Here is a 70,658-nt window from a genome sequence, read left to right on the forward strand (position 1 = left end):
TAAATTGATATAGATATTTATTATTTAAATTGTTGACATAAAGATTATATTTAAATATATTCATCATTCATTTTAACAAATCTAGTTTTCATCCTTGGTGAGATTTTAAATGTATTTGTGATACTCACAAAAGTGTTTTGTTTAGATATTATTATATAATGTTTTCTGTCACTTTTTGGTTTGTTGTTTAGTCCCACTAAGAGGGTGTAATAAAGATAAATGTGCAATGCCATGCAGAAAACGGACACAAGGTGGCAGCACTTGCGGGCGACGGTATTCATTCGCACAAGTGAAACCCAAGAGACTTGGTTCATGAGCACTTGTGGTCCGGTGTCGTTCATGTCCATTGTAATTCCAGGTTGGTTAAGAACTCTTTCTTTAATTCCTCTTACTTTAAACTGTTTATAAGGATTTTTGATATGACAGTTATGTGTGTGAACATAGAAAGTGCTGCGGTTCATGATCGTGGCGATTACTAAAATGGCGTCCGTGGCCGTAGTTAAATGCTTCTGTGTGTATTTTTCTTTTGACTCCTTGACTTTTGTGCGGTAATATTTAATATGTTAAAATAGTCGTGTGTGTGTGGTGTGTGAGTCTGAATTGTGCATTTGTGTGCTATGAAGTGTGAAAAGTATTGTGTGGAGTATATGTAGCATGCTAGCATGACTGCAAGTTCAGACCAGTTATAGGAGCCGCCCTGGTTGAAAGCACGCGCAGAAATAAATATGTTATACCGTTTTGGCGAGTTAAACTGCAAAAGAGATTCATTTTGTTTTATTAAGTGTTCACTTATGGCATCTACTGTACATAATGTACGATTATTATTCTTGATGAAAGAATGAAGGGTGTATGTTGGAAGTGAAGGAATGATTGATAACAAGAAAATGATTAGTGATTAAAATACATGGTTTGTTTTCAAAGGAAAATTGTAAAATTGACATTTATGTAAATGTACTTTGAAAGTGGTTTTTAAACCATTGCTAATGCAAAAGAAAAAGAACAAAGGAAGAGTCACGATTGCAGTTTAATGAAAATATGTGAATAAAGATAATCCAAGAGACTTGGTTCATGAGCACTTGTGGTCCGGTGTCGTTCATGTCCATTGTAATTCCAGGATTATCATATCTGTCAGCGAAGGCCCTGCTGGGACCCGCTACATATTATTAGCTTCTCCAGCACTGAAACTAGTCAATAAATATATATTTTCATACACAATATTTTCACTTTTTCGGTCAAATAAAAATAAAAAGTGCATTTTAGATGTATTAACTTTTGAATATAATAACTATGATTATAATATTACCCTGAAGGTATGATTTTCAAATCATTCATTTTTGATCCTTGTTTATTTAGATTTACAATATAATGGATAAAAAGCTATGATTTGATTTTTATTTTGTTCATGGAGATAATTAGAGTCTCCAGAACGGGAATTTGAACTAGTGTTGTCTGGGGGTCAAGGTGACCCCGAAGGCCCTAAATCAAATGTGTTTGTGGTATCCCTTGTGTTGTCTCAGGGTCAAGGTGAACAACCTCCACCACTGCATATTTGTTCACTTTTTAAAAGTTATTTTGAAACCGACTACACTGTGGAACATCTTTTCAGTTTTGTCTCGTTTTATTTTCATTTTCTAAAAGGTTGAAAGGAGAAACGACTATGAAGATCTTTTGATTTATTTTTTAAATCAAAGTGAAAAGTCAAGTCAAGGTTAACTTCTTTGAGGGTAGAGGATCTAAACCGAGTCTCAGACGGATAAAAATGCCCCTCAATATAAAAAACGAAATTTGAATGAAAATGAAGTAATAAAATGACATGAAGCTAAAACGAAGATAAATCAAAAATAATAAGGAAAATAAATGCAAAGATATCTTGAAAAAAAAGTTTTTTTATTGACCTTGCATGAAATTAATTAATTGAATTTTTGTTTGACCTGAAACTTTGACTTGGATTTAAATTGTGACCTTTATTCACAATAACACCTGGCAAAGTCATCCAAATGTTGCTGCCCTGGAATGAAGGTGCCGCATGAAAACTAGAAGCATGCTTGTGCAAACAACGAGACAAAAGTGAAGGTGAAAGTACGATGAGTGCGTGGGTGTGTGCACGCAAGGGGTGGGAGGAAAGTGGGAGGAGCCTGTAGCCTCAGAAATCCTCCAACGCTCAGAGGACCAGAGAGTTATTTCCCCGACTGTAACTTCCAGGAGCTCACATCAGCCAAAGGCTGCTTGGAAGAGAATCCTCTCAAAACGAACAAATCTGGTGAGTAGGATGTTTGCGTTAACAATGTGTTTTGAATTTCTGTGTAAATGTAAATGTATTTTAACATAAAATCTGGCTGAGGATAGAAGTTGAAGTTGATAATGTTTGTCAGTTTAGTGCCAATAATTAAATATCAGGCTCTAGATGAGGTTAAAAAATGGCAAATAATGGGTTTTTTTGTTCTTAAAAATGATTGTTCAGCATCTTAAAATATTCAGAAGTGTAAGAAAAAATCATGTATGAATGGAAAAAACCCTTTTGTCATTTAAACGCTGTATTATGGTTTTCCTGCAGAGCAAACGGCTTGAATGAGGCTCCGGTCAAGGTCAGCGGCGTCACACGTGCCACCGATCCCAGAGGGAAGCCCAGCCGGAGGTTGGAGGTTCCCCAAAATATGGCCAGTCAGCAAAGGTCAGAAGGAACGCTCAATATCTAACCACTTATTTGTTTCTCTTCCAGTCGTCTCTTTTGACCAAGACCTGGAGCAATCTCACTTTTACGAGGCAGCTCTTCAGCTGGTGGACAAAGAGAAGCTTCTGTTTGGTCAATCAGAGGAAGACAAAAAAGTCCTCAAGCTTGTTTCGGACCAGAAAATCCTGGAGACTCTCGTGATCCAGACCATATAGACCAAGAGTCTCTGAAGGGGGAACAAGAAGCGGCCGTGTTAGTGTCCGCCGTGAAAGCAGTCCAGCTGCAGGAGGAGCAGGACCAACTGGTGGATCAAATGGCCGGGTCGGCGCCATCCTGGAGGCAGAGCAAATGGAGGCAACAACACGACCAAGTGCTCACCAGCCTGGTGGAGGAGCGAATGGAGAACCCGTCGGTCTCAGCAATCCGGTGAAGCAGAACTGCCTCCAGGCGAAGATCCACAGCATGGGCCTGCAGATGAAGGAGGACCTGCTGACGGTCGTGAAGGTGGTCAAGAGCTGCTACCCTCCGGAGATGGACATCTGTCAGTTCTATGCCGAGCTGTACCACCAGTAAATGAGCAAAGGCTTGGAGGAGATTGCAGAGTTCGGGCTGGGGGATGAGGACTGCAAGTTCCTGCTGCAATGGGTCACTGACTATTATCCTGGGTAAGTTGCCCGTCCAACTCCCCACCAATGCTATTCCTACCTTGAACTTCCTTCTTTGTTTTTAACTGGAAATTAAAGTGATTTTATATTTATCAATATAATCTTCTTATTCTATAAGACTGTTTAAGAACCCTCTTTTGGCGCCAGAGATCAACTTTGAAGCTCTAGGAAGTCTGCTGCCTGACCACATGGTGGCGTCGCTGCAGGAGCAGTACCTGAGCAAACAACAGGTATATTTACACATTAACTACACAGTAATATAAGCTTGTAAAACATTATTGAAGAATAAGATAAAAAAACAAACATTTTCCAAGCATTGTTATTTTGTTTCAGGTGGCCAAGACAAGAAAAAACATGTAATTTACCATTTGTTTATTATAAATATAAGTTGTATAAATTGACTCCACCCCTTACAATATGACTTAATTTAGTAACTAGTGAATCGTTTCATTGAAGACAACTTTGATGGGCAAGACAAAAGTGATTTTATATTTATCAATATAATCTTCTTATTCTATAAGACTGTTTAAGAACCCTCTTTTGGCGCCAGAGATCAACTTTGAAGCTCTAGGAAGTCTGCTGCCTGACCACATGGTGGCGTCGCTGCAGGAGCAGTACCTGAGCAAACAACAGGTATATTTACACATTAACTACACAGTAATATAAGCTTGTAAAACATTATTGAAGAATAAGATAAAAAAACAAACATTTTCCAAGCATTGTTATTTTGTTTCAGGTTGTAAAATTTGATAATATAAAGTGAATTTAGTTTTTTAAAAATGTGGTCAAGACAAGAAAAAACATGTAATTTACCATTTGTTTATTATAAATATAAGTTGTATAAATTGACTCCACCCCTTACAATATGACTTAATTTAGTAACTAGTGAATCGTTTCATTGAAGACAACTTTGATGGGCAAGACAAAAGTAATTTCCATTCATTATTCATTCATCATCAGGTTTGTCCTGAGAGACAAAACTACACAAAGTTATTGAATTATTTAATACATTTTTAAAAATACTTTCACAGTTAATGAATTGTTTTTTTTACATATAGAGTTTGATGTTTTGATTCCAATAATTAAAAAATCGGAATTTCCCTATTCCATAAACCAGGGTCACAAAGCGCTTAAACAACAAAACAATACACAGTTAAAATACCTACAAATTAAAAAAGTATTTAAAAAACAGTTCTTTCTTAAAACCTTTTTTTTTCAAATGTATTTTCTGTTCGATTGTTGTCATTTTGAACAGGCATGGTTGACTGATTTGACAGCATTGCAGTTATATTTTTCTGACACAGGGGGAGCCAACATTTTTTTTTTTCAAACTTACGTATTATGACTTTAACAACCTTTGGAACAAATGTTTTTATAGATAAGATGTCTCGGTTGATCATTAACACTTTTCTATTTATACACCTAAGATTGTAGGATTTAATCATAACTCGTGATTGATAACGTATCAAGTTCTTTTGGTTTGATCAGGCAGAGATGACGACGTTCATCAGTCAAGTCCTGGCGGAAGCGAGGGAATCGTGGAAAAGCGAGCCGACAAAGAAGGACGGAAGCTTCACCATGTCCTATGACATCATTCAGGTATTTGAAAAAAAAGGATTCTTTTGGCTAAATCTAGTAGCGGTAACGTTTCAAACCATGACTTCATTTTCACACTTCAGCTCATCAACGGAATGCTGACCTCAGCGGGAATGGTCGTGGGTGATAGAGAGAAGGTCCAGTGTATAACTTGAACTGAGCGACTCGCTGTGCAGGTAACGTCTCTCACGTCAAAAGAAAAAAGATTCAAATGAATTAATGTTTTAGTTTCAAGGACTTCCAGGAGGAGGTCATGAAGCAAAACAAGTGGAGCAGAAAACCGTTCATCAAAGCCAACCTCGGATGGATTCAACAATTCAGGTGGAGCCTCCGACTTCAGGGTGTGACCGCGAGTTGGTCATGTGACTCAACTGTCATGTGTCTGCAGGGATTTTATTTTGAAGAAGAGCTCCATGATCCTGGACGACGTCCGAGAGAGATGCATGAGCGTCCTGGCCGACATGAAACAATCGGCGCACCAGTTCCTACTGAGCCCGGTCCACCAGGCGCTCAAGGTGAGTGTCAATAACAGACGTACAGGTGATCAAAATAAAAATCCATCACTTGTGTCGCCCCAGCCAAACCACAGAAAGCTTGGAACCCACGATTGGCTGCACTCGTCAACGTTCGACAAGATGATCATCCCCTGAATCTTCTCACCAGGTATTAAAAAAGAGCAAAAAAAAAAGAAGGTTTTCACGAGCTAAGACTCATGATCCGTGTCTTCAGGAGTTGATCGGACAGCTGCACCAGGAGGTGACGGTGGAATACGTCAGACGGCTGCTGAAGGGAGACGTGAAGCTGAGGAGTCGGGCTCAGCAGCAGGAGGCCTTCGACAGAGTGACGAGCGACGCCGACACTTTACAACGTTGGTTCAGTGATCAGGTGAGAAACTGTGGTGAAACTATGGACGTAGTTCAGTGACATTAGAATATGTTGAATTTAACCTTAAACTTGTTTTTATTGAAATGTTGTTGTTTAAGCATTTAATTGTTTCTTTTAAATAATTGAATTCAATAATGTGTATATATCGAAAGGTTGATTTTGTGGTTACAATTTTTTGAATACTTTCAAAATTAATTAATTGTTTTTTTACTGTAGAGTTTGATATTTTAATTCCAATAATTCAAAAATACATTTTCTGATTTCTATTTTATTTTTAATCGTAGCCTAAACAAAACATAAACATTCATTATATTTATAGTTATTTAAAAGGCTACCAATTGAACTATAATATAAATGACCTTTATATGTTGAGTGTATCCTCTCGTCCTCAGTTATCGCCAGAATCTCGCGGGATTTCATTGTCCCTTTGCTGATGACATTATGATTGATGCCATGAAAACCGATATTGTAAAATTAAACAGGGTGTGTTTGGTTTCATGCAATACATTTTTGTAAGAATTCTGACCCACTCTAGTAGAAGAACTCACATTTCTCCAATCCTTAAAACTCTTCAATGGCTGTCAGTTTCTCAATGGCTGCCAGTTTCTTTCAAGATCAATTTGAAATTTCTGGTTCTTACTTTAAGAGCTATTCATGGTCTAGCCTCGAAAAGCGCTTTACAAATAACACTTACTTACTTACTTACCTTTAAATATACTAATTATTGAAAAAGATTTTTCAATTAAAATAAATTCAACTTTTCAATATAAAAAAAACATTTAATTTAACTTTTCAAAGAGATAATTAAAAGCTTATTAAAACACGTGTGTGCAGGGGTCCAAAGAAAACTGGCTGAAGGAATACCTGGACATGATTGCGGGAGTGTTGAGCCTCCAGGATGTTCCGGCCATACAGATGCAAGTCGTCACACTGGCCTCCTCGTATCCCCACCTCAGGTACCAAAATACAAACTTTATCAGGACGAGTATAAAGTCCAGACCAAAAGATCGATGCCATTTTAGAATAACCTGCCATTTATCGAATCGTGTCCATTTCTTTCCAGTGAAAAACGCGTGTCCGCTCTACTGAAACTCAAGACAAACATCTCCAGGGAGGACCGACAGACGGTGAAAAGTATTCTGAACGATACGTTAAGAGAAATCAAAGTGTCCCCTACTCATGTTTTCTTCTTTAAAATTATCATTCCAAATTCCAATAAATACTGCAGATTAATCCCTTGAAATTGTAATTAATTTATGTTCTTGCTCATGTGGCCACAATATTTTTAAGGGATGATATTTGAAAATAAAAGTGTATATTTCTTAATATAATATTTGCAAATGTTGTGTATTGTTTACAAGGCAACTTGTACATTGTAAATATTTGAAAATACTTATGTTTTTTCTAAATTAAAAATGTTTGGAATAAAGGGTGGACTTTTTTTTTTTTTTAGAAAAGAGAACGGATTGTCTTGCGTTTCATTTTTAAAATCAAGGGACAAGAGAAAGGGACAATTTCTCATATCCTGCAAGTGTTCCTTCAAATTTAATAAGTTTAATAAGTTTTCCTGTTTTTGTAAAATATACTTTATAGGACTATTAGCTTTTTAGGATTCAGTTTATCCGTCAAACAGAGTTTTATTTTGGCGGGACACGACCCGTAAATGGCTCTTTACACAATAAAGGTTGTCGAGCCCTGATGTAGACAACATCATCTGCTGCATTCAAAAAGACTTTTTGATTAAAAATAATTTATTTACACTCAACATATGTACAGCAGTTAAAACGGCGGCTTTAGATGATAAGATTCTTCTTCTTTCTCTCCCTCTTGTGTTTCCTTCCCTGCACACAGAGAAACAAAAAGATTAACAAAACACTTACCAAAAGAGAAAGAGAGAAAATAAAGTTATTTACATAATTATTGCCCGCCGACCAGTCTGGGTGTTTCTCGGCGTGGATTCTTCTCTCATCCTTTGCCATCCCATAGTATAAATCCTTGTCTGGAGACGACAACTTCCGCCACTGTAGAAACAGGGAAAACAGGTCGTCAAACAAGAGCTTTTCGGACTTGTTCAAATCTGGCTGTGTTCTAGACACTCACCATGTGCCCCAGGATGGTGTTGGTCTCGGCACTATCTTTCGGCTTCATGGTGTTTTTTACCATCTGCCTGTTCTCCCTCATGAAAACCATGAAGGCGTTCGCTGGTCTCTTGACGTACGGTCTGGCCCCACAGCATCTGGTGGAACATCATATCATTGCCATTAGATCTATGTTATGAGTTAAGTGTGCATTTAGATGAATCAAACGTGAGGACTAACGTGGAAGAGCAGGCCTGAGGTGGAGAAGGAGCGCAGCTGGAGGTCGACCTGATGTTCTGATTGTTGCTAGAATGAAAAGGAAAGTTAATTTCAAGACGATATTTAAGACGTGGAGTTGGATATGAACATGTGTGACACTAACAAAAAGACGAGCGGGCTCATGACTTCCACAGCTGGTCGCGGCTGAACCCAGAACCCTGGGGGGACTCCACTGTTGACCCAAGTCAACCCAGCTGGGACTTGATGGTAGTGCCTTAGTGTGTTCTCTGACAGCACTCGTCCAAACGATGGAACCGTCGTGGCTCCACATTGGAAGGGGTGGGTTTCAGGGGCCGTCGTCATCTTGAACTCTGAGGTCAAGTCTTTCTCTAACTGCTCGACATCAACCTCTTCAATGAGTTTGAGCAAGAGCAGATCGTCTTGAGCAGCAGAGTCCAAATCAGGAGCAGACGGAAGGTCCCCGATCATGGACAGGAACGTGGAGTGGACTGTGTCCGACTCCGTGCTTGGATCAGTCCACTCGGACGAGAAGCTGCTCAGATCGATAGTGACGAGGTCCATTGTTGAAATCATCTGTACAACAGATTATTGATCAGATAAAATATGTTTAAACCAAAATTAAAACATAAACCTTAACTGTTGAAACAACACTTTCTAGGAAACGTGTATTATTGTGATGTTACTAACAATGATCTGTGGTAATAAACTGTACAATAATTGTACTACTTGTACAAATAAATACATTTATATTTATAATATCTCTTGCTGTTTTAATTAACATGTCAAAGTAATTAAGTTACTAATTCAAACGAGTCATTTACATTTAAATTACATTAAAAGTATTTTTTATTGACGTGTGTGTTGAGTGACGTTGGATCAGTTGTGGGATTGTTAGCAAAAATGTGGCTAAAGCAGAACTAAGATGGACTCAATTGGAAAAGGTGATACTTACCGAAGGTCCGATGCGAAATACGGTAAATCCAGGTGGAAATTACATTTTATATCGCTTCGATAAAGACGCATTAAAGGCCTCGTGTACGTCATCATTGACGCAGGTTCAGGTGTCAGCCAATCAGAAGCGAGCGTTCGTCCACTTGCAGGTGTCATCGCCGGCATGTTTTCGTACATCGGTGAGGACTCGATGTTCCGTGAGTGACCGTTTTTTGTTGTTTATTTGTTTCATTTCTTAAAAGATTTGTTTGTTACCTTCTCTTCGAAGTTTTTGATTCAAGGTTGTACTTGTCACGCGGCTAACACTAAAACTAGCCGTTACACTTGTCAACGTTGACCACGACAACCTTTTTATCCTGTTGAGATCCTTGTGTCGCTACACGGGGAAATAAACATCTCACTATCGTCGATATGGTTTAATAAATCTATCAATTTGGCTTATTATTTTCGAAGCTTATTCGTTTATTTAATCCAACCTCTGTAGCATGACGTTAGCATGTAGCTAAGCTAATGCCGCCTTATTTCACCTAATTTTTCGCCCATGTATCACTCACTACCAGAACCTAGTAGATAAAGGTTAGTTAATAAACAGCGATTGTAATTGAATTTTGCATTATTACTCGAAAACAACTTATTTAGGAGTAGTTTTCCGTTTTGTTTTTCAAATGGTGTCCAGCAGGGGGCAGTACCTCGGTGTGACGCCAAAGTCTAAACCCAATTTACTTAATTAAATCTTGTTTTTTATTATATTAATGTTTTTGGTGCTGTTTCTTATTGTTAAATAATGTTTGTTTTTTACTATTATTTAAAGAATAATGTCGCTACTCTCAGTCTGAAACGTGTTATGTCCATAAAGATCATTATTATTAATAATCATTGAGAAGCTCGAAAAGAACATGTGAGGAAAGATCGTATTCGGTAAAAAGTTTTTATGTATCTATTACACATTTTTACATCATTTGGCTGCAGCAAACATAGATTAAAAATGTAAAATTACTTCATTTTCAATTTTAAGTAGAGAAACCAAACAGGAACACAACAAATTAGAACCGATTGAAGATCCAAATGTTTTTTTTCATAAAATAAGAATAACTAAACATGAGGTAAAAGTTGTTTTTGTTGAGAAGAAATGTCTATTTTCTGTTTTGTATTTACTTAATTATCCATTTACCATGAAACCTGAAAATTGAATCTTGTTTTTAATCATATTCCTTTTTTGGTGCTGTTCTGGGTGCTGCTGCTCTCCTGTAGAAGATCCTGGAGGTGGATATAAATCTGCCGGTGGTGAAGGTCGAGCAGATGACCCGCCGCTCCTGATTCCATTTCTGGCGTCAGTCTCACAAGCTTAGTTTGAACGTCAGTCTGAACAGCTAGTAGATGCTTTTCAAGGTTCGTATCATCTTTAACTTCCATCCCTTTGAACTGTTGATCCACAAATGTGTCAATGACTTTTATTTCCTCCTTAGGATCTTCATCATCTGATAGTAGAAATCCTTGTCCTGCGACGACAACTTCCGCCACTGTATAAACAGGAAAACAGGTCGTCAAACAAGAGCTTTTCGGACTTGTACAAATCTGGCTGTGTTTTAGACACTCACCATGTGCCCCAGGAGGGTGTTGGTCTCTGCATCTTCAGGCATCGTGTTTTTCACTTTCTCCCTGTTCTCCCTCATGAACACCATGAAGGCGTTCGGTGGTCTCTTGACATAGGGTTTCCTGGCCCCACAGCATCTGGTGGAACATCAGATCATTGCCATTAGATCTGTGTTATGAGTTAAGTGTGCATTTAGATGAATCAAACGTGAGGACTAACGTGGAAGAGCAGGCCTGAGGCGGAGAAGGAGCGCGGCTGGAGGTCTTCTGGATGTTCTGATTGTTGCTAGAATGAAAAGGAAAGTTAATTTCGAGACGATATTTAAGACGTGGAGTTGGATATGAACATGTGTGACACTTACAAAAAGACGAGCGGGCTCATGACTTCCACAGCTGGTGGCGGCTGAACCCAGAACCCTGGGGGGCTCCACTGTTGACCCAAGTCAACCCAGCTGGGACTTGATGGTAGTGCCTTAGTGTGTTCTCTGACAGCACTCGTCCAAACGATGGAACCGTCGTGGCTCCACATTGGAAGGGGTGGGTTTCAGGGGCCGTCGTCATCTTGAACTCTGAGGTCAAGTCTTTCTCTAACTGCTCGACATCAACCTCTTCAATGAGTTTGAGCAAGAGCAGATCGTCTTGAGCAGCAGAGTCCAAATCAGGAGCAGACGGAAGGTCCCCGATCATGGACAGGAACGTGGAGTGGACTGTGTCCGACTCCGTGCTTGGATCAGTCCACTCGGACGAGAAGCTGCTCAGATCGATAGTGACACCGTCGATCCATCTCCCTCCTGTCTGGACCGGATAGTTCTGCCCAACAGTGTTCTCCGACAGCACCGGTGACTCCAGGGCCTCGACTTCATTGAGGAGTTTCATCAACTCCTCAAAGTCAATTTGAGGAGCAGAGTTGGAATCTGACGGAACCCCGAATTTTTCCTGGAGCGTTGAGGGTCCACGCCGGAGAGAAACTGCTCGGATTCGGAACAACGAAGTCCATCGTGGAAATCATCCGTGTAATAGTTTGAAAATGTCATTTATAATTCTCTAATAAATACTCAGAAACGTGTCTTTACCTTCTTCAGACGTCTGGAGATACAAGGTGTAAAATACTCTGTTGAACCTGAGATGAAGACAGAAAAAGAAATTTAAAATATATTTCCAGTGGCTCATAAATTAAAGTGTAAGGTGCTAATTTGACAAGGTTTATATTTAACACTTAATGAACAAACAGTTGAGAGCAGCTAGAAATGCAGTATATGTTGTCAGGTGCATTATTATGGGCTGTTTATGATCCAATCCACTGATAAAAATCAAAATATTAGGTGGATTAACACAAAAAACGATGGATAAATATTTATTATTACAGTTCATATGTCATTTTCAATCACATGACTTGTTTAATGTTGTTTTTTTATTTTAATGTAATCAACTTGAATTAATTTTTACACACTTACAGTCTTTATAGTTTATTTCAACCTAATACTGGGGAAATTGACCATTTATAGTAAATAAACACATACAGTGGATCTTTATTGATAAATAAGTACAAATATGTTTCAGATAAAATATTTTTTAACCAAAATTAAAACATAAACCTTAACTGTTGAAACAACACTTTCTAGGCAACGTGTTTTATTGTGATGTTACTAACAATGATCTGTGGTAATAGACTGTACAATTATTTTCCTACTTGTACAAATAAATACATTTATATTTATAATATCTCTTGCTGTTTTAATAAACATGTCAAAGTAATTAAGTTAATGCGTAATTCAAACGACTCATATACATTTAAATTACATTAAAAGTATATATATACCATCTCTAGCCTCAAATCTGCAGGTGGCGTAGTTTAAAGTAACTTACTACTTCAACCAGGTGTCACCTCTCAGTGTCTACTCTCTGTGACATCTCTCTCTGAAGCCCATCAACTTCCATCTCTCTGCCTCTGCACTACCACTTAGTCTGAAGCAACATGAAAATATTACTGTTTATAAATATACAAATATGTACATAGTTCACATTTTTTATGGTCTTCAGTTTTCCCATGGAATTATAATAACAGCGAAAGCCACCTGACCAAAAAGCATTCTGTAAGAAACTGACAGTTGTTTTGTTTTTTCCTCATAAGTGAAGTTTTCTATTCCTGCCATCAATATTCAAAAAGACGCAAAAAAAAGAAGGAAAACATTGGGACATTATTCATTGATAGTCAACTCACCTCCGCTCTTGCTCATTACCTTTCATCTCTCTCTCACCTCTTCCAGTGACTGTTGTTCCACTTTGTCTATGAAAATATATATTTTTTAATCTAAAAAACATATTTTTGGCCATTTTTCTGGTGACAAATACAGAAATGTTTACTTTTTTTCTGGCAACAAAACCAGATTGTTTAGCTGTAGCCATTTTTCTGGTGATAAAACATGATTATTTTAGTCAAATACAAACCGACTAACAAGACAAGTCTACTGTGCTATCTTTCTGTGAAATAAACTTGAATGCTTGGAAGATAAATGAATATGGTTGTCTTGATAGAAGGAATGACGTTAATGCTAACTTAGCATTAACTTAAGACACACTTATGTTGTCTAGCTAGCTAGGACTTCACTTACCTCTCAATCCTCATTGCTTTATCCCTGCTGCGGGCGAATAACTTTCTGATATCCATCTAGGAGTTATAGTTCCCCACAAATCAAAATATCTTATGTTTCCATGAGGTCTAGTATATTACGTTTTTTTTTTCAAGTCCTGTCCTTGTCGTTTGTTTTTAAGGATTTGTCTTTAGATTGATGATTTGGTGTAATTACACAAGCTTGCCAGCAGATGGCCAGATCAACTCTGTTTTGGCGCCTAGACAGAAAATGTTTTTTTTCTTTTTTTAAATATGCCAGTTTTATTTCTTGCTACCACAGAGTGGCCCCCATAAGGAGGGAATAAGCTGTAGAAGAATAATGTATGTGTGTAGAGCGAACTTGAGCAGCAGTCATCAAATATATTAAAATATGCATTTGGAGAAGCAACTACTAGACTGCACAAGAGCTTGATTTCTGAAATGGTTCTTATTCTTTTGATTTTCGTAGTTCGTTTTCTTTGAAAACACAAACCACGTCATGGACCAACCAGAGAGTGATTACTTGGCATGGTAACTTAATATCACACCTCAATGGCTCATTTATTCATTCATTTATATTTTCCTGTAGTTATGACTTGCACAGTAGAACTTCACTTGAGCAGATTTTATTCAGCCAGTGTTCACTGATATTTGTTTGTTTATTGTAAAGATATATATATATATATATATATATTATATATTCACCTTGTGGTGTTTTCATTGACTCATGATCTTGTCATAAACATATTGTGTGAAATGTGTGTGTGTATATATAATATATAATATATATATATTATATATACTGTATATGATCATGAGTCAATGAAAACACCACAAGGTGAAGCTGCCATGTGTTGATGCTACTTCAGGCGGTCTACTAAGAAGTTCTCCATTTAGTGCTGAACTAGGTTAAGATATAGATTCATATTTTGAACTTCTGAATGAGAGGAACTCTTGACATGAATTTTTGAAAATGAAAACATTTTTTAAAACTCAGTTGTTTTGACATAAAACTCAACTTATTTTAACGTAAAAACAAGTGACATATTCACCCTTCAGAACAGGAGCCAGGAGGTGGGAAGATTCTTACCTTCTGTATAAAAAGACCGTCATAACATTTTGATGTTACTTTCTTGAGCTACTTTCATAATTTTTGAGATGAGAGGTTTACTTTTGCACAAAATACATTTCCATATATTTTTTTCAAAGTCCTCTTAAGTATGCACATTTTGTTCAGCTTATAAGGGAATAAGCAGTAGAAAATGTATAGCCCTCTACTAATCTGCAACCCCTAGTATTCCAGATCTCAGGTACTGCAGCAGTGTTGATCGAAGATTAGGAAAAAAATAAAAGACAGCATGAAGAAAAGAGAAGTAAAATTAAATTAATTTCACACACATGATTATGAAAGTTAGTCTTTATTTAGCATGTTCTGACTGTAGGTGTAGTGTGCATGTAACATTGTGCAATGATTGTTATGAAGTATCGCATCTTTAAAGTCCTAATTCACCATGCAGCAGAGAAATCCATTTTCAATCGCCACATCTCACACAAACATACTTCAGGCATGACAGATTTTTCCACCCAAGATTCTCTACACAAAACAGCAACTACAAGCAGTAAAGACACTTTCATTTTCAGCAAACGGATGGATGGGAGTTCAGAAGGAAAATAAATGATAAGCAATTTAAACATGACCTAGTAATCCAACACAAGATGTTTTATTAAACAGACAAACCATCCAGACGATGTAAACAAATCAAGTTTTCCCTTTCACGCTTTGCATTCTCAGTTGTGTCAGATCAAAGCGCTATTCTTAAATACATTCATATATGGAGTGGATCTTATGTATAAAAGAAACATTGACATATCGAGACAGTTCTTTTTAGACAAGAGACTGAAGAATGCATCAACAGTAATATATAGGGAAAGACCTGTAACAGTTTGTAACTGGGAAAGCTCCTGAGGGGGTTCTTAAATGCCTTTAAGGACAGTGAGGTAGACCATGACAGAGCTGGGAAAAGGGATTCACAGAATGCAAGTCGTTCACAAGTTTTAAAAACCCAGATCTATGACGTGGTAAAGAACAGTTGTAGATTCACTCGAGGAACCTTGACAAAGTCCTAAATTTCATAGTTTTGCTGCGTGTAGGAGAGATCAGGAACCAAACATCAATGAAGTCTTCAGTAAGGAGATGGTTACTGGGATGGAAAACAAAAGGGTTACACATGTGAGAAATTTCATAAAAGCCTTAACAAACACACAAGCCAGACTAACTAAAGCAAGAGAGCCAAGGAGGTAGCAGCGAAATTATTCAAAATGTCTTAATCTCTAGAACACTAAACATCAGAAACTTGGTAGCAAAGCTACTGCATGCACATCTATTGAGCTGTAATACAATATTAGCATATTGTACATACTATATTCCAAATAAAAAAGTAATTTTAATACATGCAAGGTGGAAAAAAACTTGATTGAAATGTCTGAGAAGTGAGGAAAAACTAGTTACCTCTAAGGCTTCATCATCAGGACCTGCAATACTCCTACCAGTCATTGGCCCGACTCCCAGCGCTTTGGGTCGTTTTTCAGCTTTCGGTTTTCCGTCCAGGACTACAACTATAAATTCATTCTCGGGATCTATTGGAGTGTCTTGCACGGGTACCACCTCAGTTGTGGGGGGACTTAAATCTGCACTTTGGGTTGCATCCACCTGAACAACTTCTGCAGGCAACTCTTCCGCTACTGGAGCCACTTCTTCGACAGGGGCCGCCTCTTCAGCCACTGGAGCCGCCTCTTCAACAGGGGCCGCCTCTTCGACAGGGGCCGCCACTTCAGCCACCTCTTCGACAGGGGCTGCCTCTTCGACAGGGGCCGCCACTTCAGCCACTGGGGCCACCTCTTCGACAGGGGCCGCCACTTCAGCCACTGGGGCCGCCACTTCAGCCACCTCTTCGACAGGGGCTGCCTCTTCGACAGGGGCCTCCACTTCAGCCACCTCTTCGACAGGGGCCGCCACTTCCGCCACTGCAGCCACTTCGACAGGGGCCGCCTCTTCCACTGGAGCCATTTCGACAGGGGCCGCCTCTTCCACTGGAGCCATTTCGACAGGGGCCGCCTCTTCCACTGGAGCCATTTCAACAGGGGCCGCCTCTTCCACTGGAGCCATTTCGACAGGGGCCGCCTCTTCCACTGGAGCCACTTCTACGATCTCTTCCACTACTGGAGCGTCATCTTTTGTTGATACCTGTGGAATTTCCTCGACAACCTCTTCCTCGGGTTCATCTAAAGAAGAGGCAGTCGACTGTAGAGCTGAAACACAAAAATCCAACCATCCATACGTCACTGACCTTTTAAGATGCTGTTCATGTGGCAGTCGTTAAACATCTCATGCAGTAGAGGTGCAATAAATTGGTCTTAACCGCTCGTAAATTTTAGTCAACTGGAATAAAACATGTCCACCCAAGACCCTCTAACCTTAAAGAGCAAACGACACAATCTTGACATGTGCAGGCAACTCAACATCCGCCACTGTGGCCCCTGCTTTCATCGTGTTATTTGAAAAGACCAATTGACAAGTAACATTTGTCCAGGTTGATAGCTTTATTTAGTAGATTTTTTTCACAGTACTCATTTGTTTGTTATTTGGAAAATAAAATGATCACATAAGGTTAGATAAACAATATTGAGGTCTGGGGGAAACGGTTCTTTTTCACATTTGAAGGTTTATAGGATCCACCTAAAATCACGCAGACAAGAATAGAAGGATAGTCTTAACTAACATTATGGGAATATTCTATTTATATCAGTATACATCGCTTAAGTACGTGTGACAATTAAAAATGTTAGGGTACCAAACGCTCGGTTATTTCACTCATAACAGCAAATGAGGACAGCACCCTGAGCTGCACAATGATCTGCTGGGCATGCACACCAAATTAAATTAGAGTCAACTTTGCTGCCTGATGATTCCAACTTAAATCCATCCCATCAATACAAGGTAGAATGAAATGTTAGGAGAAAGTGCAGCGTGCCTTGAGCACTTCCAAACATATTCAGTGTCATTAAGCAGCAAAGACCTTGTGAGTGGGGACGATGACAATGTGGAACCAGATGTCTATGTGCGCTTATGCTTCCAGTCAACTGCATGAGGGCCCATCAGGCCTCAGAGGCAGGTGCCTCTTCGTCTGTCGTACCATTGCTTTCAGGCTCCTCAGCAGTAATGACGGGGGTCTCTGCTGCCTCCTCCACTGCCTCCACCACCTGCGCAACGTCTTCTGCTACTGCCACTGCAACTTCAGCCACTTCCTGTGCGGCCTCAGCCACTTCCTGTGTGGCCTCAGCCACATCTTCTGGGACTGCTGCTACCTCCTCAGCAGCATCTGACTCTGCCACGCCCTCGTCCTCTCCTCCTGCAGCGGAGTTAAAACCAATTACCAATCTGAGGATTTAGACTTTTTCTTCTTTCTTCTATTGGTGCTTCTGATTGATTTACCTTTATTCTTCCCTCACATTTGTATAATCAACAGGCGTTAAAATAAACCATTATTTTAAGTGTTGGCCTAATGCACTTCAAATGTTGGTCGGAGCTCAAGTCCTGTACGTTTGGATGTTTTGTGAATCTGTTGCTGCAAGATGAGGATTAAAATCTCCGAGTTAAAGTCTTCACTCATGGCTGTATGGCCGTTAGATTGTAAGAACGATGATACTAGGACAACAGGTAAAGAGCTTCAAGATTAACTTTACAAACGATCACACAAGGGGCCAAAATCTTTTCGCAGTCTCTTGCCAAACAAAATGTACATTTACTTAAAGGGCACCTAATGTGAAAACCCAACTCTCATGACTTCTTCACATGTTGTAAATGTTGAAGTCGTCCACTTCAAAATGCAGTAGGTCATCATCATGATGTTGAAGTTATCACTTAATAAAGTTCTCTCCCTCCTGAAATCTTGCCAAAACGAGATTACAGTTTAAATTAAACATTCTCACATCACTCTGGTGGAGGTGTCCTCCCCTTGACGCCCTAATTCAGTTAAGTAACTACATGGTAATCGTGAAACAAAATAAATATTTATGTAAACATAGTGAGAGTTAATTCTGCCTTTAGGTGTTTTTGTAATATGTACTTTAAGCAGAAAACCTTATTTTAATTATTCATTTTTAAATGTATAAAAAGGGAGTTTCAGGGGTGAGTTTGAAATTAACGTGAGTCCTTGAATGCAACTCATGTTTTGTGACCAATCAGAGCAGAGTGGGCGTGTTTGCTTGGACGAGACTCCTCAGCCAAAACAGTGCATTTTAAGTGGACAGGGCTTTAGCGCATTTTCTAATGTAAATATCTTTATTATAAGAGAGTTTTGTGCAAAAAGAAACATACTGATGAGTATAATAGAGGTCCTAGAACAATTTAAGAGACAAAATGCAATCAGCACATTAGGTGCCCTTTAAGTTTGTAACAGTAAGTAGGATTTTGATTTTTTTTTTCTCCCTTTTCATTCTTGGATCCATCTTAACCATCTCTGCGTTTGTCCTACTTTAAAACACTCCTATTAAGTGAATTTCCTTCAACATAATAATTTTACTGTAATTGAAAGTCTCATGAAACATACAATGACCTTGAGTTTGACACATGCCGTTCAGGAGCTTCATCATGACGAGTTTACTTAATATTCAGGTTGAGGAAACGCACAATGTATTCAGCAGATTTAAAACATTCCACATCACAAACACAGCTAGCCGAGGCAAAGCAGGACGGAAAGGTGCAGGAGGAGAGAAGGGTTCATGCAGTGGTGACCAGGGTGAGGATAAACCTTGATTCTTACCATCCAAACATGACAAGCTATCGGTGCGCGGGAGTGTTGAGCTGTGTTGCTTATCCGAGGTGCTCAAGACTGACCGACATATTTGTATCCATCACTAGATAACAGTCTAGGTGCAACTGTGGCAGTAACAGAAGAAGCCAGCAGGTAAAAATAGTGACCCTATTGTCCCCCCCGTTTAGAACTTGTCAATTGAACTAAGGAATTGAGAATCACGTGGCAGGATGGAAGAGGCAGTGGAGAAGATTATATTATGGGTAGAAGCACACGACAAATATCCTGAAGTAAGTGTCCAAGCAAATCAGGAAGGAAAAGTGGTGGAGAAGGAGAGAAGTCCAGTTTTAGGATGAGTAGGCATGTGGCCACAGAGGAACTTAGTTTTAGCATTATGCTGGAAAGAATAGAGACAGACAATTAGAGACACTAGGACAGAAGCAAAGGTCATCTCAAAAACTTGCTGGGTCACACATTATGGAGGAGGATTTCTGGGAACAGGACGTAAAGGAAATATCGGGAATTTGGAAACAAATCGAGGGAGAGATAAAATAATAATTTTATTCAGGAACTTTATTGAAATTAGAAAGGTAATTCGTATTGAACGATTCCTATGAACCGGTAAAAGTTTATTTCATTTGTATGAATCATGATTTGACTTTTTTTTCATGGCGAGTTTTCCCCCCTTTTATATAGAGCTGCTTCCTAATCATAACTGTACAATTCCCCTTAATTACCAACAAAATCAATGCATTTTCTTAATATTCATTTTGTTTACGATTAGAAAAAATATTTTAATGAAAATGTCAAAAGGATAAATTGAACCTTTTTAAACATTAAATATGTGTCCAAAGTAGGGCTGAACAATTAATCTCATTTGAGATGTAGCCGCGATATTCAAAAATGCTATTATTACTAGCAGAGGTCGTAATTTTATTTAATGTTCATTTATTTTTCGAGCCGTCAAAATGAATTGCGATCGGCGCTAAGCGCAGCAAGCGGAGAGAGGCGCTTTAACCCGTTGATCAGTGACGTCTAGAGAAGCTAAAGAGCAGCAGTAAAAACCAAACTACAGTGTTTAACAACTTTACATCGGTTTGTACATTTTAATCGAGACGTCTGTCTGTGTGTCTGTGTGTCTGTGTGTGTGCACCACCGGCGTGTTTGTGTGTGCTCATCAAAGTAACCTTATGCAATCACACAATTTAAACTGTGTAAATGATAATATATTATTGTGTAAGACAGGTCATGCACTTAAAACACACGACTGTGCAAAAATATGCAGTAAGAAAAAGAATGACTGATTTCTTTATTGTGCACTGAAGTTTGTATGATTTATTATTGACTCAAATATAAATGTTTACATCACATTTTGATCAGTTTTTAGTATTTGCAGTGAATATGTAATGTTTGTTTACAAGTGTAATTAGAGTCACTAAATAAATCTCCCTTTATTTTAAGCTCTGCTTAATTTGCCTTAATCATAAAAATTACTTAATAACTTTATATTCACAATCAAAGAGAAATACATTTGAATGTAAAGTTAGCCATTTATTGTATTAGATTAAAAAAATGCATTAAAAAAAGGACATGGGGGAAATAAAATCACATAAATAGTCGCAATTTTTTTTTCAATAATCGTTCAGCCCTAGTCCATACATCACATTACGAAGTTCACAATTGCAGACATTAATATAAAATGATTGGTCTTTAAATCGGCAAACTGAACAATGCAGTCGCTACCAAACCCAGATGAAACTCACCTAGCTCCTATAAATTACCAACTAACTCACCCGCTAGGTTAACGTAATTTAGACCCACTTCTTTATTCAGTTTGTAGCACCATTGTCGTGCCAACTTAGCCAGAATGGCAATGGTTTTTTTTTTGATTATGACATCAATACTTTGTCACGCTGGTCACTAATATACAGTATAGATCAATGAGAATAACCTGTGGTTTCACACAACATGCAAAAAAAAAAAAAAATCATTTTCACAAGTGTCACAAGCCATTTAACTTTGCTCATCTTGTTTACATCTTTTAATACATTGAGTTAATATTCGGGTTTGCAACAGCCCTAAGTTATAACTTAATATTTGAATTGGGGTCAGTGAGTGCAAGTATTAGAGTGGAAAATTGAGTTAAGTGAAAGCAAAAGGTGTTTGTAAGGGGGAAAAAAAAAATAGTGCTTTGTTAATAAAGTCAAAGGCAATTTGGAAAGTCACCATACCTTCCTCTTCATCTTCATCTTCATCAGGACCTGCAGAAGGACAATCAAGTTAATCAAATATCCCAATAGATAATAGAATAAAGATAAAATTGATCAGTCACAAGGTCATTCAAACATAAAAAAGTATTTGATACACAAGTTGTGAAACAAGGCAAAATCATGGAATACCTGCTTAGGATATGTGGAATATAATATTATGCATTTTAAATGGCAAAGGAAAGAAAAGCATATTTTTAATCCACTAATGGTTGGGCAAGATTTATACACATAAATCCTCATAATGAAACTCTTAGTGTTTCTGCATCCATAGACGGATTAGTATGACTGAGAAGACTCGAGAAGAAGCAGATAACTGCCATCTGATTTTTTTTGTAAACAGGAAATTTGCAAAGTCCCGATGAAAAAAAGAATGCGCTTGATGTATTTTTGGAGTTCATAACGTTGGTATGCAGGTTTAATATCCATAAACTTTATAAAAGCTGGAGACTGAGCGCATCAGATTCAGAAACCTTCACTGCCAGCGTTGTAAAGACAACATCTTTATAGTGACAGTTCAGAAAAAAAAGAATAAAATAAGATGTCTGAACGAGTCTGGAAACACGGTCCAGGCATTTAGCTTTCAGGAACATCCTCCAGTTTAAAGATGGCTGAGATATTTTTAAACTTCGCACGGATTTTATGATATCTAGATATACACTGACTTCAAGCATGTTGAAAACCTATAAGCGATAGTTAAACTTGAGTCTTTCAGTCGACGAGAATGACGAACATTATTTTACAAATCAAATGCTTCGCAAATCATTCCCCGAAATTCTGTCACGACACCTGTAAATATGCAATAAAAGCTGTAGCATGTTGGTCACTCACGCTTTGGGGGCCATGGTTTCGGAGTCCATTCTTTCTTGGCTTTGGCATTAATTTCTGCAATACGAGCATTGTATTTGGCGTTGTCCATGACGACCATGTTGTAAGACTGTTAAAAAAGGGAGACCAAAAAGACACACGCAATTTTTGGTTTTTGGGTATGTAACAAAATGTATAAGAACAAAGGTCATTTCAATTTGTTTACTGCACAAAGGTTGCCACACTTTGGAACCTTCTGGATAACAATGATCTGGATGAATTAGAATCTATATGTTGCCACTAAAACGAGAAAAAGGGCAAGACTGTTTAAATAAAGCAAAAATACCAAATTAGTTGTAAAAAAGAATCACACCATATGCCCAGTAAGTAACAGTCAAGAAATATTTACAAAACCTTGTCATAGGTATCAGATAATTACAGAGAAATAAAACATGCATGATTTAAGGCTTCTATCCTTGTATTATACACACGACAAATACAACTAGATACTTATTAGTTTTACAAGGAAGAAGACGCTTCATTTCTGGTCGGATATTTAACAGAATTTATTCATCCACAAACATGAGTAGAAATTTACTTATAGACATGTACTTCTTCCAGTTGGAAAAAAATGACTGGGGTCAGATTTTCTCAAGACAAAAGGGGCCCAAGCTTCTGTATCCATGATATCTCAACATAGACAAAACAAAGGGGCAGATGCACCAACAGGAAAAAATGACTCACAAAACCAGCGGCTCCAACCATCGCTCCTCCACACAGCACAGCGCAAATGATGAGATTGTTGGATTGACTAGAACCTGACGACATCTGGCGCTGCTGCACAACTGTAACACAAGCAAGTGCATGTGACATGTTAGGTAAGACATTTGAATACATTCAGCAAACAATACAAGTCATTCATGGTTCTGTGTTTAGACCTCAAACAATGCTCAAGACGAACAGACAACAATGAAATGCCTCTTCGTCACAGACATGTCCTCTAAGCAGCGGTTCGAGAAATGAAGGCCAACATCTTTGAGAGACTTTTCTATGAAACTCCCATCACATGCTCCCAGTAGACAAAACAAACCCCGACTTCGTTTAACATCCAACGTCTTCCATGAAGTGATACCATAGTTGAAAAAAAGAGAAAAATTAAGTTTACTCTTTGAACTAATATGTAAATATTGACATATTTAAAAAATATATAAATTAAAATAAATAAGCAAATAGGCAATATCCAAATATATAAAATGAAAATTAATGTTAAAGTGACTGATCCAACAATTATTTCCTTTTACCATTAATAGGCAAATGCATGAATAAACTAGAAAGTCACAAGTGAACATCATAAAATGAAATATAAACTAAAAGTAGGTACAAGAAACGGAAAAGACCACAAGGTCAAGTCGTCTTTCGTACTGTGCCAAGTGTGATAAGAATGAATTCTGGAATTCATGGCACTTGTTGACAGACGAATCCTCCCATTGCCCTTTATTTTCCGCATACTCCGCAGTTTCTTCGCATCGTCAAAACGGACCGCGACAAATACAAGAGCGAACCGTCACTGCGAATGCATTTCTGGCAGCCATGAGGGTCATTCACCTTTACTCAGAGGCAACACAAGGAGTAATAGAACCTTGTACTCTTTAGTTTGCCTAAGGGTCAAGTTCAACTGAATATCTTGTTTCCGTTGTTGTGGATTTATTCTCCCCAGCCTTGGTTGACAGTATTGACTACCTTAGTGACTGACAGGCTCCATCGTAGAAGTGGGAATTGGGCCTGCAGTTTGGTTCTGTCACGTCATGCTTCTCTTCTTATTCTTAGTTGTGATAAGGAATATATTAGAATTATAGTTTTGTATTAAATAATAAATGAGTCTAATCTTTGTGATGCCATGATTCTTACGTAGGTGTCCATTAATTGGTGTAAAAGTATTAAATAATTTGTTAAAAAAAACATTATATTTAATTGTTCAAGATAAAACAATTGTGTATTTTAAATTAAAATATTGTAATGAGCAGTTAAAAAACTTTATCTGCATTTATAAAACCTGTCAGGGTCAAACATCGATCTTATCTTTCATACAGTTACACACTGAAATGTCTGAAAAAGAAAAAAAAAAAACTACCATAGTTTCTACAATAGAAACCCACAAAGGAGTGGTCCTGTAGTATCTTAAAATTAAAGGATTTTGGAGCAAATTACAATTTAAGGTGTGGAGAATGAGTACAACATTTTAAGTACATTTGAAGCTGTTCCATTCAAAAAAAATAAGAAAAAAAAGTTCTATATACATACGTCCAAGAACATACTGTTCTTTTTCTTTGCACCCCAAGTTCGGGGGTGTAGAATAATTTATTCTTGTTTGTTGTTAAATGAGATGTAAAGTAGATAAATCCATTTTAAAAATAACTGCATGTTCGTAAATCCTGCACAGTCGCCACGGCATACAGGCACACCACGTGACCAGCAGCCATGTTTACACGCTGCAGCCGGTGAAGGTCACACATGAACCCACTAAAGTAGATATAAATGCTTCAAAGCTTCAAGTTTAACGGTCAGGAGCCCCTGATATCATACTTCTGTGCTCTCAAAAAAAAAACCTCGCTGTCATCGACACACCTGTGAGCAGGAGGGCAAGATGGTGAACAAGAACACTGTGTACTGGATCCACGCGCGACACTCACCGCCACGAGGAAACCTGGACGCTGCGTTCCGGGTCACAGACCCGCACCTTAGGAGGGCAGACCTGCAGGCAAACATCGCTGCTTCGTAGCAAAACCTCGCGCAGTCAGCAGAGCGGGATGAGTGACAGTGGAGGCTCCCGGTGGACGACGTCGAGGAAGAGGAGGAGTCGAGACGTCACGCATTTATACCCTGCACTGTATGAGAGGCGACTACTGACACAAGGTCGCGCGTCCACTGACGCGCTTTAAATAAAGTCATAAATTATAGCTATAAGTAGTGTCAAAATCAATCATAATGTTACCATCACAGTCAAATGTCATTATTGTGAGTTTTCATTTAACTAAACTATTTATAAACCTTTTTACTCTTCCCACATTTGGGACATTTTAGTCTAGTGTGATTTCAAATGTTTAACCTTAACATATTAAGAGTTTACATATCGAATATGCATGATATACATAGAAACAAACACGTTAAATAAGAAAAGCCCACAAAAAAGGTTGCAGGTTTCAGCCTTAAACAGCTCCTAGCATGAGGTCATTAGGACTTATTTTATTAAAACAGCAAACTCTGTGATTGTCCTCCATGAACACTGATATCCACCATGATATAGACAGTGATTGGTAATAAATTGATTGAATTGTAAGTATTCAATGTATCCCCCGAGTTATCTATCATAATCTCAGGTTCTACGAATTGGTGCGAAGCCCTCTAACCAATAGCGAAGCTGTTAGAGAGCGGAGCACCAATATGAAGTAGAACCCCTGAGTTATCTATCATAATCTCAGGTTCTACGAATTGGTGCTCCGCCCTTTAACAGCTTCGCTATTGGTTAGAGGGCAGAGCACCAATATGAAGTAGAACCGTGGTGAATGTAATATATCCTGCAGTGCTGTTGATCTGAGAAGTCGGTGTATAGGCTTAGAAATCATACGTGTCTTTTTTAAACCCCTTGTTTCATTACAGTGGCACACTTTCTCGCCCTTCCTTCCCCGTTTCTGATTGGCTCAGTCCTGCGCAAGTACTGTCCTATGAGAGGTAATGTGGGGAGTCACACTTGCCTCCATCCTACAAAGATGATTTGGCTGTCATGAAGGGATCATCAGAATGGATTTAAAACCAATTTTAAATGCATTAACTATAAGCTGGAATATACTGTTGGTCAACTCCTTTTCTGCTGTATGTTGTTTTGTTAACCCGTTATTACTTTATGGTTGTGTTTTTTAATAATCCATTTAGACGTTATATTGTGACAAATGTTCAGCTTCTCCAAACCAGTTATCCCTTAAATCCTTACTCAGGATTTTTTTTAGTTCTGAGCTCTGTTTTATTAGGTAGACATTTTCACATGCTTTTACTGGAGTTTTCATCCATCACAGAATATTTGGAACATTTGGTTGATGGAAACAGCCGCAGTCTGTTTTGCTTTTCATCGGGTGTTGGTCAACATTGTCTTACTTTGAAGTCAGAGGCTCATAAGAAATCAAAATGAAAAGAAATAAAAAGAAAAGTCAAATTCACAACATATGCATTTATTTGAAATGAGAATCAGAGAGTGGAAGAGGAAACTTGTCCAGACCTGAGGAGAAAAGACAACAGATCAATAACACATTCACCAACTACACACAAAAATCTAAACATTTTTGCTGACATACAAACTAAAGCAAAATTTCCTCAAATGATGTTCACAAATCCAATGTAAACATGTGAAGAACAACAAAATGTTGTTTTTAGATTATGATCATTAGTTTTTTATTTATTTTTTATTTAAAGAGAGTCTAATGCTATAAAGCTGTGACATAATTGTATCTAGAACTTAAGTCCCTGGGCAGGAGCCAGAGGAAACCCCTCGGTTCTGAACAAACACTACATAAAAACAACAACCTAAACTACCAAACTATAAAAAACATCATAGATACATTTACAGGACTATAAGCCCAATAATGAAACAGCACTAAACTGTTAAATCAGAATAGTGTTGTGTTTATTTTTAACAATAATTAACTCCTCAATTTAAATTCTATAAAGATGGAGCACCCTCTTTGCTGGATACTGCAACACGCATTATTTTCATCAATCTAGAAAATGGCAAATGTATTTAGTGAAAATGTGTGTGTGGTTTGGCCAAAAGGATGCATTAAAGCCTGGTGGCCAATAAATGTACCTTGTTGTGCATTTTTAAACCTGTACACTTCCTTCTGGACAACAGGGAACTCCAGTAAAAAGTCATTTGGACAGTTTGACACATTTCTTGTCTCATGTTTTTTTTCCCCTAACTTGTCTATGGTGACTAGCATCTAGTAAGTTCTTCTATAACCTTAAATATTGATGTAGGTGGAGCTAAAACTCTTAGTCAAGTCTCAACTTCTTACTATATTAATTCCATTCTCAAAGATTTTCAAAGATACTAATTTTAAGAGATGTACAGTACAGACCAAAGGTTTGGACACATCCAAGAGGCTCAGACAAGGTTTTTGCAATTTAGGCTGACCTTTGTTTCTTAATATAATGATGGTCACTTATTTGTCTTAATTTAACTGCTTGATTCTTGTCAAAGTATAAATTCTAACAGACTGTGTATTACCATGACTTCTGCACAACAAAACTGATGGCCACAAATCCATTAAAAAGTCAAGAAATTCCACAAAGTAACCTAGACAAGGCATTCAAACAGTTAAAATCAGTCATTATATTTGTATTACAGTTGTGTACATATTGTGAAACAGTATAATCATAGTTTAGAAATGTAATTACATCTTTGAAATTGTGATGCAATTTGAAGTGATCATTTACTGTTGCCCGCCCCAACAATAATCACACATAATAATGCTAACAGATTGGCATCTCTTTTGTGGATTTAGACAGATTTGTGAACAAAATTTGAGAGAAAAAGGGCCTGAAGATAACATTAAATATATCGTTCTTAGATAGAGATATAGTTACAGGAAAGGGCAGTTCAGCCGTTTTGTATTCCTGGACATGCCTTCTATTCTTCATCAACAGCTGTAGATGAAAGACACAAAAATGTAAACATTCATAACATATACTCAAACCTATTGTTAGCCTGTATTCATATAGCAGATGCATTAAGAATGTTTTGCCATTTCACACATCATCTCACATTTTTAATTTGATGGCTTTCATGCTCAAACAAAACAGCATAAAATGATTAGGACCAAAACTTTGTTATGATGTCCGTTTTTAAATGTGCAAAAAGGTGTAAAATGTTGGTCACTCACGCTTTGGGGGCCATGGTTTGGGAGACCATTCTTGCTTGGCTTTGGCATTAACTTCTGCAATACGAGCATTGTATTTGGCGTTGTCCGTGACCACCATGTTGTAAGACTATGAGAAACATAGATCAAAGAGAAGACAAGAACTTGTATAAGGTTTAATTGAATAAACAAGGTTTGCAATTATAAATGACGAAAGAAAAATTAAAAAAACAAACAAGAAGTTGAAAAGCTTTGGGAGAAAGAAACGTTCAAATTTTGTGTTTCTAGGAAGACATTCTAGGAAGTTCTAGGAAGAGTTCTAGGAAGACATTTCATCTTCGTCTGGAATTGAAAAAAAGCCTCTCGGGTGAGAGTAGAATGGTCTTCACACACAAACACAGTCCAATTGACTCGCTTCTGAACCACTTGAATTTAAATTGTGTTTTTGTAAAAGAAATTTAGCCAAATCCTGACTTTAAAAACTTTATGGAATGTCCTCCATACTACTGAGGACATCTGCCCGCTGTAATTTGTAATTTTAAACTAAACAAACAAAATGTAGAGGCTCCATGATACAACATGGATGAAACAAAAGATGACTCACAACAGCAACGGCTCCAATCATCGCTCCTCCACATAGCACAGCGCAGGCGATGAGATTGTTAGTTTGACCAGCAACTGCTGACATCTGACGTTGTTGCACAGCTGTAACACAAGCAACACCAGTTGTTAGGAAAAGACATGGCATACAAGAGAAAAAAAAATCCTACAATATTTGAATACACTTAAAAGACGATACAAGCCATATATTGGCATCAGTGGGAAAGCAGATAAGAAACCTCAAGTTAAATTACCACTGGCTTGTCTTTAGACCCCCAACAATACTCAAGATAAATAGACAAGAATGAAATGCCTCGTCCCAGTAATGCCCTCGTAGAAGTAGCCCGTAATAGAAAATACCACATGAAGTAATATTAATAAACGTGAAGTATTATTGTTATGTTGAAAAAGAAAATTGAATATGAAGTACGACTCAGAAAAAGTGATTAAAGCCAAAGCGTCGACCACATACACAAGCACAGGAGAGAGTTTATGGTTGAATTGTGTGATAAGAGACTTGAGCCCAGAGTGTATAATAGATGGTAGTAAGCCGGTGTATGTTGTTATCCCGGATCTGTGGACCTGTTGGGTCATAAATACATATCTTGAATAATGTTCGTTTGTAACTATTGTGGATTAAAGTCATGTAAATGAAATTGAAATACTTATTATTATTAGGATTGTGACAAGTCTAATTAAAGTCCTTATTCAAGAGCTTTATAATAATAATACATAATTGTTTGAACACAAGAGCCAAATTCCGATCTTAAAGTAATCTGAGCAATGTGTTCTGTTTTAAAATAGTTTGATGACTCGTGATTTAAATGAATGACATTTATATTTATTTAAAGAAGAACAATTAAGATTCCAGTATAACAACTTGATAATAAACCAACTAAATCGAGATCATTAACCACATTAATAAAAGTAACGTCATCAACGCGTACTAATAAATAACAAAAACGTCATCATTCGTATTTTAAATACTGTATTTCAAACAACTCGCGCATGTGCTAGATATGAAAACAATGACGTGCGCATGCGTGTAGTGGATCTACGTCACAAATGCGACCGAAAGCAGAGGACCTACTGTAGCTAGTGAATCTGATTTTTGTGACAAAGGTCAAACAATCACACAAGTAAACAAACGCTACGACACTTCACTGAACAACCACATGACACTTCCTGGTGTGACGCTGCTGCTCACGGCTAGATAACCTCCATGTCATTGACAAGCCCATGGACAGGACGACGGTGAACAAGCCGGGACTCTGTCTTCTTACTCGAGGCTCCAGCCATGTAGGAAACACACAACTTTGATACTTACCACTAGGGAGCCCTTTAGCTGCTGTCCGGGCCAATGGCCCACCCTTGAGCAAGGCAGATCTGACAGCAAACATCGCTTATTCGAGCTTCGGAGTCGAACTGAGACGTGACTTGAAGGAGGGGGAAGTGAGGAGGCGGACAGTGGTGACGCAGAAATCCCGTTCTCGCGAGACATCGGTGTGTGATTTTAAACATTGAGCAGTTTGAACAGAAGGCGGTTGGAGTATATAAATTATAGGAAAAAAGACAATACATTAAATTTACGATACAAACCTATTAATTGATGTTGTTTTTTTTTTTTTTAAAAGGTGGTAACTCATATTTCACATTTATTTTTCATCAATTATTATCTGTTTGTTTCCTCAGCATGAGCATATTTCCCTACTTTATGAGTATTCATGGTCAAGCTCCTCCTTACATCACTGATCTGATCCAGCCTTACACCTCAGCTCGGGCTCTGAGGTCTGTGCATCAGAATCTACTGATGGTTCCACGCACACGGTTCAGGACCAGAGGAGAGAAAACCTTCCAGGCTGTTGCTCCTAAGCTTTGGAACGATCTTCCTCTCTCTTTGCGCTTGATGGATCTACTGACTCCTTCAAGAAACATCTAAAGACGTTTTTATTTGTTCAGGCTTTTCCTTGATTTTCTGGAACTCCTGTTGTGTCATCAGTTTTATCTTGCCCTTTAAAGTATATACTTTATTGAATATTGTTTTGATTGTTTAAGCGCTTTGTGACCCTGGTCTAGAAAAGCGCTATACAAATAAAAATTACTTACTTACTTACATTTACAAATATTTAGTTAGTAGGATGATATCCACGACAATTTCAACGTCTTTTTTCATCAGTCTATCTAGCACGATTGTTTTTGTTATTATATATACAGCAGGCATAAGATAAGAAACTCTTGATACATTTTGTACAATATCTATTGTTAACCAGCAGTTAATAGCATATACATTATTACATAAATCTATGTTTGTGTTTATTGATTCTATGTCATTCTGTCTTAAGAGTGTCTTTTACTGCAATTGTATATCGAAAAGTCAAATATTTTAGGGCGCACTGGGTATCTGCTTTTGTAACATGTGACAGTTACCTCCAACTGAAGAAATTCAGTAGATCCAGCAACCCCTCGTTTTCCTTCTGCCTTCTGGTCTAATTTTCGGCTCAAAACCCGAGATCTTTTATCTGAACACTATTTTAATTATTATTCCTCTCGAAGATGATGATGATTCTTTGTTAAGAAATTTTTACTTCATAAAGTTCTCCCCCGTCTGAAATCTCGGCAAACAAGAGGTTACGAAAGCGGCGCATACTATGATGTTAGCTGTAATCATGTCCCACTTTGTTTATACAACAAGTTCATTGGAGGTGAAGACTTCCAGGTTTGACGATGTGCGGTGACAAACATCTATGTTCGACGAATCACAGCACAGAGGGTGTTGTTATGGTAAACAGTATTTCTCTCTAGAAAAACAAAGTGTTTTCAATTTAAGAGACAATCAAATCAACACATTAGTTGCCCTTTAAAGGAGTTTCATTCCCAGTGTACAATGGTCAGCCATGCGTAATGTGTTCTTCAGCACATTTCACAAGATAACCAGAGGTTTTTCTCAGCCACTGACCGCTGTGATGCTCTCAAAGTCTGATACTGTTGTACCGCAAATAAACTACTATTAAAATCATGCATTAATCATCCAGAAAATGTGAAAGTCAAATATTGTCTTATTCACAACATATACATTTATTTCCAATAAGAATCAGAGAATGGAAGAGGAAACTTGTAATGGGCAAGTCCGGACCTATAATAGAGAGAAAAAAACAACAAATCAATTGAAAAGTTACCAATAATTACATATATCAATACAAACAGACATTCAGAAGCAAAGTCAATTTATTTCCCTCAAATTATGTTTTCAAATATAATGTCAACATATGTGGCACAACAAAACCCTTATTAACTATTTTACTGCTAAGCCTAAGGCTGGCCAAAGTCCCTAAAATGGGGTTAAAATAAACTTGCAACTTTGCATTACAGAAGCACAGTCATGATCGGTCAACCATAGTTCTTTAATACATTATGATTGCGATTAGATAAATCATGCAGCAATAGTTGTATTGCATATACATCAATATTTTGTTAAAATGCATGTTTTTCCATTCAGATATTTGATTTCAGACTTTAAAAATATATTCTATCTTCTCTCTGTTAAAGACTTATAAAAGTTAACCGGATTTAAATATTTGCCTAAACATTTTATTACATGATTTGTAAGAGAGAAAACTGCGCTTGTGTTGTGTAAGTGTTTGCTTACTGTGGCCTGTGCAATAATCATGCTGTCAAATTGGCATCTTGATGTTTAGGTAAAGAAGGTGTCCAGACACTTCCATGCATAACTGCATCTGCCCTCTGAAACTGGAGGTGTATCTTGGCAAAGAGACTTGACTGCTGTTGCTCCTAAGCTTTGGAACAATCTTCCTCTCCCTCTGTGCTTGATGGATCTACTGACTCCTTCAAGAAACATCTTAAGAAATTCTTATTTGTGCAGGCTTTTCCCTATTATTTGGTGAATCCTGTGTTTGTTTTATGTGTCCTGGCCTTTTAAAGTATATATTTTAACTGTGTATTGTTTTTGATTGTTAAAGCGCTTTGTGACCCTGCTCTAGAAAGGCACTTTTACAAATAACATGTACTTATTTACAACTTACTTAAACAGATTTGTGAACAATATTTGAGAGAAAAAGTTTTGAATATCAGAAATATATATTTGATATTTAAATTCAGATCAAAAGAAATGTTGCATTTATGATTGATATAGTCTCACTCAACACAATTAGATAGAGATATAGTTACAGGGGATAGAAGGTCACTCCAGGCCGTTTCTCTCTTTGTATTCCTCTAAATGCCTGCTGTGCTGCTGGAAGAGCTGAAGAAGGAAGAACACACAAGTTAAACACTCATAACTATAATGGCATCATTCCATATATAAGCAATTAATAAAGGTAGAGTTTTATCGTATGTGTAACTGACCAGGGCCCAAATAGCCACAGAAGTCCCATAGGCTGCACCCACAGCGATCCAGTTTGGGTTGGCAGTGTCACGCTTGGTACTTGTAAACATGGACCTGGACCCAGCTGAGCACAAACAACAACAATATTAGGGGACATCGAAGAATAGTTATCAGCAATAATGTCTAAAATCAAATTGAACAAGTTTACAGAAGACCACTTGATACCGTGAAACGCATAATAGAAACAAGTTAAGTTTGGAATAACACTTCATCAACGTTCATGTAGCTGCAACGTTAGCATAACATTGCGACGCTAAGCTAAGGTCAGTCGCGACAATAACCAGGAACCCTGTGATTTGTATGACACCGGGGTTGTTTCCTACCCATTAAACTGTTTGTGTTCCTTTTATTTACCTCTGTTAGCAACCACGGCCCGAGAAAACAACCGTAGCAACGACATTTTAAAACACTTCCACGTCCCAGACAGCAGCTCAGGAATCGATTACACTGCCTGGCAGACCTTTCCAAACGATCTTCTTCGTCCTTCGTGGCGAGTGGCAGCAGCCTACAGGGGTATTACCGCCATCTATTGGATTGGTGTGCGTTATGCATGTTTGCGGTGCGGGGTTGACGGACTGATATAGGTTTTAAATCAGATTTATATTTAGCATTTCTTTCTCAGAGATGCGAGAACAATTTAAATTAAACGCTTTCAAATAAAATAATACGATCATTCATTAGAGTATACTAACGCATTAGAACTAGAATTAAAATAATCTAAAATGAACATGAAATAAACACATTTTAGAATAAAATATGAACACCAGGTATGTCCATTCAAGTGTCAATGAGACAATGCCTATTTGTTAAATATAAACTAAAAGGAACTAAAATGAAAAACAACTTATAAACAATTGATTGAGTGTTTTTCTAGTTCAAAATGACAAATGCTCTCAGTTGATAATGAAGATGCTGTAAAGTACCAATTTATTAGCTTTTGAATGTTCACAGTTTGGCCTGTTCCCCTTTCCCAGCTGTGTGGCAGCTCAGAAATGTATGTTCCTGACTCAGGTAGGTGGTGATGAATTCTGGAAAGTCTCTCTTCAGGACCACTTCAAGGAACATGTTGGCTGCTGTCTGCAGCCTTCGCTCAACCCTGAGAAAAAAAAAATCACATTATTCAGCCAAGTTAACAGAAAGCATTATTCCGAAGATTCCTCTTGAAGTATGAGTTCCTAACCTGTCAGGTATGCCAGGTTGCCGGAGCTGCATCATCACCTGCTGCGTGAGATCTGTAACCAGCTGCCTGTTCACTGTCCTGCTGTCATCCTCCATCTTAGTCTGGTGACGGATCCACTGCCAAACCTTACATGAACAGCATTGTGGGTTTTAAATGAATGTATTCTCACTGTAATGGAACAATATTTTTTTATGAAAACATGAAAACGGATCAACGTAAAACTCAGACCAGCTGATTTTGCACTGTGATACATTTTATGACATAATTATAATTCTATCTGTGTCTCCCTGCTGCCCAATTGTTTTCATTGGTATCAATGAAGTCTAATGATGTGGGATTGCGGCCTGATAGCAACCCTGTGATACTGACCTGAGATCGTGAAATTTCTGCTGTGGCTGAATCCTCCACTTTGCCTCTGTAGAAAAAATGACCCTCACCTACAGAGAAAATGATTAGGGTCAACTTGACTTGCACTTCCTGCTTCACCCACCAGGACTCACCCGAAAGCCAGGCCTGAATAAACAGAACTCCAACTGCAATGTTGTACTTCAAACCTTCCAGAGTGACCCCACCCTGGCAGATAAGGAAAGTCATTTAGCTTTCTTAGCACCGAAAAAGTGTATTGACCCTCAATGAAAACCTTAAGCATTAATCAATATTTCTGTGACTCAGATGACTGAGCTTAATCTATCTCTACATTGGTGATCCTCGGCAAAGAACCATTGAGTCGTATGAAATTAACAATAGGACTCGGAGAGGCCAAAAATGAACAAGTATCTATCGATGTTAAGGTGCTGATGAAACATCTCCATTTGTGCCTCACTGACCGATGGAATGGACAGCAGGTCCTCAGCAGTGATCCTGATGTCAGGACGAAGCTGGTATAGCTGGTTATCACCTTCAGTGTGAAGCTTGAACAGCTGAGGAAGATTGCAAACAAAATCAATAAACCCGGATAAGTGGAGGAAGATGAAGACAAGCAGATTATAACCACCGCTCACCTTTTGCATGGGTTCTATCAGGTTCAGGTCATAGACCATGAACCCATCCACACCAGCCTGAATCTCCAACATCTTCTGTCTGAACACAAAGTTAAAAAAAAAAAAAAAACTTACATAAATGTGTAAGAAAATGGATGCTGGACAGTGTAGGAAACAAAATGTTTTGGTTAGCGAGAACAGTATAATTAAGTCATAGTGTATATGAACGTAATGCGAATGTGTAACGAATGTATTTTATCAGTCCAAGTCTGGTTCAAACAGTAATGCAATGGGATTGATAGGAAGAGGACAAGATGGAAGGAACGTATTAAAAAAAAAGCTAAGATAGAAGTTCTCAAAAGTCTTAAATGATGATTGATAACACAAAGTAATTGAATCTGGGATCACAGCCAACAAAGGAAATGTTCCAGAAGACCTACCGGGTGACCATGGCCATTACTGTCTTGTGGGAGTCACTGTAGGGGTCCTGGGGCAGTAGGGAAGCAGCCATGCCTCCTGTAGCAAGTGCCCCCCTGCGGTGACACGTCTGAACCAATAGGTCCATGTAGCTGCGCAGGAAGCGCTTCTCCATGTTGACATATTTACTTCTGTCAGGCAGCAGGAAAGCTGGCCTGTTACCTGGACATCAAACAATGCAAAAAACATAATATAACAAGGAAGTTCTACATGATATTCTGATATAATGTCACATACAGAGCTCATATCTTTTCATGTTGGTTGTTGTCCCTCTACATATACTAGGCACTGATACCATTAAGATGAAATTGCTAAGTCCCAGAACTACAGAGAAATCGCCTTAGCTCTGGTTCTAAGCGAGCCAAGCCTACAAAAAAAGGTGATGTCGACTAACTGCCACTGGTTGGTCAAAAAGTTGTTGAAGTCATCAGCACAAAACCCAACACAAGAAAATAACTATTTAAGAAAAAACTGTAAGAAGGAGTACATTATGTCAGTGCGAAAAGTTGTTCCGTGGTACGTATGTGTGTCAAACTCACCAAATTTGTTGACGAATGATGCAGAGTAGTCCCAGATCCCACAGTTGAGACCTGCAGAGTGAAGTCGGAGCTCGTAGAGGATCTCCTCCATCTCGAATGAAGCCAAGATGTTTTCAATCAGAACTGTGGCCTTGATGCTGCCCACAGGAAGACCCAGCTGCAAATGAACATACACAAGCACACACATGATGCCATAGACACACACAGGCAAAGCAAAAAAGACCAAGTTGTATTGTCTCTAAGTTAGACAAGAGATTCATAATTGTTTACCTTTTTTTGAGTCCATGTAAATATATCGTTCCATAATCTGGCTTCCATGTAGCTCTCCACCTGCAATAGTCACTGAGAATGTCAGTGAGATTCTTTCTTCATGAGAAGGAATACTTGTGTGGTTGTGTGTACATGTGTGCAGGTTCAAATAAGTGTCTGGCACATTTGTTCATGTTTGTGTGTGTGTATGTGCAAATGTGTGCAGGTTTGTGTGAGTGTGTTAAGATGTGTGCAGCGTTTTGTTTATGTGTGTGTGGAGGTATTCAAGTGTATTCATTTGTGTGTGCCTGTGAGTTTAGGTGCACAGGTGTGTGTGAGTCTGTACGAATGTGTGCCGGATTGTGTTTATATTTGTGCTTATGTTGTGTGTATTTGTGCACAGGTTTGTTTGTATGTGTGTGTTAGTAAGTGTGAGTGTGTGTTAGTGTATTTGTGCACAGATTTGTGTTTGTTTGTACGTGAGTGAGTGTGTGTGTTCACAGTTTTTGTTGTTGTGTTTTTGCGTAACTAAGTTTTTGTTTGTGTGTATGTACACAGGTTTGTTTGTGTGTATTAGTTAGTGTGTGTGTGTGTGTGTGTGTGTGTCACACTCTACTTTAGACAAGTAGAAAAAAGGTCCACTCCTGTTGTCCAGCAGTGTTTTCCCACAATGAAACATCAGAAGTCCAAAGTCGAAGAGTGGACCAGGGACTTGCTTCCCCTCCACCTTTCACACAAGATAACTCAATGGTTAAGATGTTCTACGTAGATAACTAATCAACACTTGAATGATACTTGTTCATTTTTTCTGAATATTGCTGAGCCAGCGGTTCACTTCCTGCTCCTACCATCATATTACTCTCTAACATGTTCCAGGCCCGGGGACGGAGCATCAGCACTGGTGCCTGAGATATGTGTGGAACATCTGCAGACACCAGAACACAGAGTTAGAAGACATTTGTTTGTGAGTGAGTGAAGCATTTAAGGCAGCGAGATTACCAAATAATTGATTGTGAACAGCTTTGTACACATTATGAATGCCTCTTATCTGGTTGTAGAATGTAGGACAGTTTCCATCATCGAAGTCCACCTGAACAAACAAGAGAAGTTTTTGGATTTAAGATTTTTATACTTTTTAAAGTTTTTTATTTTTACTTCTTATATCTTTTCTGTTCAAAGGGATGTCTTCTTAAGCATTCAGCTACACTACAAACCAAGATAACTCTAACACAACATTGCTATAAATGTGTTCTTGAATTTTGAATGGATTAATCAACATATGTAGTTCACGATGCTGACAATTCAAATTAAGCAATAGTAAAATGAAAATAGTTAAATAGAACTTTAACACCCTTTCCCTGATTGCATATCACAATACCAAAGCAAACTTTCGGAAACACCTTTAGTCTGCTCAGTGTGTAAATGTGACAGATGTTCGATATTCTTCTAAAAGCAGTTGCACAAATATTTAAAAAGCCAATATAAGTATGTTAAAATATGTATTTCTGGCTCCCTCTAGTGTCGAAATAATCTATCTGCAATGTTGTGAATTATAAAATTCGCAGTTACACATTTTATGCATATACAGTACATACTGTATGTTTTGGGAAACTAAAACAAATTGTTCTTGTTGAGTCAGTTTTAGGTTTTATTTTCATGTTAATACATGTTCAAGTTAAATCAAGCAATAGAGAAAATAAAATAAAAAAATCGAAATCTTATGTATCTTTTCTATGACAATAGGAGGATAACTGTCATGAGATCCCTGCAGTGTCACAGGTCAACAATGGTACTGTCACCCGTGAAGAGTAGACGTAGTTCGAAAGTAGCTATAGTACCAGTATAATGACAGAGAAGGAAGGAGGAGAAACAGATCAGCTAGGAACTAGAAGTATTTACACTTGTCCTTTACCTGTATGCCTTGAGCAGGTGACTTGAGAGCTTTCAAAAAACGATTAGTGTCACATGGAGCAAGGTCGCCGATGTCGACGTGTCTTCTTTGAAGTCGCTCAGGAACTGGTAGAACTCTCCAGCTGGCATCTCCTCTGACACTGCTGGGAGTGTTAGAGAAGGTAGGCAGTTCACCTGAGAGGTCCAGGTGAACTTTTCTGGACACTCGCAATTGTAAGATCTGTGACAAAGACATATGCACCTTGAACCATTCATATACAATGTGAACAGATACCACTTGGTCTGTAGCATTTCAGGGTTTACAGTAAATCTAAACGTACCTGATCCACCTTCTGGTCAAATGTAGAGATGAGTTCATGGAGGAACTGCAAGCATTCAGCCGTGAAGAGGGTCTTGAACTCTTTCTCCAGACCAGGAGGAGGAGACTGTAGTTCCATGCTGGCTGGACTCTGAGGGCAAAGCATTAAGTGGAAAGAGTTCAATTACCATATACGCATTCCAAAATGTTGTTATTTCGTCATTATCCCTTGGATGTCTGACTTTTTCTTCAGCCAAAGACATTTTACTTACAAAAAAATAAAAAACAATTATATACGTATACAGTATCTATGATTTGTTTTCGTTTTTGTTTTTTTACCACGTGTTATGTAGGAATTGCATCAAATATACCAGCAGAAAACATAGATGTGCATGGTCATATATAACATAAATAGTCAAGAATGCAATATTAACCTTAATATCGAAGCAAAATCATTTAAATGTTGTGATACTCACTGAAATGTTCATCCCTCGTTCACTAAGATGGACTTTGGTCATGACAGTCGCCGTTTCCGCTGCACAATATTTGGAAACGGTTCAAAGTCCTTTGTAGCGTAACCAAGGACATGATGAAAAACATAATTCTGAACATTCTTGTGGATTAGCTTTTTTATTAGCAGCTGTTCTTCTAAGAAAATACCACATTTTTTAATATACCTCTTGAGATGGTGGAAGAAATGGTCAAGAGAGTTTATTTTTTAATTGTATACAACAGCGGTTTCCAAACGCTGGCCCGGTTTCAGCTACTGGTCCGAAAGGCACATGATACCAGGCCGTAAAACAAACATAAAAACATATTTCTGTTGTAGTATTTTAATCAGAAAAAAGACCAGATTTGCTGCAAAGTAACATTAGCCTGTGACTCTTGATGCTCTTTGCGGTCACATTTACATAAAAACACGGTAAAATAATGGAAATGAGTATAACAAAAATCTCTATATTGTACCATCTTGTTGCAAAATCCGCCAAAGTTGTTAACATTTTTTTTAAATGTATTTCACAATAGTATTTTAACTGGTCTGTGTTTTTATTTGAGGTTAATCCATAAAAAAATATAGCCTTAATAAAACCGGTCTCAAGTTTGACTGCCATACATCATTGACAAACCAAATTTGTAACATATGGTGGTTCCAGCACTTTTAGTTATGGTCATCTTCTGCAGAAATAATAATAATAATTATAATTATAATTATAATATTAAGCTTGTAAAATTATACTATATGTATACGTGTCATATACTACATATGAATAAGTTAGTATGTGTCTTTTTAATGGAATTGTGCAAATGAGGACAGAAAATATTTACAGTAAACTTGAATCTGCAATACACTGCTAAATTATCTGGAACGTGTAGATTTATAACATGGGTTAATACTTAAATTATTCAAGTGTACTGCTTAATTGAATTTATTCTGTATTTTGATCAATATATACTTGATATTAGTACTGAGAGCTGAGAGCTCACAAGTGATCCAATTGGTTTCGACTCGATTGTTTCTTTTAAGAACAGATCATATACTAAGTTATAGTATATCTTTATATTTTTTCATTTTTGCAGTTCTTGTGTTTTGTCCCTGTGGATTAACTGTAGTGACGCTGAAAATATATTTTACTAAACCCATTTTTCCAAAACAATTTAGACATTTACCAGACCATCGGGAATTATAATAAAAAATACTTTTGCAATAAATTAGACACACAAGACCAATAATAATGTACTACTTCAGTTGGTCTGATTAATATGTGTAACACAACACCCACACCAAATAAAATAACAAAAACGCCAATGAATAAATAAAAGAAACAGAGACAAACCCAAACAGGAAAAATCATGTAAATCGTGTATTGAAACAAACTTCCTGCAACCTGACCGGAAGTGACGTCTCCCGACACCGGTAGCGATCAGTGTAGCACTGACTGTGCTGTTAGCCGCGAGGACGTCTTTTATTGTCATTTCTCTGAGACAAGATGGAAGACAAGTCTCAGGTACAAGATGCCATCAAGCTGCAGGGAGAAGTGGTGCGTAAACTGAAGTCAGAGAAGGCCAGTAAAGAGCAGGTATGTACCGACAGCATATGAGCAGACATGAGGGTGAACATGCTGCTAATACGAAACCTTCGTAATAGAAACTAGTTTAAATTAAAGAAATGTATTATTCAATTTGTCAATATTCAGCATGTGTTGATGTGTATCCACGACAGGTCCCTGTGTCATGTAGTTGAAAGTGTAGTATTGAAAATGACGTTGATGGATTTATTTGAAAGACTCAAGCTAAAAGTAGGCAATTCACTAAGCAAAATATATAAACTATATTAATCGATATATTTTTAATAACTTATTATTTCAATCAACATAATTCAGCTATAATTATATCAGGAGTTGCTTGTTGTTGCGTCATCTTTTTAGCAAATGGTTTCAACGGGTACATCTGTTAGTCAGAATGAAAATATTGAGCAGATAAGTGACAGTTTAAACTATTTATTAACACATTTGTCTCATAATATATATTTTAAACGTTCTTACCTAGAGCAAAACACGCGTTAGCTGATGCTGATGCAATAATAGGATTGTAAGCATTAAAAAGAATACAAAATTTGGCCATGTTTTATATTCATGCGCAAATTCTTGTGCCAGTGTCTGAGACACATATTTAATATTTAACTTTCATTTCTCGTAGAATCTGTTATTAACTATGAAGTATCAATATATTGGATTGGTCTGCTAGCCAACCTCCATTGTCAATTTATTTTTATCCAGTTTAGGTTTAGTTTTAGATTTGTACTTTAAAGCTTCTAGTAGAAGTAATCTATTTTTCTCTTATTAATTGAACTACAAACAACCAATTTTTTTCCCACTTGAAAAGAGTATTATTCCCACTATAATCTTCCAGTAAGTATGTCATTACCAGCTATTGTCCATGAAGGAAAATACCAGGTCAAATGTGGCTGCAGCAGCAAACACTTTTTTTTTAATTTGAAATTTTTGGCAGGCAATGACCGGTACACCGAATTGCTAGACTAGCACAATTGGCATAACTATCAGAGTTATTATTATTTCTTATTGTACTAATGTTTTGAAAGATGAAAAAATCCCAATCTCACATTTGGATTCAAAAAATAATTTACATAAAATTACAATTTAGGGGAGCTACAAATGTTTTTGACAACTTTTTAAATCATTCATCCGCTCTAATCTCAACCATGTATACTACCTCAAATTACCAGTGGAAACAGGGCAGTGAAAGACACATTAGCAAGTCCCTACAAATGTCTGGAAAAAATGATTTCATAAGAATGTTATATGCTGATAATAAATGGTTTATGTGTTGGCTTTAACCAGCTCGAGACTTTGATTGACTTGGTCCATCTCATGTTTTGTCCTCCGCCTCTGTGATGATGATGATGCCACGCCGTTCCCCTAGTGCTAGGGTTGCTTACCACTTTTCTCCTGTTCTTCCTGCCTGACTGTGGATGACTGGCTCTCTCTTCATCACTGCTGTCATCTCTCGGGGATCCACACCTGACAACTTTTTAATCCGCTGAACGACGTTGCATCGGACCATGCACTCGTGCACATAATCTCTATTTCTGGGACTCATTTGTACCTGCGTCCTCTGCCCTGGTGGATAAACCTGTGCACCATGTTTTGTGTCCGTGCCTGTTCCGCCCTGCTGCGTCTACGCTCTGCATCCTTCACAACTCTACGTTCCATCTCGTCCCTAACTGTGGCGCAGGTATGTTGTTTATTTGGCAAGATGACGTACGTTCACTGAAGGCGTTGATGCTCACCTTCGTGTCCGTGTAGATTGATGAAGAAGTGGCCAAACTGCTGCAGCTGAAGGCTCAGATAGGGGATGATGGAAAGCATCACTTTGTCCTCAAAACTGCAAAGGTAGGATTTCTTGTTTTTGATTTAATTTAATTTATGATCCACTAATCAACTTTTTCTATTTCATAAACTAATTAAAATACAGATGTTTACTTCATTGGTATTCCATAGTATGCAATAAATCTCAAATGTAAAACAACAGGAATATATTTTTTAATAAATTCAATTTGGTTAGATACTGTTAGCAACCTGTGGCTCCAGAACCAGATGACACTATTTAGCCTCTTCTACAATCATAATACATTTGAACTTGAACTTGATATGGAAAATTCACCAACATTTTGATTACTTGCAATGCAAGTTTGAAAATAAATTATATTTACATTTTGGAAAATGTAACCATCCGAATCCTCCATGCAAAAAAAAAAACATAAATTAACTTTATCAGCCCATTTCATTAAGATATTATTTGCCTTATTAAACATCTTTGTGTGTATTTTTTAGGGAACAAGAGACTACAACCCCAAGCAGATGGCCATTAGAGAGAAGGTGTTTAACACCATCGTTAGCTGCTTCAAACGCCACGGAGCTGAAACAATCGACACGCCTGTTTTTGAGCTGAAGGTAAGAGGTGAACCATCTAGTGTCACTGAGACTACTGAGCTTAACAAACCTTGATGGCTTTTTTCCATATGCAGGAAACATTAACAGGAAAGTATGGCGAGGACTCAAAGCTGATCTATGACTTGAAAGATCAAGGAGGAGAGCTGCTGTCACTACGATATGATCTCACTGTATCCTTTCTCTGCAAGATTTTAATTCACACATTTGTATGAATGAATGAATGAATGTGGGAGCTTTGTTCCATATCTTTAATGTCTTACTACTTGATGGAACCGTGGGTCACGTGATAACAAAAATAAAAATGGTTGTTAAAATGAATTGTTTAGTTTAGATTTAGTCTAACTAGTGTTTGAAGAATCTTAAAGAGTTTTAAATCATTGTTATTTACTTTAATAACATTCTTATTATCATTTAGTTTAATCACAAGAGATTGAAGAATGCAGGCATTAACTACTGGTGTTTTGCTTTCCACCCTGTTACTGTGCCTTTTCTTTAACTTGACTTTTTTAGGTCCCGTTTGCTCGCTACCTGGCCATGAACAAGATAACCAACATCAAGCGCTACCACATTGCTAAGGTTTACCGGCGTGACAACCCTGCCATGACCCGTGGACGCTACAGGGAGTTTTACCAGTGTGTAAGTCGTGTTTTTATTACTCTGTGAGGTCATTGGACACCTCTTTACCAAACAATGGTGCCTCATTCATTCAAATGAAATCATATTTTTGCAGAAGTCAAAGTGTTAATCAAGAATATTTTAAACAGAGTCCTGAACCGAGGTTTCATCTTTTGTTTTACTGAACCTTATCCATTAGCTTGACATGGAACAGTAGTGAAACATACGCAGCTCTCTTATTCCAAAGTAAGGAGGTGAAACTATGAAGGTTCAGAAAATTTAAGCGGAGAGCAAAGTGGGAATGTGGGGGAAGTTAATACCATTTAAAAAGAGAAGGGGAAGCCATGCAATGAGATTCATGGTGTGCCACGAAATTCTATATAACTATTGATTGTATGTTTTAGGATTTCGACATAGCAGGTCAGTATGATGCCATGATTCCTGATGCTGAATGTCTTCGAATTGTCCACGAAATTCTCAGCGAGTTGGACATCGGGGACTTTCGAATCAAGGTGAGGCTTGGTAGTTATGCTGTGCAATGTAATGTTATTATTTTCTGCAATCACTTGGGTTGACATACCTTTGCAATGGAATGTTGAACTTCTACTTTCTTTTGGACACTCAAACCTTCCACTCCACCAGAATATTCAATTCCACAAAGGAAAATACAAAAATGTGTTATAATAAAATAATTCTAATGAGGCATACACAGTCTTGGATCATGACACAGGAGCTTGAATCTTGTACATTTGTAGTCTGTAACTGGTGAAGAAGCAGGGGATAATCAAAGCACCTTGTCTGTAAATATCATGTCCCTTCTTCTTGAACAAGAAAGTTGAACACCTCTTACACATTTTACAGAGTGTTGCTGTCAAGAGTGAGCATCACCATATACTGTATATGAATTGCCAAAAATATCTGTAATGTGTTTTTTTTCCAGGTCAATGACAGACGCATCCTTGATGGGATGTTTGCCGTGTGTGGCATTCCAGACGACAAGTTCCGCACCATCTGCTCAACAGTGGACAAGCTAGATAAGGTGTGACCTGCCGTTCTAATGTTCAGTCTGTGTTTGAGTTTAAGTGAAACTTTTATTGCTGCTGTACCCAGATGCCCTGGGAAGAAGTGAGGAAGGAGATGGTGAACGAGAAAGGCCTGTCTGAGGAGGCTGCGGACCAGATTGGAGAGTACGTCAGTATGCAGGGTGAGACTGATGTGATTACTTCAAGAAATACACCCATTGTCAAAATGTATTTTATTTGGAGTAGGTATATGTATGTAAGTTCTAGTGTCACAACCAGTGTTGTCCCTGAACTAGTTCATTGAACGATAGTTAATGAATACTTGCACGCCTACCTTACTGTGACTGAATAGACACAAATTCTGCCTCAATGTAAACCCTTTTTCTTAGGGTTGAAATTTTCAGACTCTTCAGTTATTTAATTTCTATAGGCCCACTTGAACGTAAGAGGCCCTTTTTTTAATTCACATTTATTCTATTCTCTACTGTATTGCACAACAACACGCATACAATGGTTGTGTTGTTTTTACAATACGGACAATACATGGTAAATTGTTTATGACAATTAAATTAACAATTTGTAATGTTAAAACAGATATAATAATTGCTGACCGTGGCTATATATGCGCTAAAAAAAACTATGAACTGGTTCATTCTTGGAACTTTTGACATTTTGAACTGAAATAGTTAATTTTAAAATTGGTGAACTAAATTTTAAACTAGTTGACATAGAAACTTTCCAAACACTGGACACACTTGTAAGAGAAAATGGTCATCCGTCAAATACCTTTATTTTCGTTGACTTGATATTTAAGGAATCAAATGTATATACAAGTTACTATGGCTGCATGTTGCTGGAATATGCTAAAGATTCACGTTGAAAGTCTTGAATAAATGCTTGATGTTGAAGAAAGAAGTATGAACCCTAAATAAAATGTTTATAAAAAATGTAATTAATGATGTCACCCTTTTGTTAGTTTCCACACAAGATAACAATATGTGTTGCTGAATATTTCTAGGAGGAATAGAACTTGCAGAACGTCTACTACAGGACCCTAAGATGTCTCAGAGTAAGCAGGCCTGTGCTGGTCTGTCAGACATTAAGCTGCTCTTCAGTTACCTGCAGGTGTTCCAGGCGACAGACAAGGTGAGATGCTACCTCCAGTTGTTATGATGGCAAGTGCTTAGGGAGAAGATGTTTGCTTTATCTGTGGCTCCTCTGTCCTCGTCAAGGTGGTGTTTGACCTCAGCCTGGCTCGAGGTCTGGACTACTACACAGGGATCATCTACGAGGGCGTGCTAGCTCAGGCTGGTGCTCCGGCTGTCGCCGCTGATGCTCAAAATGGCACCGGTGACGAGTGCGTCAGTGTCGGGAGCGTGGCTGGAGGCGGGCGCTACGATGGCCTGGTGGGCATGTTTGACCCCAAAGGCAGGAAAGTTCCGTGTGTAGGTGTCAGCATCGGCATCGAGAGGATCTTCTCCATCATGGAGCAGAAGGCTGAGGTGTGTGAGCCGCGACATCAGCGCCATCTTAAGAGTGACTGTGACTGTTAAACGACTGTGTTTAGGCGTCTGCAAAGAAGATTCGCACCACAGAGGTGCAGGTCATGGTGGCATCTGCACAGAAGAACCTTCTGGAGGAGAGGCTCAAACTGGTTGCAGAGCTTTGGAAAGCTGGCATCAAGGTGTGTGCTTTAGATACGATTATCTTTCAAGTGATTGCACTCTTCTTTTTGTTGGTCAAGAGTAGCAACATCGCTTGGTTGTTTGTGACTGTAATGTGTTAAATGCTTTTTATTTTCAGGCGGAAATCATGTACAAGAAGAACCCCAAACTTCTCAGTCAGCTGCAGCACTGCGAGGAGGCGGGCATCCCCCTGGTGGCCATACTGGGAGAACAGGAGCTAAAAGACGGGGTGGTCAAACTTCGTGAGGTGTCCACCAGAGATGAGGTGAACTTGCTTGGCACTTATCTTTTATAACTTGAAATTTTAATAAACATGCTTTCAATTTTTAGTAATTGTTTGTTTCAATGTTAAAAACAAATGTAAATCATCATGTATATCAGATTTTAAGATGCAGAATAATCTGTAGAAATGAATGCTACTTGATTCACCCTGATCTGCTTGCAGGTTGATGTTTCCAGAGCTGATCTGATCGCTGAGATCCACAGAAGAACCATGAACGCCTAAACATCTCTGCTCCACCTAATGCTCAGCTACAACAAAGAGGGTCCAGACGACTCACTTGAGACATTTGTCCACTGACTTCATTAGACAAACAAGCAGACTCACCCGTGCATGCTGGAACTTCAAGATGCAGGGTCTAGTGACATCTCCATCCTCTGCTTTGTGGACTTGTTTTCAGTTTAAAGTGTGACGATATGTCTTTTTTGATTTCGACCCTCAGCCAGAACCATTAATCACATGATCATTGCAAACTCGGCTTATCATGTTAAAGCTCATTCGCATTCATACAAATGTTTGGACTCCTTGCTTAATAAAGTTTAATTGTCAGGGATTTCCTTTTTAAATGTGTCCTATTTAGTTGGAGGCTGTTCTGCCTCCGGCAAAGAACTATCAAAAAAAATGTTTGGGTCATTATGTAGAAAAACACATTTCCATTAGTACCAAAGCAAAGAGAAAAATATATAGAAAGTTCTGCTTGCTATTCTTTTCTCTTATGTTTAGAGGGTGAAACGGCATGAACTAAAATGTAAATAAATCTTATCGTGGTGCAAGAAATGTTCCCAGTAAGATGACTTCTCGTCCAATGAAATGGGTGTTAAAAGTAATACTATTGAATAGTAAAAATTGTCCCATTTTCAAGATGGGTTGATTGGCAGGTTCAGCGGTGTGTCAAGTATGACGCTTTAGCCTCTTCATTGTGAACATCTCTTTTTTATAAACAAGACATTAAGAGCACAATATTTTTTACCCTTGTTTACAAAATGATGGGGCAAATCAAACAGTGCAGTGCATGCAGTAAAACAACAACCATGATTAAACAAACGATTAATACTGTAAAAACATGCAAGAAAAAACATCTTAACTGTACAAACAACATTTAAAACAACACAACTGTGGCATACGTTTGGAAAGGATCTGGATTAGCTCAGCTACTCTGCAGCTCCATCTTGCTGAGAGACCCCAGGACTTGCTCGGCTGCAGCATTCTGGGCCACCACCACAGTGTCAGTCGCAGTGGGCCCGGGATGGATCATGATCATCCCCTTGAATTCGGGACACAAGCTGGGAACACACACCTTATAGTGGAGGAAGTGGAATCCATTTGTATCACTATGACTGTAGCCAAAGTCATATTTAGGACGACAAAACCAGTTGGATTCACACAACTTCCGAAGGAGCGTCGCAGGAGATGAAGAACGTGCGAACAACTCCTGATTCTGCCGAAGGAGGACGGCGTTCGGGGACACGATAGGACCCCCAACCACTCGAGAGAAGAGTGGGCTGGTGAGTTGGTTCGGGTGCAGACGAGGAGGAAGGAACTTCTTCAAAGGGGTGCAATACTGCATATTGACAAAATCAGGATCCTTTGGTGGCACAAACCCGGTGTAGCTGTGCATATCTGGTGACCTCCACTGCACATTGATGGCCAACTGGAATTCTTTCTGGAACACTGGAGAGAAGAGAGGATTTGGGCTTATACAATGTATCAGTAAATCCACCCCAAAATATTAAACCCCTTTTTAGTACTAAAAGTTTGACCATCACAACTGAGCCACAGTTAATGTTAGCAGCATGTCAAGTGCCTTTGGGACTTGTCAATTTACTGACATGTTCCTTTTAATCAGTTTTTGAAAGGAACATCTGCCAAAACCATCTCATTAGTAGGTGTGTGAAGAAAGCAAAGCAAGATAATTCCATATTTTATTTACCATTTTTTTCAAATATTCGAAGCGTTTATTCATTTTGATGTTACAGTTAAACCTTTCGTACGCTAGATTGCAGCAGTCAATACATCGTCCACAACTCAAGAAACATTGAAATTCCGCGATATCCCGGGGATGACTGAGGTTCAGAGGATACTAAACAACCCACATCTTGGCTTGCAGTTTCTTTAATTTACCCACAATATGCCACTAAAATTATATGGAAATGGGGACGTGAAGCTGAAGATGAAAGTTAATTTTTGCAATATGATATATGCAAATGCACTTGCTGTCAAACTTGATTTATGATCCTCCGTTGTAGGCCTTAAAAAGCTCTGGGTGACCCCATGATGTCAAGAATCAACAAAATATCATGGATGCTTAATTTTAAGCAACTAATGTAAAAACCTCTCCAGACTCACTCACATGTTTCAAATGTTGAAGTCTTCCTCTCCAAGATGCAGTAAGTCCCTCATCATGACCATGTTTTGCAGTTATTACTTCATAAAGTTCTCCTACGTCTGAAATCTTGGCGAACGAGAGGTTATGATAGTGTCCATTATGACGCAATAATGGGCTTCACTCCTGCAGCCAGTTCAATAATTGCAACACAAACTTTGATAAGACAGCATAGATCCACTCACTCATGGGCGTGTCTCTGTCTTCTCTGCTCTTTTAAGTAATTGTCCCTGAGACCATTTATAATTTACATTTTAAAAAACCCTTTCATTTTACCACTACACATCTCACCATTTAGCATAAAAGCTCATTTAAAAGCAAATATACAAGGAAAGTAATTATGAATGACGATGGCTTTACCATCCATGTGGACTATAACCCCTGCATTGTGAATTAAACTTGAGCATCTGATCATGCCGGTGTCAACCCCAACCAAAAGGAGGATTATGATGGGGAGATCTTTAAACTGACGCTGATAAGGTTTTAGAAATGATACTTTCCAACACAGATTGAAATTTCTCCATTAGCAGCTTCGTCGCTCACCTTCGACCAACACCTTCTTGGCCATGGAAGCTTTGAAGTGAGACGTAAATGTCACTATAGCATATGCTTTCTTGGTTGAAGGGTCAGTCTTCAGTGAAACTCGTTCCACACCATCAAACCACTTGTACAATACCTACAGGCAGACAAACATTCCAGCATTGAAGGGAAAGTTCACCTAAAATTAAAACTAAATTTTCACTCACCCTCATGTCAATTAAGAGTTGGGATTAACTTCATAATAATCTGTTCCTTTTAAGGGTTATAGGCTGAAATGTAAGTCAATTTTTTATGAAGCGACTGGAGACAAATGGACGAACTTCCCCCTAAAAGACGACTAAAAACATTTATATGCCTCCATACAGTTTATAGTGCCGTTATTCTTTAAAAGTCTGCCACAAACAAGCATAAAATATAGACTTATTGAGGCTTCAATACAAAATGGATATCACAGATGAGCAGTATGAAGGTATATCGATGTTTTTAAGCATCTTTTTGGAGGAAAGTCGTCCACCCAGCTCCGGTCGCTTCATGAGAGTGGATGTACATTTTTGTCTATAACTCTAAAAAGCGACAGATTACTCTGAAAATAATCCCAACCTTTAGTCAACATGAGGGTGAGTAGAAAATGTGTGAAGTTCAAATTTCGGGAGAACTTTCCCTTTAAGTGATAGATTTAAAAATTACACAGTGTTTTGACATGGTGACAAAAACAGGTTCCGTGATTCAATAGTGTTGGAGAGAGTACCTGGTCAAGCCATTCTTGCTCGGTGCAAATGGGCAGCTGTGTGACGTAGACCCGTCGTTTCTCTGTGCTGCGGGTGACCTTCAGTTCGTGACCCTGCCCGATCAAGACCCTATCCAGCCGACAGCTGGCATCGTGAGCGATGTCGGCCGAGCCATACTTGGCGTAGGCGAACCCGCGGTTCTGACCGCTGAAATTCATCATCAGCCGAAACTCCCAGAGAGGACCGACCGAGCTGAAGAGTGGGATCAGTATGTCTTCGTAAACATCACGTGGGATGTGGCTGATGTAAACCTCACACTGGGCTCCCGGGGTCGGACCCTTCCACACTGTAGGAAGATAGAGAAGTCACTTAGATGTGATCATATACTGGCTGCTGCTTTCAAGCAGGTATTGATTGTGGCAACAGAGAGGAATGCAGTTTTGCTTGTTGTCGTCGTATGAAATATTGATATTTGCAACATGGTTCACATCATTGATTGAAGGAGCTTGACGATCGTCGTGATATTGATTTCTATCCCACTGCAGGGTCTAGCTGCGTCGCTTCAATAATCTCTCCGTGTATACCAACTCTGACCTTCTGGTGGTCCTCCGTATTTCCTCTGGCCATTTATTTGCCTTAGCCGAGTTTTTGTTACCTCCAACCAGTGTTGCAGTGCCTTCACCCGCTCAGGGTTCACTCCCTGTGGGGGGGAAGAGTTCGTCAGTTCCAGCAAACACAACTGTGTCATCAAATGTTGTGAGGTCCAGGTGGTAGGGAATTGTACTCAGAGAGTAAGAAAGTAAGTAATTTGTATTTATATAGCGCTTTTTCAGACCAGGGTCACAAAGCGCTTAAACAATCAAAACAATATTCAATAAAGTATATACTTAAAAGGTCAAGATAACACTGAGAACAACACAGGAGAGTTCCAGAAAATCAAGGAAAAGGCTGAACAAATAAAAATGTCTTAAGATGTTTCTTGAAAGAGTCAGTAGATCCATCAAGTGCAAAGAGAGGACAGTTGCACATTCAAGAAAATCAGAGAAATCTACTCTCTTACAACCCCCCCAAAAAACGTAATCTTGTTCGGCAATATTTTGCATTTAGACACAGAAGTTCTCTTCATCCTACATCAAAAAATAAGGTCTGGATTAAGTATAAGAGTCTCATCAAGGAGACATTAAAGGGACTGTCCTCCAATTAAGGTGTGTAACCGGAGTATTTATCATTTGTCATATTAGGTGTTGTCAAAAAACTACAAAACAAATGGTCATGAATCAAATAGATTTTTGTACTCATAAATAAACTTCAAAACATCGTCATGATGAGGGACTTGCTGAGTCTTGGAGAGGAAGACATTTGAAACATGCCAGGTCACATGAGAGTTTGGTTTTCAGATTAGTTGCTGTTTAACTCACTTTTAGTGGATATTATAGTAGATGTCAATCAGTGAGGAAGCACCACAATTGGCTCTTTCCATGGCAGGGTTTGCAAAATCAATCTAGAAATATTACAAATGAAATAGCTGCAAAATAATCTTTTTTTTTTTTAAGGATTGATAAATGTAATTTATTTTGTTAATAATTGTTTGTCAGAGACAAAAACGCTTTTGATATCGGCAATATAATAATATAGAAATGTAAGGTGCAAATATTGTGCTTAAATATATTAGTCTGTTTACCACAAGTGCAGGCTTACCAGGCCTTGGTGGCACGACGTCGCTCATTCGCTCTACAGTGATGTTTATTTACATGTTTCCCCCTTTAATACGTTGATTTTAAGTACATTAAATAAACGTTTATTTGCTCAACACGTTTTAGTGTGGAGTTCAAAAAGTTCTACGATAAATGTCATTAAATTTCCTTTTTATCCTCGAAATCAAAACGTTGCACTAAAATAGTTTTAGAAACTTGCTTGACCAAAATTCAGCAACGCTTTATTGTCCCAACAAAGTTTTGCAAAAGGCATCTCATTTTAAGAGAAAAGTTGACATACATGTCGAATCTTTTGGAAACAATTGTACCTGTTCCTCGCACTTCTTCATCGTCCTGTCGTCGTGATGGGTCTCGGCCCGTGTGTGTCATCTGTGCAGAGCCAGCGCCTCACCTGGTGGGGCCCCAAACACTCGCCCAACTCTCGCGAGAGAAATAACAACTTGGCAAAACAAGCGCAAGAAAAGTAATAAAACGTCCAACACACACACAAAGTTTAAATGATGACTTTAAATATTATATTCGACTACAATGTTTTCCTCAGATTCGTTTGTATAATAGACGTGATACAAATATAGAGTGAAATACATACCTGTAGAGAAGATCTTGATGGAATGCACCTGGATTTTAGATAGTTACTTAAAAACAGGTGAGGAACCTGTGAGCTGACAAAACACGTGAACCATTATGATTTAATAAATCACACAAATACATTTGAGATGAGCAAGTTCATCTTAATATTCGTAGCAGTTGAGCGAAGATGTCACGTCTTGTAGTGCCGATAATCTCCAGCGGGTGTCAGTGTTGGATCATGGTTCATTCGTTCAGCGGCAAAAAAATTACAACTAAATAACGCTATCGAAACAGTTGGGTAACTAAATACAGAAAACAATGGGTTGTATATATAACCACTAATTATTTTGAATTTATTTTTTCAAGTAAAATAAATATATATTTTATTTAAAAGCAGGGATATACATTTCTAAACAAACAATTAACATGTATGAAAACAATAAATCAATGTCAAACCAATAAAACAATGACATTTAAGTACATAGTGTAGAAAGTTAGTATAAACAGCTGTTTTGTGGTTGTAAACGCTTCTAAAGAAACCCTGAGTCAAACCCTGAACTCTGGGACGAGTCACTGAACTGTTGTACTCAGTGATGTTAGTTTTAGAACAGAATTTAACAAGATAATCTAGTTGTTAGTAAAAGTTCACATGAGTGAAGTTCATGTCTAAATATATAAAAAGCCCTCATCAAAGATAACATTCTTGGCCATGCAAAGAAATGAAAATGCTTCAAGTGCAGGGAAAAGTAGTACTTCTATAAAATGTTTCCACCAGGTTGGTGTTTTCCCTTTTAATTGTGTTCATCTTAAATATTTAGTAATAATTCATTATACAGAAGATTGTGCTTGTTTCAAGCCACACTCTCAAGCTTTATCTCAATTTGGACGTCAAGTGGAAGTTATGAGAACGCAGAAAACATTCTTCAATCACAGCTGAGCTCTCACTTTTTTAAGTGGACGTTTGATAATATATACTACTTAAAAAATGTTTAACTTCAAGAAAATGTCAGTAGATGGCCACACGCTGTTCCAATGTATCTTTACTGGAATTATCACAATTTAGGTTTCCTGAAGACAATAAGAATTTGGAGGAGAATGAACAAGGAAAGTTGAATGTAATTTAATGGAAGTCGTAAAGGTGGTATTTATTGTGTACATTTCAATGCAGTTTGTTGCGTAGATGCCCTGAGATTAGGCAGGAATCTATCCTCTCCATCCTTTACTAATGTGTGCACTTAACGTGAGCTCCACTGAATTTAACGTCATATTAGAAGTGTGTGCGTGAGATGCTGCTGTGCTATTATTTTCACTATAATCTCTGCTTTAATAATCACCCTGAAGTTCATTGAAACCTTCTCCTTTCACTGATTTAAGTGCAAGTAAACCTTTTTCTTAATATCAAGACATATTATTTGGGTAGAGGAGCTGTTTATTTTGTCTGCTTATTAATTTGTTGTTTTCTGTATTTGCTAATGAAGCAACAAATGACAACTGTATGCTAACGTTACTCTGTTTATGTAAACAGATCTCAACCTCATGAGTGTGTTTTAAGCATTTCAAAAATAATAATTTATGAAGATTACAAAACTATTTTTTTCTTCTTCAGAGGCAGTCCGATTCTCTTTAAGATCCTCATCTATGTAGGGTTAATTTCAGTTCAACTGCAATTCTCTCCAAACTATCATGTTTTGTTTCATCATCTGTAACTCATACGAAGGGAAAAATAATGCTCAGATTCTTGCTCATTTCTCTGGAGGGTGACTGAAGAAAAGTTTTGCATACAGTATATCAGAGTTTTTTCCATAAAAAACACACCAAACTATATTAAATGTTATTTTCAACCAATAAATGAACCAAAACTAAGTAAAAAAAAAAATCACTTTACCTGCACTCAAATCAGCATAAAAATAATAATAAAAAAATGAAGGCACTTGTATTTACTGACACTATTAAGCAATGTTTTAATGTTTGGATTCAGGTTGAATTTTGATTTATGGATTTGTCAAAATGTGGAAAAAAATGCTTCCTTTTTAAAAACACAAATAGTGTTAAATAGTGTTGCTATTTCAGAGAAAAAAGATTTTTCTTCATTTTTAAATTCTCCCATATTATAGGGTCCTCATTTTGAACTCGAACAAAATTATGAAACGAATTTACAACATTATCAAGAAAGGTACAAACTTTAAAAACATGTTGTATTATCAGTTGGTTACTCAATTCAAAACATGTTTTATAAAACAGCAACTTAATAAAGGAAGTTTACTTTCTCAGATCAATATGATCACAGAATGAAACAGCGTTTCTGGCAAATAAGTGGCACAAAGAGCACATTATGATGAGTCAGGTAGAGGAGTGGAAATGATGGATGTAAAAGGAATAGAGTGAGGAGAACCCAAGCAATAGAAAGATGCCTGGAAGATGACATGAGGCTTGCAGGGGCACAGGAATGGAGTCGTGGATCGAGAAAGAGGTGGAGGTTCAACGGGTAGGCAGAAAGGACTGATGGTGGACAGATTGATGAGAGGCAGATGCATTAGAGTCTGGTAAAGGATGGAAATATCTTTGAATTATAGCCGGACTTTCCTCACCCAGACTTGTTATTGGGTGTCTTTGTGTTCTTCTGATTTTGGATTCTTGTACTCTTGGATTCTTGATTACCTGCCCTGGTCCTTCTTTTCTTCTGTGTGTGTGTATTAATCTATTTTTTTTCTTCAGATTCTGTTCTGTGGATGTTTTGATGTGTCAGTGGCTTTGGGGAGTTGAATCTACCTTAAACTGACCTTCAACCATTCTTCTTCAGACGACTGCTCCAGCTTCTGTTGTTTACAGAGAGACCGGACACTGTTTGCTCCTGTTCCAGCCTTCAGTTGAACAATTCAGTACAAAGCAGAATGGAACAGAGACACAACACTGAGAGCTGTGATGTCTCTGGGTGAACGACAGGTGTCTGATTTTGCTTTGTCAGCGACACACAGATTATTTCCTGTGAGAGAAATGCTGCATTTCCACTGGCAACTGAGCGAAAGAAAAAAAAACGCTACCAAAATGCTGACCTTGAATTTCTGACTTAACACGTGTCTCTGATGAGTCTCTGGATATTGTCTCCTTTGTCGTCATTGAGTTGAACATTTAACCACTTTTTTACCAATTCATAATATTATTAGTAAGTAAGTAATTAGTATTTATAGAGCGCTTTTCAAGACAAGGGTCACAAAGCGCTTAAACAATAAAAAAAAAAGAATACCCAATAAAATACATCCAACCATCCTTATTGAAACCAGAAAATCCCTGTGTTATTTCCTTTATGTTAAAAGTATGCATTATATTCCTAAAAGTAACTCATGTTCTGGACTATATAGCCTATGTTTCAGCCCTTTATTCCCGTGTTGTTGGGGTTATGACTATTTTTGAGTTATTTTTCATCCTGTTTCTCCTTTGTTCTTTTGGCATTATTTCTGTTCCACAGCTTTATGTGTTGTCTATTTAAGGTAAGCTACAATAACGTTTGACAAAATTTCATCAATACTGAATTAAAACTTTTCATGTGATTTAATATTTTCTGCCTCTAGTAAAAAACACAATGAGCATATTTTTTAAATCATCATTCCTCATTGAGTAAAATGAGAGTGAGTATCACAAGGATACGGTCAATTTCCCCCCTAAAAATACCAGTTTAAAACAACCTTTGCATGTCGTGAATGTATTTGCAGCAGTAATATTAAAGTCAAACAAATAATGGAATGGGAAAGGGGGCGCAGATAGGGAAGAAAGCCCCAATGAACTTTTATTGTTCCGTAAGATACTAAGAAATACAGATTTCTTGAATTATTGAATATATTTAAGGTGCGGAAATTCAAACATTATCAGTTAAGAATACATTAATACCATTTTAATACATATTAAATTAGGGTTATTTCCATATTTTTGGCAATATATTTAAGGTGCGGAAATTCAAACATTTCCAATTAAGAGTACATTAATACCATTTTAATAAATTTTAAATTAGGGTTATTTCCCTATTTTTGGCAGTTGATTTCTGAACATACTCTTTTAGATCTTCCCCTATTCTGTTTTAAAGTATGTATTTTAAATAAATAGAAGATTGAAACTGACTCCAGGATCAGTTTTTCAATTGTTTTTAAGAGAACTCAGACAGAGGTTTTTAAGAGAACTCAGACAGAGGCTTTTTGGCAGGTTGTGGTTTACCCATTAGACTCCTTTCCTAGTTATTCATGTTCCATCTGTGATGTAATTCTATCCTCTGTCAAACTTATTAACCTATAAACTCGGACCACCTTGTCTTATGCATTCCTTCATGTAACACGGACTTGACTGTCATCGTAGATACAGTAAGTGTAGTTAGAATATGTGTTAGAGGAGTAGCAGCAAAGCGTGTGCAGGTTTATTACTGCACGAGTCATTGACATGCAAATCCCTGAATGAATAAATAGTATTCACCCACGTGGAGAGCAGCTTATTGAGCTGTCCTTATACTTGTTCTTCAACAGGATTTTCTTCTGACTTAAAACTGCTTTTACTTTTAGACACGTATTTTAGATTCCAACTTAAAAGGTATAAGTTGGGCTTTTACTGCTTTTGACTGTATCCTTTTATATTGCCATATAAAACATTTTATAAACATGCCGACAAGAAACAGCTTTGGTTCTAGGGTGTGTCACTTTTCCTTTCAACCACCTGGAGGCAGCGCCTGCACTTCACACAAATAGTCATGGCTTTTGTTTCTCTTCATTTTTTAAAATCCTCCTCAGCACCACTGAGCGGGTTGTTCCTATACCTCAGAACGTGTCCCTTGAGAGCATCCTAGGAAGTGTGGAAGTAGACGAGTTGATCTTCTGCTCTGTGAATGAAGGACGCACATCCTTCTCTGAACGATAATCTCTATTTTCTCCTCCAAAACCACTGAAGGATCCGCCACATCTCCATCACTGCTCACACTCAGATTGACAGAGTGACACCAATATTTCCATGACTCTGACACTTTTCTGCACGCAGTGGTTTCTTTTATCACTTTCACATGAACTTGTCTAACTCCTCTGGCTTAAGAGTCGTTGCGCAACACAGCAACTTGGTTGAAGACTTAGTTGGTTTTCTACCCTCTGTCTATTCAAGGTGTCCGCAAACGCTCGAGTAAAAGATCTTGTCACATCAGCGTCACATTATTATTGATGGCGATATAAAAAGAAGGTGATCTTGGAGTATTTATGGTCTGCAGTTAATTATTGCAACAACTATTGCCATAGCTGTACTTCAAGGGTCAAAGAAACGTGTGAGTTTTTTTCCAGAAAGACATTAAGAATGTGTATTGTAATAGGGATCATTCTTTGAAGGCGTTCAGTTGTTCCAAAACAGGGGTCTCAAACCCATTCTCAAAGGGCCAAGACGGTTTTTGGATCCAACCAGTCAAGCACATATACTGTAGTTGAACCAATCAGTTGTTATTCAGTCCGGTGCTGCTTGTTTTAGCTAAAACCTGATTCGTTAAGGCATGTGTGATTGACTGTTTTTTTTGGATGGGTTTGTGACCCCTGTTCCAAAAGCTTTGAAAAATCTTGACACAGTTTTGATAACTCAATTCTCCAGTTTAAACTTAGATATTCAGTTCTTTGTGTCCCCAGGCTGTGTGCTGAGCCCCCTCCTGTATATACTGCTGACTTATGACTGCTTTTCTAGGAGCTCCAGCTGTCACAGTCTGAAGTTTGAAGTCTGAATAGTGAAAAGAAATGACACAGCTGAAGTGTTGGTGTAGAGTATATAATATTTGAATCAAGTTATAGAAAACAAATTAGTTGATTGTTGTCTAAAGAGATATCAGATTTTCTTCCCCTCCCCTACACATTTTTATTCATGACAAAGAAAATAAAGAGGAAATATAAATTTGAGACAAAAAGCGATAAGGACTACTTTAAAATCTTTTTCCATATCGGTAACAGGTGTAAAACAATGGAATGCATTAGAAAAAGATATCAAACACTCAGCTTCACTAAAGGTCTATCATTTCCACTCCTCTACCTCAAGAAATCTTTTATAAACGTTACCATTGAAAGGTACAAAATGATTCCAGAAGGTTGACGAAGTAAGTCTGACATGTTATGGTGATGGAGTGAGATGATAACATAAGAACACTCTGTAACAAAACAAGGAGCTGAGGTTGAGAAAACCTGTGACAGTTGTATGTATAGTCGAGATAAACTGGGCTTTATTAGGCTGTGACACTACTGTGTGAAACGTAACAGTCTCAGAGTCCTTAAAATCGGCACAGTAAGGACAATCTACTGGTCCACGATGGAGCTATTTAACTGGTCACTGAATGCCATTGACAGTTTTCAACACGTCTTGCAGGTTCTGGTGAACCTACATGCCCGGACGGACGATCATGTCTGGCTACACCCTGGACAGTTGGGAAGAATGGAAAGTCTTATGCTTTGCTCCACTGGATGTGGAGGAAGTTGAAGACTTGTACATATTCTCATTCATGATAATTGAAATGGTCATCCTGGGATTTGGGATCTTCAATCTGTTTCTGAAAACAAGAAAGATCGCAGCCATGCAAACTGTTGCAAGGGAGGACAACGCTACTCCTCGCAGTGCTGTGGTCGATGGGCTCTGACATCTCCAAACTCAGAAATTCGCTAGGATTTGGCGAAAATCAGCACTGAGAACGTTGCAGAATAAAAGGACCTATAAATAAAAAATGTCTCTCACACCATCCAACATATACAAAATGGACTGGACAAATAACCATCCGTCGACCGGACCAATTGTGATCTACTGTTGTAACACGTTATGTGGAAATCGTCATAAATAACAATAATCTGTTAAGCCAGAGTGAAACAAGCGCTGATTCAAGATATGATTATATCTATAATTTCATTTCTTTACTACTACTACTAGTACTAATTCTAATTCTGATGGTAATGGTGGTGGGACTAGATAAGCTTCTGCTTCTCCCGCTTTTCCCTTTCGGGACATGCATGTAATGTGTGAACTACGATGAATGTGATTTTGATGATTTAAACTGTCATGTCGAAATAAACAATATTCATTCATTCATTCATTCATTGTAGGAGAAGCTGTGAAAGCTGTTTCCTTCCACAAATATCTGGGCGATGAACTCAGTGATGTCCCCATCTGAAGCACAGACACATCCTGCCTTGATGCCTCAAAAACCTAGTCAATCGTGTAAACCGTCTCCAGTTCCTGCGTCACGGTTTTTCATGACAGAGAAAACGGAAATCTGCAGGGTGGGGAAGGGTTAAGACTCCAGATGCAGAAGGACAGCAACTTTAAATCTACTGAGAAGATTAAATCTTGATTACCAAAACCAAACCCACTCTGCTGTGATTGGTCAAGCATTGGGGTTTGTCACCAAGTGTCCTCAATACTGGAAGTCTCCACCTCCAAGGGACTGTGGGGCGTGATTACAGCTGGCTGGAGGAGGAGTGAAGCCAATATTACGTCATAATGGACTACGCAATCGTAACCTCTCGTTCGTCAACATTTCAGATGGGGGAAAACTTTATAAAGTAATAAGTTCAAAACATGGTCATGATGAGAGACTGCATCTTGGAGAGAAAGACGTCAACATTTGAAACATGTAGATCAAGAAAGTTAGGTTTTCACATTATTTGCTATTTTAACACGTCCACAATTTAAAAAATATTTTAAAAACAATAATGACAGACTCAAAAAAAGAGGTAACTCTGCTGGACAAGTCCATGAAAACAATTTGGGACTAGAAGAATTAAATTGAGGTCCACTTGCAGTTGATTCGATCAGCTTTGGTTAGAAGTAAAAAGGAGTTATGATATAGTTTGATAGAGTTTTGATGAAGTTGCGGATGGTGGATCAGGATAGACCTGTATTATGTAGCTTTAAAAAAAAAAACAACCTGTTCTATGCCTTGAAAAAGTGCATACGATGACAGAATCAAATGAATGGGTCCAACCCATTTTCTATGTCTGAACAGCTCCATGGGAAGAAATTCATCAATAATGAAAAGATGTGTTGAGCTGAGACTGAGAGCAACTGGACAACCATCATCCAGAGGAACTGATCCACGAAGAGGAACATGTCACTGGATATGGACAGAGGACCTAATGCTCTGAAGGCAAACATAAAATTAATTACTAAAAGGATTTTCGAAAATGTTCTTGTTGTACAAAATGAATGAAAAAATGAGTAAAAAAAAAAAACCTGCTAAAAGGTCACACATAGAGAGAGAGAGCGAGAGAGATTGGTATTACACAGAAGTATTACATGTAATTAATGTATTAATTCATCCATTATCTAGCTTTGGTGGTTATATCCTAGCTACTGTGGTTGAGAGGTGGGGGAAACCCTGAACAATTTTGATATCTGAAAGTATGATGAGGCAAAGTATTTTAAAATGATGTCTTTAAATATTTAAAGGACAACTAATGTGTTGATTTAAGTGTCTCTTAAATAGAAATTGGACCTCTATTGTACAAAACTCTCTTTTCTTTGAAATATTTACATAAGAAAATGTGCTCGACGAATATTTCTAATTAATTGTTAATCTTTTAAGGAGATGTTAAAGAAAACTGATTAGCAAAGCATCTGTTAAGTGGCTATGATATGACACGTTTTCCAATACGCCATTATTAATTGAATAAAATAAACTTAATGGATGGATTAAAATACATTTATTATCAGAAGTCAGTAAAACTGTTCTTGAACGTTTAATGATCGACTCTGTCAGACATCCTGGCCAATGTGATGTAGTAAGTAAGTAAGAAAGTAATTTATATTTATAAAGCGCTTGGTCAAGATAACACTGAGAACAACACAGGAGTTCCAGAAAATCAAGGAAAAGCCTGAACAAATGAAAATGTCTTAAGATGTTTCTTGAAGGAGTCAGTAGAGGCAGCAGAAGCCAAGGGGCACAGTTGGAAATTATCTTCAGTATGACAAAATCCAAACACCATCAAGTCTATTACTTTTGTTATTGAGCCCATTATGTTGTAACAGCCTCCAGACCCCCCCTCCCCAGCCCCCCATACCATATCGCCTTGCCAACCACTGGTGTCCTAATGTCAGTCATGGCTGCCTGGAAGGTAAGAAATCAATTCACAAGCATTCCAACATATGGGTTCTTGAGAATGCCAGCAATAAACAAGCAGTTTATGGGCCACAAATATGGAATACGCTGCAGGTTTCTGAGCTCTACTGCAGTATTTTGTGAGGCAGATGTTGGCTGAGTAACATTTACGGTCTATTAATCTTCTCTTACCTAATCTATTTTAATCACAAATCTCTCATTAGCTGCTTGGCTCCTAAAACGGCCTGTCTTTTTATTAATGTTTATACAGCGTTATTGATGGTATATCTGAGGCATCTGACCTTATGTTTTCATTCTGTGAGTAAAATCTAGCAGAAATCGAAGGGAGGCATGAAGTGACTCAATATAGTTGTATATTTACATTCTTTAGATGCTTAAAAATTATAAGAAAATAACAAGATTAGAGAGTTCATAGTTAGATTTTTAAAATTGGCTCTAAAATTAGAAATAATCCTAACATATACCATACTAAAGAAGACCCCAGCTGGCATACTACCCAAAAATGTTCACAAAAATACAGTTTATTATGACAATTTAGACTAGTTTACTAATGATCATTTATGATCTAATTTATTGCTATGATCTGTGTCTTACAGATTTGCAAAAAGAGTTTCCATGACACACTTTTACAACATGGATGAGTAAATGAAAGCATGAGAAAATTAAGGCTCACAAATGCTGGGGCCATTGTTGTTACCATGAATGTGACGCACACTAGTACGATTTCTTTGTGGTTGACAGGGCCCAAGTCATCGTTGCTCGTTCACCACTTCCAATTGCAGTGATTTTCGTGGTTGGAAACTAACCAAAATAATCCAAGCCACCTACTGGGCTTCCAAGTGGTACTTCATACACAATTAGTTAAATGGCTCCAACACTTTAGGAGCCTTTTTCAAAAGCTGCTCTCACAAATATATTGGATACTGTGGAAAAAAGGCTCTCACGTGTGTTTGTGTTGCAATAAAGGCATCAAGCTAAGGCTGCACCTCGCCTTCATCCAGATCAGTGATGGAAGCACGACTCGCTGAAGCAGCAGCTTCAGAAATGAAAAACAAAAACACTGATGACTTTTATGGATTTAAAAAAAAAACTATTATGCCCTCTTTTTGGCCGGCTAGGCTTATCCAACCAAATGAAAAGAGAGAGAGAGAGAGGAATGGAAAAATTGCAAATGAGAAGGAGCATGAAAAGAGGCAGGACGGTATTTTAGAAAGGTGACGGTGAGGAACATGGCTGAAAAGATAGGCTGGACTGATGAGGATATCGAGCCAGGAAAACAGCTTCGTCCAGACACGGCACTCGCACTCTTCTTGTTGTGTTCCCAGCAGGAGTTCTATCTGAATGATCTGGGCTGTAAGTGAATTACTCCAGCACGAGATAAGAAGGGCAGGTCGCTTCAGAACAATCAGATATTCATTAAGGTCCCTCTACAATTTTATTGACTACCCATGAGCCCTAGGGGTCATTCCACTTTTATTCCATTTATTTTATATTTAAGTCAATGATACTAGATCTACTTACATCGCCCGTTCTCTCAGAAGGTTTCCAGCTGCAGCTTCACAGATTCAGAGCTAAAAGTGGGCGGGCCATGATGAAAATTGTACCGTAGTTCTTGACCAGGTTTGTAGGCACTGCATTAATGATTTTAGCCCACTCTTCTATAAAGGTCTTCTCCGGATCCTTTAGGTTTCATGTTTATAGATTTTAAGCCCCCTCCAAAGATTTTCTATGGGGTTCTAGCCTGGCTATACCACTCCAGGACCTTGAGATGCTTCTTAGTTGCCCATACATTAAAACTATGATAATAATAATGAACCACTGATTCATTTTAATGTCCACTTTTTCCTGGGATGAAGATAGGAAGGGATTCAAGAGAACTGCTGTGTTGTCTTGGCCTTTTAAAGTATGTACTTTGTGTATGGCTTGGAATTTTTAAAGCCCTTTGTGACCCTGGTCTAAGAAAGGTGCTTTACAAATAATAATTACTTACACTCTAACAGCACGTGGACACCTGAAATACAAGTTAAACTGTACAAGAATCTAAAGACTTAATTCCTTGATTCTGCTCTCTGCTTTTTTGAACACCGTGGAAACTACAAATGTTGTCTTCCTTATAGTAATGAAATTAAACACTGATAAATACAATGATATTCAATACCATCTATTGAGGTAAATTATAGAATTCCTGAAATAAACCCCTCAAAGACTGTTCTTGATCAGCCAGACCAAATTGTCAGAGGTCTCTTGAAAACCTTGGATGGAGAGGTAATAGAAGTTAAAGTGAGCTCTACATGTGCAGGAGGTTTGCCGGTAATGTGGTAGAGGGAAAGATACTCGGGACGAGATGACACAATTAGACATTCTACTGACTCTGGTGTGGTTGAGGTGTGTAAATGGTTCTTGCAATTAACCGGTATCTGGTTGCAAGTGTGTTCAACAGCAGCAGTGCCACGATTGCTTTTGGGTTGACGGCACGTAAAAAAGTTTCCGTGTCTCATGTGATCTTCCTCAGAGTCAAATTAGTTTGTGAAAATCTGTCACTCTGTTGCTAAGCAGCTGACACTTCTTAGCGACAGCAGATCCTGAGCCGCGGGGTCTCGTCTGACACACTCACTAATTTTAAATGTGTGTGCGTACTGACTAATTCTCCACCCCCCCTCCAACCCCACCGCTTGCTCTGCACACAGCTGTGTTCTCGCCTCCCTCACCTAAACATCAGTGGGGGTGATCTGTCTTTCCAGTTTCACCTGGGGGTGAGCTGCAAGCGACAGCAATCTGTTGCATCTGTCAGTCTCCATCACTTTTTCAAACCCTTTCAATCCACACAGCCTCAGCATCAACTACTCTGTAAAGACTTTCACATCAACTTCAATCCGGTTTGCAGCAACAGTCATGTACACCATCATCTCCACTTGATTATACATGTTTGATTCGACACTTACTTAACCCTACAAGAAGAGATATAGCCAGCATTATAACTAAAATCCTTCAGCAGGTACTCTAATGAAAAACTGGTTCAAGTTGAAGGACAAGGCAATAATCAATGCCTGTGAAAGGAAACCTAAATCCAGGTGTGGAGGCTCTGGTGCTCCACTCCCTAGATTCCTAGACTGGCTCCTCGGACGTGGAGGTTATCTCTGTGTCTGGGAAGAAGCATTTCCTTTCACAAAGGAATAAGGGAATTCTGTAGTCAAAACTTGTCAATTTTGCAGGACCCCTTGACTACAGTTTGATTATCAACTTTGTTGCAGTTTTATTTCATCTAATCCCCTCTCCTAGACTCTCATGTGAAGAGGGGATCTTAGCTGCCACCTGATCATTATCCGATCATGAGATGGGTCCAACAGAGGAGGAGTCTGCTTGAAAGACTTGGATGTCCAAGTGATGGCATGGTGGGAACATTCGGTGGACTTTACTGAACTCCAACTTCCATTCTTTTCATCTGGCTAAAGAAGAAAGGGGAGTTCTGGGGCAGGCTAAGTGGTGTACTATTTCATTGGAAAGTTCTCAGTCAGTAGCTTAAAGAATAAATAATTATTTGAAATACCCGCTCACTTGGTATTTCAAATAATTAAACACTGGGTAAATCTCTAAACTTAGGAAAATGTTGTCACAACATGATCTGGAGCTTGTAATCCATACGTCATATAGCATATATTTTATTTGGTATCGTTTTAATTGTTTAAGCGCTTTGCGACCCTGGTCTCGAAAAGCGCTATATAAATACAAATTACTTACTTACTTACTGGCAGAGAGCTTCTTGAAGCACTGTAGTGTGTGTTGGTCTGCAGCTGACTCTGCTCTGTGTCTGTGATCTCTATGTGATGCCTCGCAAGATGAGCCTGTACATTAGTTGTGTTGCCGTGCTTGATCACAGTTTCAATGAAAGTTTTGCAATCGTCACTGTTTTTAAGCCTCTGGCATCTTAACTGTACTAGGAACCTGCTGGCTCGAAAAGTGGCTACTTAGCACCGTTAACTTGCCACCCAAAAAACCCACATACTAAAGAGGCGTTACACCACAGTCCTTGAGCATACCAGGAATATATTTGCTTTACATGTTTTCCCTTGACAGTATAACACATTGTTCATGCAGTACTTCACATGCCTACAACTCCTCGTGTCTTTGGTGGATGGATCGATACAAAATGTACCAGATGTGCTCAATTGGATTCAAGTAGTGATTGTCTGATAAAGCTTCATGAAGCAGTGTCATTATTTTCAGCGTCCACTAGATGGCGGTCTCTACCGTTTGAGCAGACACATGAACATTTGTGGCCTGTTGGAGATCATTAGTAGTAGTACTCTTTACGAAGGCAGAGCTCAAGTGGTCTGTGGTCTCCACCTGCAAAACAACTCCTTGATTGGTGGTGTCTTGCTAATAGCCTATTATTTTCACCTGTTGACTATTTTGTTTGCATAAAAGCATGTGAAATTATTGTCAATCAGTGTTTTAACAGAGGTGTCTAGGAGTTGTTGTGTTTTTTTTTGAGCACTGTATTTTGTTTCAATATATTTTTTGAATTCCAAAAATCCAGCCCGAACCTTATGTGAATTCAATTTTTGCACAACCCTAATAGTCAAAGTCAAAAGACTTCATTTCCAATGACCAGGCCTAAGGTTGCTCAGGTATGTTGTGGTTCATGTAAGTCTGTCCCACCTACTTATAAAACACAAACTTTGAATCCATTCAGGTGTACTTTAGAGAAGGATCTAGCTGATACTTGACCCTCGGATTAAAGACAAGCAGCAGCATTATTGTTTCTGTTTTTGAAAGAGAGAATTAGCTATTCACTCACTTTACATGGGTAAACACGTAAAAGGTGTGTTGTAGACTTGAAAAAGTAATATGACTATCTTTCTTGAAAAAGTAATATGACTGTCTTTCTTGAAAAAGTAATATGACTGTCTTTCTTGAAAAATCATAAACTCGATTAACACAATCTTATAAGTCCAAATATGATTAGTGCTTGATTCTTGTACATTATTAGGACAAATTCCTCTCCAATGGAGTTGATCTTAAATTTCCTTAAAAACTGATTCTGTTCAGTTTTTGCAGCATAGCCAGGGCAAACTGTGTTTTTGTGTATTGTTTAAGAGGGCAGTTGGGATACTAGAAAAGCTACTGGCCAATTAATGATCACCTTTCTCACGCTGTGTCTTAGCACTGTCTGGTATTACTGATGGCCAAAAATATATAAAAACTCATTTGGCGGTGATATCACTAGTAGCAAGCGATATAAATGGGAAGTACTTGCTGGTGTTTAAAATAACTGTTTAAAAAATGAACATTACATATGAGCAGTATCGAGGTACAGTATATGGATGTTTTTAAGCATCTTTTTGAGGAAGATGAACCTGAGCACTGGTCCAACGTTAAATGGATGCACATTTTTTCCTATAGCTCTAAAAAGGAATGGATTACTTTGATAAACTTCTTTGATCCATGTCTCGCTGTTTTTGTCTCTCACACTGCTGTAAAGTCTGTTCATCTGAAGTTACAGGGCTCTATTGCATTTTATTCCATGGTATAATTTGGTTTTGGCCACTGACAGTGTGGACTTACCAGAATTTGAAACAGTATTTACTCCACACATCCTGTTTCCATAGATCATATTTGAAAAGATTACACCGGGTGTCAGGGTGGCATATTGGCCTTTCTTCCATTTGTTATGCAATTAGCGGAATCTATCGTAACACAATTAGGTGACAGCAGCAGTAACGAGGAAACTACATCTGTCGATGTGAGGGCTCGGAAATCAAAGCCTTGCTCTTTTCTTTTATTGCCAGAATGATTTACATTCTTTAGACATGTTTTATCGGCTATTTATTCTTTTGATTAAAATAGTGGAAAAATGTGCGTCCCTATGACTCAAGACGTCAACTGCGCAATTAAATATTAACTTAAATGATGTCTGTTATTGTTGTTAAATGAAAGAAAGAAGGTCCATAGTTGATAGTCTCTATCAGTTTTATTGTATAAACTCTTGCTCCTAATCATATTTTAGAAATGGCATAAAAGTGGGTGAACTGCCTTAAAGAAGCTCTGGGTAGTTTTGGTACCTTAATATTTTTGTACTAAAATATTTTCATAAAACTTGTGATGACAAATCAACTTAAAACTAGTTGAATGACTAATATACCATGACTTGAGGTTTTGTGTGATTTTTATTTGGGGTCGGTGGGGGGCGAATTATGGTACAAAAACAAAGTTAAAGTTATGTAATTTAAAAGCGTCATAACTTATAATATATAAAATATCATATTTAATTAGCCACAGTCTGATTCATTACCTCATCCAGCCTTCATTCAGGCAATTGATGTCTTGAAACAGAAAACTGCTGCAAACTGGGACATGGCAAATTTTGCGACCTTAAGCAAGTGCTCATGGGAAATGTGGTCTCCTGTCGGGCTAAACACTATCACTTTAGACCACTGGCGTTGCTCGACTTGAAATTGCATAGAGATGTCTAGACATAATCCACAGTCCGAGACCAAGACCATGGACAGTTGAGACTTAGACAAGACAAAAACCATCTATCTTTGAATCTTTTTTAAATGCCTTAATCTATTTATAAGTTAATTCCAAGGAAGAAGCATTGATTATAGGATCTTAGCTCAAATATACCTTTAGTAAGTGAGACTACGAAGAGGTAACATAAAAAAAAGGTGTGATATGGGTTGGCATTAACAGTTTTGATCTTTTTCTTCTCTCATTCAATACTTGTCTAGATTAATTTCCTCCAATTCCAACTGAAATTAGACCTTTCAACTTCAATTTCCCTCCAGGAACTCCCACTTGTTTGTTTCTGTGTATCCTGAAAAGTCTGGCTCAAACTGCTCTGTTTAATTATCTTCAATAATAGCTCCAATAAATCCACTCAAGGGGCTTGTTGTGAGTGTGCATACTAAATATTTAACCACAATGAGCTGTAATTGTTGCTGTGTGTTTGAAACTGTCTGACTGAGGAACAATAACATTAATATAGAATACCATTCTCGGAATTTATTCACACCCCAGTGGCTTCATTCATTCGTTTCAAAAACGATCGAGATGCAATTATTTGACCTCAGACACTTCCCCGTCAATATCAGGGAGCACGTGAAGGGATTAAGATATTCCCAGTAAGACTGGTAACAGTGCACCTTTTGAAAAGGTAACTAGATTGTTGTGTGCAACACATCTTAATTAATTTCCATTAACTGCTGGATACTTGAATTTATTGTAGCCCGTTCATTCTGTTAACCCCATTTACAAGTTCGATTTAAATATTAAATTAAATTAAAAATTAATTAAACTCTGGTAGCATTTGTATCAAAACCCTTACTAAAACAAATGTTATATTTTTGTTTTGAATAATTGAAACTTAAAAGTGTATATTATAGCCGTTAGAATAGTATGCTATATTGTTATTTGTTTATTTTTCTGTAAAAAATAAACAAGATAATAAAGAAGTCTTAAGTGGATTTATGTTTTTCTTTCAATTGGCCTTTGGGAAAATAAAAATACAATTCTATATGATTGTGAGCTTGGTCTCGAAGAAGTTTGGTAATAATTATGTTGTAAATTATCAAGTAATTATCATAAATAATGCAGGATTCAAAACACTCATGAGGTTGTGAAAATGTGAGAAAAGAAGGAGGAATAGGAGGTGCAGAAGATGAAAAATGTTCTATAACGTGCTGCTGCATCCACAAGTGGTCTAGTTATACCAGAGGCAGCAACGACCCTAAAGGACGAAGACACATTGAAAAAGAAGTATCACACCCATCACCTTGATACAAGGTCCCTTTTTCAGAATCAGAATCAGAAAACCTTTATTAGTCCCGCGAGGGGAAATTCGGTTTAACAACAGCAAGAGAAATAAAAACACCCAGAAATAAAAAAGAGAAAGAAAATCTAAATAGAATAAAAGATAAATCTGCGCTAAATAAATAAATAAATAAATCTGCGCTATATAATATATACACAATCATATTTACATAAATAACAAGAGGTGCAAGTTTTTTTCTTGGACACAGTCAAGATGTAGGGACCAACTATTCGACTTGGTTATTAACCTGGTCAATTGTATGTTAATACTCAAAATAATGATATGTTTTACAAATATATGAGATATTGAAATATAGCAACACTTTAGCTGACATTGCCACTTTGAAATACTAGAATACTTCCTCAATAATTCTTTTCTGCTTCAGCAACAGCCATTGATTATTTCCTCTTGCAGTTTTTGCAATATTTTCCTCAGATTCCAACTACCCACAGCAATGGAAGTATCAGATGCGTCATTGGAAAAGAAAAGTGTATGCATTTGTTTTCAAAACTTTTAAAAGTCTCTCAGTTCTCAATATAAAAACACTCTCTTGAATCAATCACATGTTTCAAATGTTAAAGTCTTCCTCTGCAAGATGCAGTAAGTACCTCATCATGTTGACGTTTTGAAGTTATTACATTATAAAGTCCCCCCCCATTTAAAATCTTGGCAAACGAGAGGTTATGAGAGCGCTTGAAAGCAGTCCTTTATTCTATTGAAGCAAAAATATTTATTTAAATAAAACATTTGACCGAGCCATTTGATACCACTTATCTTTCTTATTATGGAGAGTAAAGTAATAAAAATAATTATTTATATATAAAGTTATTATAAGATGTATTTCAAGGCACTTTTCTCGCACTTGAAGGGTTTTGCAAGTCGTACCATTTTATATTTGCTGTTTTAATTAAGTCGTTTAAAATAATTAGGGAATCAAACCAGTTTGGGGCATGATTTGGTCACATATGCACCTTTTAATTGAGGTCATGGATTGTCAGAAAATAACACTCACAATA

At 37.9% G+C, this 70,658-nt stretch overlaps 5 protein-coding genes, 1 long non-coding RNA gene and 1 pseudogene across 10 annotated transcripts; 2 read left to right on the forward strand and 5 right to left on the reverse strand.

Annotated features, from left to right (window-relative positions):
• Nucleotides 1-1,322: 1,322 nt before the first annotated feature.
• On the forward strand, nucleotides 1,323-7,224 carry LOC148071578 (tumor necrosis factor alpha-induced protein 2-like; annotated as a pseudogene).
• A 7,468-nt stretch (nucleotides 7,225-14,692) lies between these two features.
• On the reverse strand, nucleotides 14,693-25,032 carry LOC148071579 (uncharacterized). Of its 4 annotated transcripts, none has more exons than XM_087799838.1 (8): nucleotides 24,868-25,031; nucleotides 22,922-23,022; nucleotides 22,202-22,307; nucleotides 21,335-21,364; nucleotides 17,484-17,699; nucleotides 16,316-16,599; nucleotides 15,800-16,237; nucleotides 14,693-15,491 (listed from the first exon to the last, which is right to left on the reverse strand). In XM_087799838.1, exons 1-8 carry the CDS (start codon nucleotides 24,941-24,943, stop codon nucleotides 15,489-15,491), a joined length of 1,254 nt encoding a protein of 417 aa, XP_087655964.1. In that variant the 5' UTR covers nucleotides 24,944-25,031; the 3' UTR covers nucleotides 14,693-15,488. The 4 variants fall into 4 exon arrangements, with proteins under 4 accessions (XP_087655964.1, XP_087655963.1, XP_087655962.1 ...); XM_087799837.1 differs by having other exon boundaries at nucleotides 15,800-16,099; nucleotides 16,130-16,599; XM_087799836.1 differs by having other exon boundaries at nucleotides 15,800-16,599.
• A 1,352-nt stretch (nucleotides 25,033-26,384) lies between these two features.
• On the reverse strand, nucleotides 26,385-30,149 carry LOC148071580 (uncharacterized). Its single transcript, XR_015712874.1, has 5 exons — nucleotides 30,011-30,149; nucleotides 28,688-28,788; nucleotides 28,108-28,213; nucleotides 27,812-27,871; nucleotides 26,385-26,447 (listed from the first exon to the last, which is right to left on the reverse strand). It is a non-coding gene; the product is annotated as an uncharacterized LOC148071580 (long non-coding RNA).
• A 1,585-nt stretch (nucleotides 30,150-31,734) lies between these two features.
• ndufc1 (NADH:ubiquinone oxidoreductase subunit C1) lies at nucleotides 31,735-33,565 on the reverse strand. Its single transcript, XM_087799840.1, has 4 exons — nucleotides 33,440-33,565; nucleotides 33,046-33,149; nucleotides 32,869-32,941; nucleotides 31,735-31,816 (listed from the first exon to the last, which is right to left on the reverse strand). The coding sequence occupies exons 1-3, from the start codon at nucleotides 33,483-33,485 to the stop codon at nucleotides 32,882-32,884; spliced, it is 210 nt and encodes a 69-aa protein (XP_087655966.1). The 5' UTR covers nucleotides 33,486-33,565; the 3' UTR covers nucleotides 31,735-31,816; nucleotides 32,869-32,881.
• Nucleotides 33,566-33,995: 430 nt separating this feature from the next.
• Nucleotides 33,996-38,864, reverse strand: ugl (ureidoglycolate lyase). The gene is made up of 14 exons (XM_087799841.1): nucleotides 38,742-38,864; nucleotides 38,423-38,641; nucleotides 37,510-37,600; nucleotides 37,359-37,435; nucleotides 37,127-37,237; nucleotides 36,532-36,591; nucleotides 36,262-36,418; nucleotides 35,686-35,884; nucleotides 35,267-35,345; nucleotides 35,093-35,185; nucleotides 34,766-34,838; nucleotides 34,635-34,702; nucleotides 34,266-34,390; nucleotides 33,996-34,181 (listed from the first exon to the last, which is right to left on the reverse strand). The coding sequence occupies exons 1-14, from the start codon at nucleotides 38,856-38,858 to the stop codon at nucleotides 34,031-34,033; spliced, it is 1,620 nt and encodes a 539-aa protein (XP_087655967.1). The 5' UTR covers nucleotides 38,859-38,864; the 3' UTR covers nucleotides 33,996-34,030.
• A 1,773-nt stretch (nucleotides 38,865-40,637) lies between these two features.
• On the forward strand, nucleotides 40,638-47,346 carry hars (histidyl-tRNA synthetase). 2 transcript variants are annotated; one of them, XM_087799843.1, is made up of 14 exons: nucleotides 40,657-40,797; nucleotides 42,161-42,472; nucleotides 42,544-42,630; nucleotides 43,072-43,191; nucleotides 43,266-43,361; nucleotides 43,702-43,827; nucleotides 44,211-44,318; nucleotides 44,747-44,845; nucleotides 44,917-45,010; nucleotides 45,847-45,974; nucleotides 46,061-46,330; nucleotides 46,396-46,512; nucleotides 46,632-46,778; nucleotides 46,959-47,346. In XM_087799843.1, exons 2-14 carry the CDS (start codon nucleotides 42,380-42,382, stop codon nucleotides 47,016-47,018), a joined length of 1,545 nt encoding a protein of 514 aa, XP_087655969.1. In that variant the 5' UTR covers nucleotides 40,657-40,797; nucleotides 42,161-42,379; the 3' UTR covers nucleotides 47,019-47,346. The 2 variants fall into 2 exon arrangements, with proteins under 2 accessions (XP_087655970.1, XP_087655969.1); XM_087799844.1 differs by lacking the exon at nucleotides 42,161-42,472 and having other exon boundaries at nucleotides 40,638-40,797.
• Nucleotides 47,347-47,706: 360 nt separating this feature from the next.
• Nucleotides 47,707-52,508, reverse strand: dnd1 (DND microRNA-mediated repression inhibitor 1). Its single transcript, XM_087798838.1, has 5 exons — nucleotides 52,468-52,508; nucleotides 51,039-51,144; nucleotides 50,465-50,790; nucleotides 49,720-49,852; nucleotides 47,707-48,464 (listed from the first exon to the last, which is right to left on the reverse strand). Exons 1-5 carry the CDS (start codon nucleotides 52,486-52,488, stop codon nucleotides 47,941-47,943), a joined length of 1,110 nt encoding a protein of 369 aa, XP_087654964.1. The 5' UTR covers nucleotides 52,489-52,508; the 3' UTR covers nucleotides 47,707-47,940.
• Nucleotides 52,509-70,658: the final 18,150 nt, after the last annotated feature.

The sequence above is a fragment of the Callionymus lyra genome, chromosome 9 (assembly GCF_982586985.1).
Source record: "Callionymus lyra chromosome 9, fCalLyr1.hap1.1, whole genome shotgun sequence".
NCBI lineage: Eukaryota > Metazoa > Chordata > Actinopteri > Syngnathiformes > Callionymidae > Callionymus > Callionymus lyra.

Bases quoted from the DNA above. Each gene is read 5' to 3' on its own strand.
- LOC148071579 (XM_087799836.1), bottom strand. From the start codon at position 24,943: ATGTTTGCCTGCAGGTCTGCCCTCCTAAGGTGCGGGTCTGTGACCCGG. The intron at 22,308-22,921 runs GTGAGTCATTTT...CTTTTTTAACAG, and splicing joins TGGTTGGAGCCGCTGGTTTT to TCTTACAACATGGTCGTCAT. The intron at 21,365-22,201 runs GTGAGTGACCAA...GTCCTTCTGCAG, and splicing joins GAAACCATGGCCCCCAAAGC to GTCCTGATGAAGATGAAGAT.
- ndufc1 (XM_087799840.1), bottom strand. From the start codon at position 33,485: ATGTCGTTGCTACGGTTGTTTTCTCGGGCCGTGGTTGCTAACAGAG. The intron at 33,150-33,439 runs GTAAATAAAAGG...GTTTGTGCTCAG, and splicing joins GGCCGTGGTTGCTAACAGAG to CTGGGTCCAGGTCCATGTTT. The intron at 32,942-33,045 runs GTCAGTTACACA...TTCCTTCTTCAG, and splicing joins CTGTGGCTATTTGGGCCCTG to CTCTTCCAGCAGCACAGCAG.
- ugl (XM_087799841.1), bottom strand. From the start codon at position 38,858: ATGGAACTACAGTCTCCTCCTCCTGGTCTGGAGAAAGAGTTCAAGACC. The intron at 37,601-38,422 runs GTAAAGGACAAG...TTGTTTGTTCAG, and splicing joins CACCTGCTCAAGGCATACAG to GTGGACTTCGATGATGGAAA. The intron at 36,592-37,126 runs GTAGAGTGTGAC...TGACTATTGCAG, and splicing joins CTTTTTTCTACTTGTCTAAA to GTGGAGAGCTACATGGAAGC.
- hars (XM_087799843.1), top strand. From the start codon at position 42,380: ATGTTTTGTGTCCGTGCCTGTTCCGCCCTGCTGCGTCTACGCTCTGCA. The intron at 43,362-43,701 runs GTATCCTTTCTC...TGACTTTTTTAG, and splicing joins CACTACGATATGATCTCACT to GTCCCGTTTGCTCGCTACCT. The intron at 45,011-45,846 runs GTGAGACTGATG...GAATATTTCTAG, and splicing joins AGAGTACGTCAGTATGCAGG to GAGGAATAGAACTTGCAGAA.
- dnd1 (XM_087798838.1), bottom strand. From the start codon at position 52,488: ATGAAGAAGTGCGAGGAACAG. The intron at 50,791-51,038 runs GTCAGAGTTGGT...ATCTTCCTACAG, and splicing joins ATACGGAGGACCACCAGAAG to TGTGGAAGGGTCCGACCCCG. The intron at 48,465-49,719 runs GTGAGCGACGAA...TCTTCTCTCCAG, and splicing joins CAAGAAGGTGTTGGTCGAAG to TGTTCCAGAAAGAATTCCAG.